Genomic DNA, 72,089 nt, shown 5'->3' with positions numbered 1-72,089 from the left:
GTTTGTCATATAAGGCCTTTATTATGTTTAGGTAGGTTCCCTCTATGCCCATTTTCTGGAGAGTTTTTAACATAAATAGGTGTTGAATTTTGTCAGGAGCTTTTTCTGCATCTATTGAGATGATCATATGGTTTTTATTCCTTAATTTGTTAATATGGTGTATTACATTGATTGATTTGCATATATTGAATAATCCTTGCATCCCAGGGATAAATCCCACTTGATCATGGTGTATGATCCTTTTAATATGTATCTCTTAACAATTACAAAGAGAATTTGTTATAATACTTTTTTCCATATTACATTGACACTTTTTGTTTGTTTTCCTCTTATTTGTCTCCAAACATTGAGGTTATGGGTTCTCCATAAATAGCTGCATATTAACTGACCTAAAGCAATTAATGAAGTAGTTTGGAGAGACCATTTTGACTACCACTAACAAAATAGGTCTAGTGTGGAACCATTCCAAAATAAGAAACCAACCAAAGCCAAATATTACTTCTATAGCATACATGTAGAGAATTTGACATAATCATTATGGTATTGTTGCCAAATTTGAGTTCATTGGATAATTATTACAAAACCATTTCTTTTCTATTAAGTACAAATGATTTCCCAAATGGAAAGAATCTATTGAAAAGGGAACTGATATTCCAAAATGACATTCTATGACAATCAAAGTATTTTTACCTGCTTAAATAGTTTGTATTTGGAATGGGGAATGACAATTCCTTTAGTTTTTTTTCACTTAATACAGAGGAAAGAAGCTTGGAACAAAACAGAATAGCAAGTATAACAAAAAAAAAAAAAAACAGTAATCTTACACCAGTCTATAATTTTTCTCAATATCTTATTTTATAGCTCCTTTGGCATTTGCAGTATGCTGCATTTTTTGAGCAGTAAATTTAAGTCTCAAAAGGAATAAAAGTACTTTGCAAATTTAAATGCCTTTCTTCAGGGACTGCTCTAACCACCACAAAAATAGCTGTTGCATTTCACCTCTATATAGTTACAATGAAAGTGCAAAATAATTTTAAAAAGTAGCTAAAAGATGGTGAAAAACACTAAAGGCAACAGTTGCTGCATAGAGAAGTTAAGTAGGCAAAATGTAGCCATCTGAGAATTAGGTAATTTGACCAGGACTCTAGGATGGAAATTCCTGTACTTCTTCATTAATTGTAAAATATGTTACATTTTGTGTGCTCAGTGGATTAGGCTTTTTGACTTCAGATGAAGGTTTCTGCTTGATTTAGCTTCTTAGGCACAGATAACACAGAACAGCAAATAAAAAGCTAACTGCTCACTACATTTTAAAGATGAAAATAATACATATTTCACAAAAAGATAAATTACAATCTATGTTATGTTATGGAAGCCAGTTAGATGTTTTATTATTTACTTGTTCATCTATCAATCCATTCATTGTTTTGGCAAATAATATTAGGGACCCCTTGTATATCCAAGTTAGGTGGGGTAAGAGGGGAATGCAGTGGTGAAAGCTGATATGGTTCAACTCTGTTTTTAAGGATCTTAGTTAGTTTATAAGGAAACTATAGGAAGCATTCTAGACTGTAGGAAATTTGATATAAGCACCTGAGGTTCTGGTCAGAGATGGTCAGTGATGGATGTAATGACGTGAGAGTATTAGATTTTATTTTGATCTGTGTTATGCCCCTAACCTGGTTTCCCAGTAAAGGTTTGTTTCATCAGAAAGATACATATCTACCTATTTATTACTACTGTGAGGAAACAAACTTCTAACTCCATGAATAGTATTTTGTTTCACTAAATGTTTAGCATAAACACATGGAAAGTGAAAGACCTGGGAATAGCACCTGTTGTAAAGTAACACATCCTTAGGACAACTCAGAGCAACAGAGAATGGAGGCAGAAATAACAGACTAGCAACTCAGAGGTGGCACCAGAAAGCTTAGATTTCCCTCCCTGATAAATTCATTTTTAAGGAAAGTAACAATAGAAAATTAAAAATTGGGTAGTAACATTGTGCTCTTCTCTAAGTTTGAAGCTGAAAGAGAGGCATGAAGATAAAAGCCCTGAAAACATTTGGCTCAGTTGCTCTCTCATGAAAAATCATGCTTATAAATTTAGGGTATAAGTAGATTATTTTTTTAATTTAAGACACCAAAGATGAAGATTTCTTTAGGATTCTTTATTCTTTCCAAATTGTTACCATCTTCGTATCTTATTGGACTCTAGCTTCTATGTTCAGATCTTTCAGGTTTTCATATATTGATAACATTTTAAAATCTCTTTTGGAATCTTATACATGCCACTTAGCTGAAAATCCTAGAAGGAAACATTCATACCTGCCCTTGACCACAGGATGCTGATGGAGCTGTAAGTATGTTCACCTCTACTTTGTCATTCAATACTGTAGCCCCTCTGGTTCATCAGAGTTCATGGGGTCTCCAAGAGAAAGTTGCACTGAATCTTCTACAATTCAACATATATGAGCTGTTCTCATCCCACAGTACCAGCTGGAAAGAGAAAAGAGTTAAGCATCTTCACTGACTTAAGATATAATCTGGTCTCCTCTCTCATTTCTTGAATGCTTTTCTATCTACTCTGTAAGTACTAATTGACTGGTTGTTTGATTAACAAATTGTATTTATTTCTTGATTATTCATACTGAGGTACTTCCTCCTCCTTCTCCTTCTTTTCCTTGCTCTCCTTCTTTTCTGATCCTCGATACTCTCTACACTTCTGAGCAAGTTGGGAGTACATGTATAAAATTTGCATATATTGGTTTTCCCTCATAAAGGAAATAAGAGTTGCCAGGTTATAAGGAGAACTAATGAGTAATGCATGAGGTATTACAAAGGGAATTTTCTTCCTTCTCATATAAATTTTAGTCCCCCCCAAAAAAGTTCCTGTTGAAATGACTGGATCTTATAAAATAAAGATGAAACCTTATTAAAAAAAACAACAACAACAACGAAAACAACAATGAAAAAAAGATTTCTTAAAATGGTTGCCAAGTGAAGCCTAGGTGAGAAATATACTTTGTATTACACAACTTACTACTAAAACAAACAAAAGACATAACGGTTACCACATTATAAAATGGAAAATGAAAAAAAAATACTGTTTAGTTTTAGATGTTGTTTAACTTCCTAAAACAATACAGATTGAAATACTAGACACTCATTCTGTATTGCTATTTTTCAGCTTCCAATATCTTTAAAGGCAAAATTTGAAAACTATAATGGTTTGCTTATTGTTGCTGTTGCTTCCACTGTTGTTATTGTGTTTACTGCCTTTATTTGACTAGGGTAACAGGACTTATTAGACTCTCAGATTCTTAACAGCTTTACTTGAAACTCAATTTTACTCAGACTATACCCAGAGGGTGCTATTTATCCTTTCTGCACCTAAGTACCCTTACAGAGTAGATGAAAAGATCAGTTGCATATAAAATTCCATGGTGACGTATAAGGTTCTATAAAGTGCATTTCAAAAGAATCTTTGTAGAATGTTTAAAATAGAGGCTATTTTAAATTCTCTGCATGGTATCTATATAACATTTTCTTATGACTATCCTATATTTTTGAACAAATTTATTTTATTCTTTAAAAAAACAATGTAATATAAATTGCTTTATAAATTTAATTTACAAATTGGAACCAAAACTCAAAGTATTACAATATGTCACAATTTTTCCTGTTAAAGTGAATTTATTTCCTTTTTAATGGAGAAATATCACCTTTAAAGTTTCAATAAGAAATTTTAATTCAAGATAGTGGTCTGAAAATTTGTACTTAGAGTTGTTTCCTCCTGAAAATCTCACTGAAGTTACAGTAAATGTATACAAAATGGAATGAATCCAGAAAAACATAGAGAAAATTGTAAAACCACCTTGTCTTATTCTGTTCAGGCTGCTATAACAAAAATACCATAGACTGGATGGTTTATAAACAATAAATATTTATTTCTCACAGTTCTGGAGGCTGGAAGTCCAAGATCATGGCACTAGCAGTTTGGTGTCTAGTGAGGGCCCACTGTTTAGGATGGCTGACTTTTCACTGTAACCTCACATAGTGAAGGGACAGGGATCCCTCTAGATCTCTTTTATAAGGACACTAATCCCATTTATGAGGGCCCAGACCTCATGAACTAATGACTCCCAAAGACCTCATCTCCTAATACTATCACTTGGGGGTTGGGTTTCAACATGCATTCTTAAGAGACACAAACATTCAGACCACAGCATACCTGAACAAGTATTTTTTGTCCCATAAATCTTTAGATACTTTAAAGCAGATGGAGTTGAGGAATAAACCAAACTGAAGAAAATCAGAGACCAAAATAGGCACAGAAAAATCTCCAATAAGTACAGAACACATTCTGCTCAATGAACCCAACTACATTTAGAATTAGCAGGTTCAGAGGATTGTATCCTATAGAGTAGCTAGTGGAGTGTGATTTTTTTCTTTAAAAGTGGTATTCCTTCAAAAAAGTAAAGATCCACTAGGGAATAGAGGAGGATTCTAGGTATACAGGTCAGTGCTTCAGAACAAACCTCATCTTAATTTGTCTATGGAGAAGGTGACAGATTATTGCAACCACTCCATATTTGCAGCTAAGTAAAACCTTTTCTGAAATATGTACAAAGGGGTTCTATGCAGATCTTATATTCCCAGGAGAAGACTACTGGGGAAATAGACTAGAAGATGAGTCAATCAATTTCATTAATCATCCTAACCTCCATCCATAAATAGAGATGGAAATTGAAAAATTAGCAGTAAAAAAATAAAATAAAATAAGATAGAAGGTGTAAAATGGACAAACTGAACTGACAGCAGAGAAAGAAGAAATAATTTTGGAAATATCGTATAATATTTAAAATTCTCATAAATATTCTTAGATTAGAGAAGATAGCACATCCTTAAAGCAAGATCAGGTTGTTATTCAAAGGCAGAAAAAAATAATCAAGAAAAAGGAAGGATTTCTGGAAATTAAAAGTATTTTAATATGACATTTGGCTTCCACTCTGGAGTATAGAAGGCTAAAAGGAGTGCCACTCTCATCCTTATAATGTAAAAGACCCAGATTAACTTTCAAATTAATGATTTCTTTTCAAACCCATTGGAGAGCTGAGGTCTCAGAGCAAAGAAGTGGCCTCAAATCTAAGGAAAGACAGGTATCTGTTGGGAGAGAGGAGATGAGCTCACATACTTGCCCAAGGAATATAAACCAGATACCTGTAAAAGAATTCATCCAGAATAGTTGATGGATTAATTTAGGCCAAGTGTAGTGTGCTGGGCAGTGTGAAGCCCTTGGAGAATCACAGATTGGGGAAATACCATTCTTTCGTAGGTTCTCAATGAACAGAACCTATCAGATCCTCACAGAAAATATAAGGAAGACCACTAACAAAGTGTTCAGTATAGTATAGATCTGGGAGAGGAAAACAGCATCTATGCAGGCAGGACACGAGATTACACCCAGACCTTTCACCCCTACCTCTCTTGTAGTTCTTCTATATAATTTATGAAGAGAAGGGCAACAAACACTGTTACCCTCAGGTTTAAAACTCATTGTAGCTGAGGAAGGGGAAGGGAACAGATAAAAATATTCCTGGATGAGTGGTGGGAATAGGCACTAGGCCCACAACTACAGCCAGGGCATCTAAGCAGCTGGCTAGTTCCCCTTTTGTTCTCCTTCTCAATTTTCTGTTTCCATGTAAAAGACAAATAAACGATTCCGCCCCCCCCCCCCAAAAAAAAGAAAACAGTGAATACCACACCCTGACACACAGGGATATGGAGCTTGCCTATAAAGGAAGTTTAATCAGAACAACAAAGAATGTTCAATCCCCTCATTCCCTCCTACCACCAAGTTACCAAGCATTGAATGAGAAGTAACAGGGGAAAACTGCTGGAGAGGAATAAGAGAAGAACACAAAAAACTCTCTGAGGCACAGGAGAAAGGGAAAACTTAAAACTCATAGCCAAACAGGCAGTGCTCCAGAAAACTAACCCAACCCTAAACACAGGTTATCACTACAGAAATTTAAAGAGTATGGTGTCCTGAGAATAATCATAACAGCAATAAATCTCAAACCCAGCTGATCTCCCCAACCAGTAAGACAATGATTGCCAGACTGAATGAAAATACAAGAGCCAAAAATATGCTGTCTATAAGAATCCCACTTCAAATATAAATACATAGATTAAAAGAAAAGGAAAGGAGAAAGATGTACCAAGCAAACACTAACCAAAATAAAGATAATACTTTATTATAAAGCAACATCTTTAAAGATGATTACTATACTAATATCAGACAAAGTCGACTTCAGTTCAAAGAAAATTACACACACAAAGAAAATCACAGGCAAAGGAGAACATAATATAATGATGAAGTGGTCAATTCTCCAAGAAATATAGTAATCTTAAATCTGAATGTACCTAAATAGGAAGCTTCAAAAAAAAGGTAAAAGTGAAAAAAGAAACAGAAGAATTTCAATAATAGTTAGAGTTCAACACTCCTTTCTAATTAATTGATAAGACAATTGCAGAGAAACTTCACTCTACAAAATCACAACAAGCTTTCTTTTCAAGTATATATGGAACATTCATCAATACCAACCTTATTCTGCATCATAAAACAGCTCAACAAATTGATAAGATGGGAAATCATATGAAATATGTACTTGGAACACAAGAAAATTAAAAGTCAATAAAACCAAACTATATGGAAAATCCACAAAATTTTGAAATTAACTCACTTCTAAATAACTTATAGTCAAAATACTCAACAGAAAAAATATTTTGAACTGAATGAAAAGTGTAACATACCAAAAAATTTGAGATGCATTAACAGCAGTACATAGAGTAAAACTTATAGCATTAAATGCTTGTATCAGACAAGAAGAAACACCACAAATGAGTGATCTAAGTTTCAACCTTAAGAAACTTAAGAGGAGTAAACTAAACCAAACTGAGACATAAGGAAGGAGAGAATAGAGAAGACAATAGTGATAATAAATACAGTAAAATAATAGAAAAAATCCAACAGTTTCAAAACTAGCTTTTGAATGTTTTAATAAAATTCAAACATGTTTACACACTCTGACAAAAAACAAAACATAAACAAAAACAGAGAAGACACAAATTACTGAAACAATGAAAGAAAAAAAGATAATACTAGAGATCATACATGTGTTAAAACGACCATAATTAAATAGTACTGATATGAACAACTTTATGCCCATAAATGTAACATTTTACATGAAATTGTCATAATTCTTTGAAAAATACAAACTATCAAATCTCACTCAAGAAGAAATAGATAACCTAGATATCTTTTGAATATCTATGTCTTTTTAAGAAACTGAATCTTATTTAAAAGCCTTTGAATAAGGAAAACCCCAACCCCAAATAATTTCACTGGTTACCAAACATTCATCTTTTATATCTTCTTCTAGAAAATAGGGAAGGAGGAAATATTTCCCAATTATGAGGCCAGCACTGCCCTAATACCAATACTAGACAAAGATATTACAAGGAAAAAAATGTACAGATCAATAATCCTCATGAACGTAACTCAAATGCCCTCCACAAAAGACATCTATATATCAATCAAGGTTACTCATCATATTAATAGACTTAACAAGCTCAAGCTCCCATCAATAGCTACAGAGCAAGCATTTGAAACAACAACAACAACAGCATCAATTTATGATAACTGTTAGTAAATGTGGAATAAAAAGGGAATTCCTTCACGTGAGAAGGGTATCTAAAATAATCACTGTTAACATCATACTTACTAGTGAAGGCCTGTATGCCTTATCCTTAAAATCAATAACAAGGGAAGAACAATCTCTCTCCTGATATATATTGAACATTATGCTGGATACGCTAGCCAATATAATAATAAAGTGAAATAAATTTAAAGCACACAATATATAAAAGTAGAGATAAGCATTTTCTTTTTAATTTACTTATTTATTTTTAACATCTTTATTGGAGTTTAATTGCTTTACAATGGTGGGTTAGTTTCTGCTGCATAAAAAGGGAATCAACTAAACGTACACATATATCCCCATATCTCCTCCCTCTTGCGTCTCCCTCCCACTCTCCCTATCCCACCCCTCTATGTGGACACAAAGAACCAAGCTGATCTCCTTGTGCTATGCTGCTGCTTCCCAAAAGCTATCTATTTTACAGTTGGTAGTGTATACATGTCCATGCCATTCTCTCACTTCGTCCAGGCTTACCTTTTCCCCTCCCTGTGTTCTCAAGTCCATTCCCTACAACTGTGTCTTTATTCCTGTTCTTCCCCTAGGTTCTACAGAACCTTTTTTTTTTTTTTTTAGATTCCGTATATATGTGTTAGCATACTGTATTTGTTTTTCTCTTTCTGACTTAACTTCACTCTGTATGACAGACTCTAGGTCCATCCACCTCACTACAAATAACTCAATTTCGTTTCTCTTTATGGATGAGTAATATTCCATTGTATATATGTGCCACATCTTCTTTATCCATTCATCTGTCAATTGACACTTATGTTGCTTCCATGTCCTGGCTATTGTAAATTTGTTTATTTTTGTTTTTATTTCCATTTCTCATGCAGGTGGGTAAAAAAGGATCTTGCTGTGATTTATGTCATAGAATGTTCTGCCTATGTTTTCCTCTAAGAACTTTACAGTGTCTGGCCTTACATTTAGGTCTTTAATCCATTTTGTGTTTATTTTTGTGTATGGTGTTAGGGAGTGTTCTAGTTTCATTCTTTTGCATGTAGCTGTCCAGTTTTCCAAGCACCACTTATTGAAGAGGCTGTCTTTTCTCCATTCTATATTCTTGCCTCCTTATCAAAGATAAGGTGACCACATGTGTGTGGGTTTAACTCTGGGATTTCTATCCTGTTTCATTGATCTATATTTCTGTTTTTGTGCCAGTACCATACTGTCTTGATTACTGTAGCTTTGTAGTATAGTCTGAAGTCAGGGAGCCTGATTCCTCCAGCTCCGTTTTTCTTTCTCAAGATTCCTTTGGCTACTGGGGGTCTTTTGTGTTTCCATACAAACTGTGAAATTTTTTGTTCTAGTTCTGTGAAAAATGCCATTGGTAGTTTGTTAGGAATTGCACTGAATCTGTAGATTGCTTTGGGTAGTATAGTCATGTTCATAATGTTGATTCTTCCAATCCACGAACATGGTATAGCTCTCCATCTGTTTGTATCATCTTTAGTTACTTTCATCAGTGTCTTATAGTTTTCTGCATACAGGTCTTTTGTCTCCTTAGGTAGGTTTATTCCTAGGTACTTTATTCTTTTTGTTGCAATGGTAAAAGGAAGTGTTTCCTTAATTTCTCTTTCAGATTTTTCTTAATTAATGTATAGGAATGCAAGGGATTTCTGTGCATTAATTTTGTATCCTGCTACTTCCCCAAATTCATTGATTAGTTCTAGTAGTTTTCCATTAGCATCTTTAGGATTCTCTATGTATAGTATCATGTCATCTGCAAACAGTGACAGCTTTACTTCTTCTGTTCCAATTTGGATTCCTTTTATTTCCTTTTCGTCTCTGATTGCTGTGCCTAAAACTTCCAAAACTATGTTGAATAATAGCAGTGAGAGTGGGAAACCTTGTCTTGTTCCTGATCTTAGTGGAAATTATTTCAGTTTTTCACCACTGACAACATATATGTTGTCATATGTTTGTCATATATGGCCTTTATTATGTTGAGGTGAGTTCCCTCTTTGCCCACATTCTGGAGGGTTTTTATCATTATTGTGTGTTGAATTTTGTGGAAAGCTTTTTCTGCATCTATTGAGATGATCATATAGTTTTTCTCCTTCAGTTTCTTAATATGGTGTATCACATTGATTGGTGTATATTGAAGGATCTTTGCATTCCTGCGATAAACTCCACTTGATCAAGGTGTATCATCCTTTTAATGTGCTGTTGGATTCTGTTTGCTAGTATTTTGTTGAGGATATTTGCATCTATTTTCATCAATGATATTGGCCTGTAGTTTTCTTTTTTTTGTGACATCTTTGTCTGGTTTTGGTATCACGGTGATGGTGGCCTTATAGAATGAGTTTGGGAGTGATCCTCCCTCTGCTCTACTTTGGAAGATTTTGAGAAGGATAGATGTTAGTTCTTCTCTAAATGTTTGATAGAATTCGCCTGTGAAGCCATGTAGTCCTAGGCTTTTGTTTGTTGGAAGATTTTCAATTGCAGTGTCAATTTCAGTGCTTGTGACTGGTATGTTTATATTTTCTATTTCTTCCTGGTTCAGTCTCAAAAGGTTGTACTTTTCTATGAATTTGTCCATTTCTTCCAGGTTGTCCATTTTATTGGCCTATAGTTTCTTGTAGTAATCTCTCATGATCCTTTGCATTTCTTCAGTGTCAGTTGTTACTTCTACTTTTTCATTTCTCATTCTGTTGATTTGAGTCTTCTCCCTTTTTTTCTTGATGAGTCTGGCTAATGGTTTCTCAATTTTGTTTATCTTCTCAGAGAACCAGCTTTTAGTTTTATTGATCTTTGCTATTGTTTCCTTTATTTCTTTTTCCTTTATTTCTGATCTGATCTTTATTTCTTTCCTTCTGCTAACTTTGGGGTTTTTTTGTTCTTCTTTCTCTAATTTCTTTTGATGTAAGTTTAGGTTGTTTATTTGAGATATTTCTTGTTTCTTGAGGTAAGATTGTATTTCTATAAACTTCCCTCTTAGAACTGTTTTGCTGCATCCCATAGGTTTTGGGTCACCCTGTTTTGATTGTCATTTGTTTCTAGGTATTTTTTTATTTCCTCTTTGATTTCTTCCATGAGCTCTTGGTTACTTAGTAGTGTATTGTTTAGCCGCCATGTATTTGTATTTTTTACATATTTTTTCCTGTAATTGATATCTAGTCTCATAGCGTTGTGTTCGGAAAAGATACTTGATACGATTTCAATTCTCTTAAATTTACCAAGGCTTGATTTGTGACCCAAGATAAGACCTATCTATTGTAACATATTATAAGGTATGTTCCATGTGCACTTGAGAAGAAAGTGTATTCTGTTGTTTTTGGATGGAATGTCCTATTAAATATCAGTTAAATCCATCTTCTTTAATGTATCACTTAAAGCTTCTGTTTCCTTATTTATTTTCATTTTGCATGATCTGTCCATTGGTGCAAGGGGGTTGTTAAAGTCCCCTACTATGATTGTGTTACTGTCGTTTATCCCTTTTATGACTGTTAGCATTTGCCTTATGTATTGAGGTGCTCCTATGTTGAGTGCATAAATATTTACAATTATTATATCTTCTTCTTGGATTGATCCCTTGGTCATTATGAAGTGTCCTTCTTTGTCTCTTGTAATAGTCTTTATTTTGAAGTCTATTTTTTCTGATATGAGAATTGCTGCTCCAGCTTTCTTTTGATTTCAATTTACATGGAATATCGTTGTCCGTCTCCTTACTTTCAGTCTGTATGTGTCCCTAGGTCTGAAGTGGGTCTCTTGTAGACAGCATATATATGGGTCTCAGTTTTGTATCTATTCAGGCAGTCTATGTCTTTGGGTTGGAGCATTTAATCCATTTACATTTAAGGTAATTATCGATATGTATGTTCCTATTACCATTTTCTTAATTGTTTTGGGTTTGTTTTTGTAGGTCTTTTCCTTTTCTTGTGTTCCCTGACTAGAGATGTTCCTTTAGCATTTGTTGTAAAGCTGGTTTGGTGGTGCTGAATTCTTTTAGCTTTTGCTTCTCTGTAAAGGTTTTAATTTCTCCATTGAATCTGAATGAGTTCCTTGCTGGGTAGAGTTATCTTGGTTGTAGGTTCTTCCCTTTCATCACTTTAAATATGTCCTGCCACTCCCTTCTGGCTTGCAGAGTTTCTGCTGAATGATCAGCTGTTAGCCTTATGGGGATTCCCTTGTATGTTATTTGTTGTTTTTCCCTTGTTGCTTTTAATATTTTTTCTTTGTACTATAGTTTGTTTAATATGTGTCTTGGCATGTTTCTCCTTGGATTTATCCTGTTTGGGACTCTCTGTGCTTCCTGGACTTGATTGACTATTTCCTTTCCCATATTAGGGAAATTTTCAACTATAATCTCTTCAAATATTTTGTCAGTCCCTTTCTATTTCTCTTCTTCTTCTGGGACCCCTATAATTCGAATTTTGGTGCATTTAATGTTATCCCAGATGTCTCTGAAACTGTCCTCAATTCTTTTCATTCTTTTTCTTTATTCCACTCTGTGGTAGTTATTTCCACTATTTTATCTTCCAGGTCACTTATCCGTTCTTCTGCCTCAGTTATTCTGCTGTTGATTCCCTCTAGAGAATTTTTAATTTCATTTATTGTGTTGTTCATCATTGTTTGTATGCTCTTTAGTGCTTCTAGGTCCCTGTTAATCATTTTTTGTATTTGTTCTATTCTATTTGCAAGATTTTGGGTCATCTTTACTATCATTACTCTGAATTCTTTTTCAGGTAGAGTGCCTATTTCCTCTTCATTTTTTTGGTCTGGTATGTTTTTACCTTGCTCCTTCATCTGCTGTGTATTTCTCTGTCTTCCCATTTTGCTTAACTCACTGCGTTTGGGGTTTCCTTTTCTCAGGCCTGAAGTTTGTAGTTCTCATTCTTTTTGGTGTCTGCCCCCAGTGGGTAAGGTTGGTTTAGTGTCTTGTGTAGGCTTCCTCTTGGAGTGGACTGGTGCCTGTGTTCTCATGGGTGGGGCTGGATCTTGTTTTTCTGCTGGGCAGGATCACGCCCTGTTTGTTTTGGTGTGTCTGTGAACTTATTATGATTTTAGGCAGCCTCTCTGTTAATGGGTGGTGTTGTGTTCCTGTCTTGCTAGTTGTTTGGCATGTGGTGTCCAGCAGTGTAGCTTGCTGGTTGTTGAGTGGAGCTGGGTTTTAGCGTTGAGATGGAGATCACTGGGAGAGCTTTTACCATTTCATATTACGTGGAGCCCAGAGGTCTCTGGTGAACCAATGTCCTGAACTCAGCTGTCCCACCTAGGAGGCTCAGGCCTGACACCCGAGCAGAACATCACAATCCTTTCAGCCACACAGCTCAGAGAAAAGGGAGGGAAAAAAAGAAAGAAAGAAGAAAATAAATAAAATATAATAAAATAAAGTTATTAAAATCATAATTTAAAAATATTATTAAAAATAAAAGAAAGAAAAGTAATAAAAGAAAATGAAAGAAAGAAGAGAGCAACCAAATCAATATACAAATCCACCAATGATAATAAGTACTAAAAACTATACTAAAAAAAAAAATCAGACAGAACCTTAGGACAAATGGTAAAAGGAAAGCTATACAGAGAAAATCACACAAAGAAGCATACACATACACACTCACAAAAAGAGAAAAAGGAAAAAATATATAAATATAAAAAAGCAAGAGAGCAACCAAATCAATAAACAAATCTACCAATGATAATAAGCTCTAAATACTAAACTTAGATAAACATAAAACCAGAAACAAATTAGATGCAGAAAGCAAACCCCAAGTCTACAGTTGCTCCCAAAGTCTACCACCTCAATTTTGGGATGATTCGTTGTCTATTCAGGTATTCCACAGATGCAGGGTACATCAAGTTGATTTTGGAGATTTTATTCACTGCTCCTGAAGCTGCTGGGAGAAATTTCCCTTTCCCTCTTTGTTTGTACAGATTCTGGTGTTCATCTTTGGATTTGGCCCCACCTCTGCATGTAGGTCACCTGAGGTCATCTGTTCCCCACACAGACAGGACAGGGTTAAAGTAGCAGCTGATTAGGAGGCTCTGGCTCACTCAGGCCAGGGGGGAGGGAAGGGCATGGAATGCAGGGTGAGCCTGTGGCAGCAGAGGCTGGTGTGACGTTGCAACAGCCTTAGGTGTGCTGTGTGTTCTCCTGGGGAAGTTGTCCCTGGATCAGGGAACCCTGGCAGTGGCGGGGTGCACTGGCTCCTGGGAGGGGAGGGAGGTGTGGATAGTGACAGGTGTTTGCACACAGGCTTCTTGGTGGCTGCAGCAGCAGCCTTAGTGTTTCATGCCCTTCTCTGGTGTCTGTGCTGATAGCCACGGCTCATGCCCATCTGTGAAGCTCGTTTAAGTGATGTTCTGAATCTCCTCTCCTCGCGCACCCCGAAACAATGGTTCCTTGCCTCTTAGGCAGTTCCAGACTTTTTCCTGGACTCCCTCCAGTTAGCTGTGGCAGACTAGCCCCCTTCAGGCTGTGGTCACACAGCCAACCTCAGTCCTCTCCCTGGGATCTGACTTGCGAAGCTGGAGCCTCAGCTCCCAGCCCCCACCCACCCCGGCGGGTGAGCAGACAAGTCTCTCAGCCTGGTGAGTGCTGGTCAGCACTGATCCTCTGTGCAGGAATCTCTCCGCTTTGCCCTGTGCAACCCTGTTGCTGTGCTGTCCTCTGTGGCTCTGAAGCTTCCCTGCGGCCCACCCCCTTCTCCACCAGTGAAGGGGCTTCCTATTGTGTGGAAACTTTGCCTCCTTCACAGCTCCCTCCCTGAGGTGCTGGTCCCATCCCTATTCTTTTGTCCCTGTTTTTTCTTTTTTTCTTTTGCCCTACCCAGGTAATTGGGGAGTTTCTTACCTTTTGGGAATTCTAAGGCCTTCTGCCAGCATTCAGTAGGTGTTCTGTAGGAGTTGTTCCACATGTAGTTGTATTTTTGATGTATTTGTGGGGAGGAAGGTGATCTCCATGTCTTACTCCTCCACCATCTTGAAGGTCCCCCCAAGATAATCATTTTCTATTCACAGATGAAATAATTTTCTATGTGGAAAATCTGAAAAACTCAGATAGTCTTCTAGAATTAATAGAGTTTATCAAGTCTTAGTAAATAAAGTCAACCTAAAAATATCAATTTTATTCCTACCTACTGGCAAGAAACAATTGGAATTTAAAAAATAAATTTCATTTACTGTAGCACTAAATAAAATTGAAAGATTAGGTAAAAACCTAACAAAAATATATTCAGGTTCTGTGTGTTGAAAACTATAAAGCACAAATGAAAGTAATTAAACAACAAATAACTGAAGAGATATACCATGTTCTTAGACAGGAAAACTCAATATTTTTAGGAAATAAATTATCCACAATTTGATCTGCAGATTCAGTACAACCCTAATTAAAATTCCAGCATGATTTTTGTAGATATCTTATGGGTGAGTGTAAAATTTATATGGAAAGACAAAGAAACTTGAATTGACAAAAATGACTTTAAAACTGAAGAATAAATTTGGAAGATTCACACATTTCAATTTAAGTATTTACTTGAAAGCTACACTAATCAAGACAGTGTGGTATTGGAAAGAAGATATATCCACAGATTGATGGAACAGAATTAGACTAGAAAATAGATTTCCCCAAATTTATTCAATAGAAATTTTTTAAACAAAGTTAGAAAGCCATCCACTAGATGCCTCCTTCTCCCCTTTTTCCTCTTCCATTTTTCTTCTACCCCACCAACCGCCCCCCCCACCCCCCCCCCAACAAATTATATTATCTATACCTGAATCCCGGTTTGGCCGTTCAGGTGGTACAAGGGACGACTACCACCATCTGCAGGTTCATCTTAGGCTCACCAGCTCCCAGACACTGCTGATGCAACATTTGATTATAGTCAGGTGCTCCAGGGAGAGGCCCCAGGCAACAACTGACAGGTTCTCGGGGAGACCCATGGGCAGCAGCATCTCAGGGCAGAAGAACCCGGAGCGCCGGACCTCCACCCCCTTCTTTAGGCCTTGGTGGTAACTGAACGCCTCCTCACTGGGCTCTGTGTAGGGGTTGTAGGCTGCCTCGAAGCGAATGATACCAGCTTGGTGAAGAACTCCTTCATGATGTCCACGAGAGGGCCTGGGATGAGGTGGTGGTCAGCCATAATGTCCTCCATCTGGTGGAACTCAACCAGGTGTGAGTCCTCCAGGTCTTGTTCCAGAACACATGGTTGTGGTTAGGTTCTTGGCGGGGCACAATGGACTTGCTCAGGGCAGAAGCGGTGGAGCGCACTGAGCTGACGGACGTGGTGCATGTGCTCGCTCAGCAGGCTTTTCCCGCCTCGTCCTGCTCCCTGCAGTCCCGGTTGCTCCCCCATGAGTGGCGGCCAACCTAGGACTGGGCCTGCTTGACCTGTTGGACGTAGTCCACTGGCAGCTGCAGGGCCTCTGCTGGATATCCCAGGAAGAAGGTGTCATGCTAGTCATGTGCTGAGTGCCGCTGGGGCTGGAAGAGGGCATCAAAAATAAAAACTCCAGAAGGATTGCTTGAGGAGATGGTCTGTTGGCAACCCTGTGAACCTCAACTCCAGAAAGATCAGCCAGATCTGGGCGCAGACCTTGAGTAGGGTGTGCAGGTGTCCGCTGTTGTGGAGGATCCTGGGGGCTGAGAAGTTGTAGAAGGAGATGCTGGTGCTGAAGATGCTGCCTTTTCTCACCCAGCAAGTTACTTCAGGGTTACTTCAGTCAACAGCTTCCTGTTCCTGAGCTCGCTTCTCTCCTCCTTGTCTGCCCTCCCGGGACCAGGTGGAGCTGCCACTGCACCTCATCCTCTACGCTGTCCACCACTCTGAACAACTGGGGCTTATTGGGTGCACCTTTGTCCACTCGGAGTCGTTTGTTGGACAAGGCCTTGCTGAAGCCTGTTTTGTCACTGGGCAGTCACAGGAGTTGCTTCTGGCCAGGCCTTGGGGAAGGGGCAAGACATGTTAAGAAACACCCAGGGCTCCTGGCTGCCCTCTCCAGGCTTCGTCCTCGCCCTCGGCTGTAGGCTCCCACCATCCGATTGGAATATTTTAAGAAATATTATGTATTGTGCTGTTGCCAGTGAAGGTGGCAGACATTTTTAGGCCCCCGGGGCGGAATGTCACAGACAGCTGTTTTCACAATGTTGGCCATCCACTGGACAGAATAGCTGCTCTTGTTTTGGACGTTAAGCATCTGTTCGTCCACCTCCTTCATGGACATGCAGCTTCTGAGCACGATGGCCACAGTCAGATAGCAGCCATGGCAGAGGCCACAGGCGACCATCATATTCTTGGTGTCTGACATCTGCTGGGTAAGCTCCGGCATTGTCAGGTCCCAGTACTGTTGGCTTCCCTGGCTGCTTAACACAGCAAAACCGGCATGAAGAAGTGCAGGTGGGGGAAGGGGACCTTGATCATGCCAGCTTGCGCAGGTCAGCATTGCGCTGGCAGGGGAAGGACAGGCAGGTAATGACCCCACTCGTGGTGGCCAACTCCAGGTGGTCGAGGTCATTGTAGGTGGGCATGGCCAGCTTTATGGTTCTGAAGCAGACGTAATGGAGAGCATCATTCTCAAAGCAGTAGGTCTCATCTGTGTTTTCTACCAGCTGGTGGACCAAGTACGTGGTATTGTAGGGCTCCACCATCCTATCCGACACCTCAGGCAAGGGCGCCACGCTGAAATGTTCATGTTCCTATCTAGATATGCCTCCTGGATCTTGCTGATGAGGAGAGTGCCCATCCCAGACCCAGTCCCTCCAACCAGGGAGTGGGTCATCTGGAAGCCATGCAGGCAGTCACAGCTCTTAGCCTCCTTCTTCAGGACATCTTAATAATGAAAAACTACTTGTAGTTCTAAATGAAAAATATAAAACTCTAAAACATCTACAAAATGTTCTTTTTAGAAGAAATTATAGGAGAAAATTTACCTGACTGTGGTTTAGGCAAAGAGATATTAGATACAACACCAAAAGCATGATCTATTTAGGAAAAGAAAAGATAAATTGAACTTTTTATAAATATAAATTGAAATTTTTAAAATAAAAATTACTGTTCTTCAAATGATACTACTAAGTAAATGGAAAGACAAGAGACACGCTCAAAGAAAATATTTACAAATCAAATTTCCATTTCAGGACTTGTTTCCAGAATATAAAAATAAATCTAAATCTCAAAACTCAGCAATAAAAATCAATAAACAATATGTGGGAAAGATCTGAAGATAGGTGTCACCAAAGAAGATGGAGATATGGCAAATAAGCATATGAAAAGATGCTCAACATTATCATTAGGGAGTTGCAACTTAAAACTTCAGTGAGGTAACTATACACCTATCAAAATGCCAAAACAAGCAAACAAAGTAACAATAACAACACTGACAATACCAAGTGGTGTCAACGATGCAGTCCCCTAGAAGTCTCATACATTTCTATTAGAAATGCAAAACTCTACAGCCACATTGGAAAACATTTTGGCAGTATTTTATAAAGTTGAATGTGTTTCTATTTACCATATGACCCAGCAGTATTACTCCAAGGCAAATGAAAACGTATGTCCGCACACACACACACACACACACACACACACACACACACACGCACACTAAATATTTATAACAGCTTTATTCACAGTCACCAAATATTGGAAACAAAACAAATATTTCTCAACCAGTGAATGGATAAACAAACTTTTGTATATTCTAACAAATAGATGACTCCCAAATCTTCAATGTAACTGGCTAAGTGAATGAAGTTAGACACCAAATATTATATATTGTATGATTCCATTAATATATGCTATTTTGGAAAAGGCAATACCATAAGGATAGAAAATTAGATCAGTTGGTGCCACACATTGGGTTTTGAGAGGGAGAGGATGAATATAAAGAGACTGTATTTGGGATGGAACTGTTCTTTGTGAAACTGTAGTGGTGAATATACAGTTCTATAAATTTGTCAAAACCCGTGGAACCATACATCACAGAGTGATTTTTATATACAATTTTAAATTTAAAAAATCAGGATTGTGAGATAGTTGGAGTGTGACAAAATAACTGAACTCCAATTGAGTCAAATAACCATACTGAAGGGGATGGGAAAAAAAAAGAATCTCGTTTTAAATAATTTTGGAAAGTAGTGTTTTGACCAGATATTGTAAGGGTAAATGTATAAAGAAATGTATCCAAACACTCTAGTTATTAAATGTGTTTCTCCCTTGGATATGGCTTAACAAATCTAAAACTATTGTTATAAGAGGGTTGAACAAATAAGTAAATTTTTGTACATGATGAGAGACAGGTTTCTGACTTTTGGTGGGGGGGAGTTATAAATAACTAAATGGGGAAAATCAGAATAAACCCTGCAGTGCTGGATCGGAGTAAGTATCAGTACAGACATATAGATGATAAGTGACAGATTACACACATACATGCATACATAATTATTGATGTGTACTTATGCAGGAATTGGTAAATATATATTCCTAGATCTTTTCACTAAGAAGAAATAGAAGCAATAAGTACACCTAATGTCCAAATCTTGGTTTCTAAATATAATTTTCCAATAAAATGATTCAAGGGTCCTTGGTGAAACTATTGATTTCAGGGCTGTGGGAAGAAAAATACAAGATGAGCCTAGAGCATCTAGCAGTATCAGAGACGAATACATTTAATGAAAAGTAGACGGAGGCATGTTAAAAGGACACAGGAGTCAACCTGAAAGAGCTCTCAATGGACAAGGCTGCTGGAACAACTTGAGCAACAAAATATGGAATGACAGAATAGGATTATAACCCCCAAATAAAATAAATATGCATGAGTCCATATGTATAAATAAATAACTGAACAAATAAATGGGGAGAAAGCACATCTCTTCCTTATAGAAGAATAGATGTAGGAGGAGTGAGGGATAGAGAAAATCATCATTAGAACACTACAGTAATAACTGCTACAGGCAAGATCCTCAGTGGGTGATAAAATTAGTGAACATTTAAGCAGAAGTTGTTATATTCGTATTGTCAAAATATTTCCCCCCAATTATTTAGTAATTAAAAAAGGAATAATAGTGACTTTATAATGTAGAATCCTCAAAGATACATACTTCACCAAGGTAAGGTAGCATCAGTAATATTTGTCAACATAATGTATACCTTAATATGGTGCACTGAGAGCCATCACTTCTGTAGTACCCTTCCCCAAAATGTATTACAGCATACAAAGAAGAGCAACAACAAAAATAGGCAAAACCAGACTTCTCTTTGAAATTATTCCATGGTATGCAACAAAGGAGAAATTTCCCCAGAATTTTGATGGAAATTAATTTTGAACTCAGAATTATATAACTAGCAAAAATTAAGATGGAAAGGACAAAAAAGACATGCAGGGTCTTGGAGAGTTCTGTGATGAGAAAATACTAGACAAACTAAAATTGAGGGACATTACAAAAATAAACTGGCCATTGCTTTTCAGAATGTTCAAGGTCTTGAACTATATGAAAAGACCAGGGAACTTTCACAGATAAGTGATATAACAACTAAATACAAGGTGAGAACCTGGATTGTATCCTGGAACAGAAAAAGTCTATTAGTTGGGGGGAAAAAAAGGTAAACTGTGCACAAATTCCACTGTTTAATAGTACTGAACCAAAGTTAGTTTCTTAGTTTCATTAACAGTACTGAATCAAAGTTAGTTTCTTAGTTTCATTAACAGTACTGTACCAAAGTTACTTTCTTAGTTTTGGTAATTGTCCTATATTATGTAAGATAAATATTCACAAAGGAAAACTTAGAGGATACAATGGAACTGTCTAGTATTTTTGCAACTCTGTAAGTCTAAAATCATAAGATTGATCTTTTTTAAGTTTTAAAGTTTTGTAGGATAACATTGAGAAAATTTTCCTAAACCAAGAGCAAAAGTCAATGATGTGAAAAATATCACAGAAAATTCATGAATATAAAATAGCAATCCAAGTAGGTCCAACAATCAGAAAGAAAATCATAAAGGAAATATTAGAAACAAATTATCAGAATTTAGAAACAATATGCGCCATCTGATTAAATGTATCCACTAAATGTCTCACAAATAAATGTTAAAATCCCTTTTCCTAAAGGCACAACAGATTTTCAAATCCCATGGACAAAGAGAAGTTTGCATAAGTTTTGAGAAATAATAGCACACAAAGAAGAGCAACAATAAAAATAGGCAATGCCAGACTTCTCTTTGAAGTTATTCCATGGTATGCAACAAAGGAGAAATTTCCCCATAATTTTGATGGAAATTAATTTTGAACTTAGAATTATATAACTAGCAAAAATTAAGACGGAAAGGACAAAAAAGATATTTGTAGACATGCAGGGTCTTGGAGTGTCTGTTATCATATTTGTCATTTCCAGAAAAGGATATCCCTTGAACATACGCTCCAGTAAAATGTAAAAGGAGTCAAGAAAACGAAAAATGAAGAACAGCAATTTCCATTGAAAAACATACCAGGAACAAATGGGCAAGCCCTTTAGAAGCAGTCAGTGTTATGTAGAACAGTATCAAAGTACTATGATAAAGAATCTGGAAAATGTCATGGGTGTTATGAGGATATTTTATGATTCTTTTGCCAACTCTAAAAAATCAAAAGTAATTAGACCCCAAGAAAAACAAAAGCTGCACAAAATTATAATCCAAATTGAAGCAAAAAGAAAATGCAACTTGAGTTTTAGTATAAGAAAATTTAATACATTTATTTATTTATTTATTATTAATATAAATAAAGAGGGAGAGGAAACTTTGGGAGGTGATGGGTATGTTTATGGCATTGATTGTGGTGATGACTTGACAAGTATATATTTACCTGCAAACTCATCAAGATGTATACATTACATATGTACAACTTTTTCGTGTCAGTCGTACCTCAATAAACTGGTTAAAAAATGTGATAAATTTAACTTAAAGATAAATGGCTCCTTTTAAAAATTTTTTGCAGTTTTTGTACCATTTTGCTTATGTTTCTCTATACTTGTTCTTTCTTCTCTATGCGCTTTGTAACAAACAATATTTACATGAAAATGTAAATACTCTTTATTTGTTTCAATGTTAGAATCAAACTGTAACAAAACATGGGTATTTTTAATTTTTATAAGAGGACAAACTGTAAATTTGATAAACCATATCAATGGAATTTTAATGGTCTGAGTATCTTAAGCTGGAACGTAGAGTTAGGGAGAATTTGAGTAGGTAAATGTAAGGACGCTAGCGTTTTTAAAAATCTTACATGGGGGTGTCTGTCTTCATTTAGAGAGATAAGAAATAGATTTACATATATTATTTAAAATTAAATTATAAATATATGAAAAATTAAAAATAATTTAGTAACAATAGGATAGAAAAGGTAAAAAAAAAATGCCCTAAGGCAAAATCCATCATATTTCAGTAGAGGAAATACATACAAATAGTTTAAAATTGATAAATCAAGAAAGAAAAATAAAATGATATCCTTTAGAATTTCATTGAAAATTACCAGACCTAAAATGGAAACTTCTAAATGCTGTTAAATCAAGGAGTGTTACAAGAAGTGGGTCAGAGTAATTTTAATTTTCAGTTAATACTCTAATGTAATGGTTTGAATTTTCTTTTTTCTTTTTTTACCATACTTATGAATTATTTTATTAATAATATTTTACTATATCATTTTATAAAATAAATTCAAATTTTTTTATGATGAGTTTTCACTGGAAAAATATAATTTCTGTTAAGTCTGCTATTTATTTTAAACTTGCTTGACCTATGGTTTTCTTTTGAAAAAATCACAATTGAGAGGAATTACTGTACAGCATATGAAAATAGTGGTATAAAATAAAAGAAAATATATATAGAAAGACTAAATGGGACTTAACCATACAATTTTACATATATTCTGTGGCAAAAATCTTATAGTCTTCAGAGTGAGTTATTCTACAGCATCAAAAATATTTCCTCAAAATTTTGCTATTAACTTAGTTTTTGTAACAAAAATAATTTAATTTATAATGCTAAGAGAGTGATGTGAATTCTGATATTTCACAGTAACATACATGAAATGTAACACATCAGATTTGGTGATCTTTTAATTAATTACTTAAAATTGAATATCTTTTCCAACTGCATAAACTAAATAACTAAAATTCAGCACAAAGTAAAGAAAATCTATTGAGAAAAAATAAATCAGTTAAAAATGTCACAGATTTCTTTATCGTACTTGTAAAACTCAATAAAACAAAGATTTCTGATCTAATTTTTATAAACTTGAGTAGACATATAAACATATGATTTTACAAACTTGTTTATGCCATTGGTAAATGTACTTCATTTTCATCTCTTCTCAGTTCTCTGCATGAGGCCTAAAGAGTGAACTAAGGCCAAGCAAATCATACTGAACAGAACAAGGGCAAGACACAAGCAAACGTTTAATGAGGGTATTTTGTTTCCAAATGATCCATAGTGAGTAGTCCTATGAAAGTAGATGGCAAAATGTACTCACAAAGAACTGGGGATTTTTTGAGTAAAGTATGTTACAAAGAGTCAAATTGTTATTCATCCTATAAATGAAAGAGATTAGTTCACATCTCTGATGAGTAATATAGAATACTATATAAAATTAGATTAACTTTTTTGTTTATTCAGTTAATGCTATTCAAAGCCTACTAGATGAGTAGATTCATTCCTAAATGTTGAGTATATTATTAGTGAACAAACTCTGACAAGAGTCTATAACCTGGTATGAGTAACACAAAATAAACAGTTAAACAGATAAATCATTTAATTAGAGGTGAAGAGACAAAGGCATGATGCTATATTTCCTAAATATTATGAAGAAACAGTAGTATGAATAAATAGTGAATAATAAGGGCAAGTGTGTATACTGGTGGTCAGGTAAGGCTTTTCTGAGGAGACGATATTTAATTTGAGGCATGAAAAATGGAGGCAAGCTAGTTATGTAAGAAATGAGGGGACTGAGGTGAGTAGGAAATGAATTTTAGAAGGGGGGACATCATATGCAAAACTTAGTAGTGGGAGAAATACACTGACCATTTTTGGTGTAGTAAAGAAAGCAAAAGAAATTGAGAGCGAGAAAATAACAGTTCTGTACATTTAAACAACATATGTGAACAGTATAGAGTGTGTGTGTGCACGTCTGTGTATGTGTCTGCATTGTAAATACTGAGAGCAGTTATAATTAGTGTTTTTATTAAGATTTTCTCAACTTTGAAATTCCTAGTTTATTTATTCTGACTTTGGATATACCCCACCACACCACCATTTCTCTTTCTTATCCTCTCTTAATCATGGAATATATGATTCTTGTAACTGCCATTTATTTTATAACAATGGAAATAAAAGGAAGATTTTGTTTTAATCAGACATTTTAAAGTTTGCTCTACATGTCATTGTCAGGACATAGTTGCGTTTACAGAGCAATTACTTGGTGCTTAATACTTTGCGAAATGTCATTGATATAGGTGTAGTACAGAAATATCTTTAGGAGCTAGAGTGAATGTGAGAGCCAAATAACAAAAACGGTGGATTGACTACTGCTTTAGTTGTTATTATTGTGAAATTTGATAGAGGCCAGTCATTCATCATGCTATCAGGAGATATTCCTTGTGCTTTGTTAAAAGGAGTTAGAGAATAAGAATGGAATATAAGAGGTAAAAATCAGTGAACACTTCTATGTCAAGCAATATGGCAGATAAGGTGTTTTGAAAATTTTAGCATTGAAAACAGAGATAAAGGATGAATAAGTAAAATTTTGTTTAACTTCTTAAGAAATTAAGCAAGAAACAGAGAGACCAAAATCTAAGTTGAGTCTGCAAACCCATGTGATAAGCTGTCCTTTAAAGCTCCATATACCTTGGGAAGGATTTGCTGGTGTCAATAACCACAAGCCACTTGAAGAGCCAATGGACAAGGTTTAAGCTTATAAGAGGTCTCCAGACGGAACTGAGAACTTTAAAAGAAATGAGAGGGATCAAAGATTATACCCTTAGTAGATGGGAAAGTTATTTGGGAGAAGCCTGGGCAGTGGATAGAAGATGGAAAAACCAATAAAAGGATGTCTGGTTTTGTAAAGAACTGTGGTCTTTCTGAATCTTAGAGCCTGGGAACTTTTTGAGTAGTGAAGATCATAGTTTTTCCTGCTTAAGTAAAGGGAGATTGTTTTTTTGAATTCATATTGTCCTACCTTTTATGACTAGGGGTCATTGCTATATAGAAAAATAAATTAATTGAACGCCAAAATGGAAAATGGTAGTATTTATCTCTGGCTATGGTAATTTTAGTGATTTGGCCTAGCTAAGAAGCACTAGTATCCTTTGCTGCCTTAACTGTTTATTTGCTGATATGAAGGAAGTTCATGCTCACTCAAAATGTTTCAAAGAGTAAAAATTTAATTTTACATAGTCTTGCAAAGCTAAATTTGGTGCTGGTACTGGAAAAAAAGATAGACTGAAAGCATGGAAATGAAATGACAAATTTGCATAATGTCCATAAAATAAGATCATTTATTTCACAGACATGGATTTTTGCAATACATATTTAGGCATTATTGACAGCATTCCCTGGGAACATGAACTATCACAAACGTCTAGACATGTATACATATGGGTCTAGAAGTATATGCAAGCAAAGAAAGTAATTAAGATATTTTTAAATCATATATTTCAGAAAGAAATGTTTTTTATTAAATAAAATATATAATCTAACTTTGTTAGCTTTTTCCATTTTGGTTTATCCTCATAACTGTTGAATAAGCTCCTAATAAAACAAATATGCTTATAGAGAAATAATCAAGAAAAATATTTTTGATGAATAACTTCCATTTTTCGTGTTTCAGTGTGTTAAAAATCAAAATTCAACTGAGTAAATTTTAAAGATCTTATTGGCTCTATTCAATGATTCATGAATTGGGCATCATCCAGTCTATCAGGTAGAAAGTAGTTCTGAGGAGCTGTACAAAATTAGAGACTTTTACAGGCAGAAAGGAGCAGAAACAAGGAAGTTATACTGACAAAAAAGTGGGCTTGTTATTGCATGGTAACTTTCCTTTAGGGGAAGACAGAGGGCTATCAGACAGAATACCTAACTGGTGCTGATCGGGTGATTCCTGATTGACTGGTTTAAGATTCCGTTTTGGGGAGAGCTGAAACTCTAAGTCAAGTCTCAGTTTGGTGACTGAAGTTTTGCATAAGTGACTCCGTTTGGGGCCTTTTGTCCTGTTTTTAACAATTGTTTTACCATGAAAGATACTTTATTGAATTATTACATTGTATTGATACCCCAAAACAGCAATATACCCTACAAATGAAATGAATTTGAAAGACCAAAGTTGAAAAGTGAGATGAGACGTCTGTGAATTATCACATGATCTATGTTTTGTTATTACTGTTTTGAAAGCCATTGGGTAATACCTGTGTTAAGTAATCTACATTTGATATAGAGTCCACTTCCTCTCACGAATTGTAATGTGTGCTTTTCAGAAGGTCAAATATTATCCATTCTAGATTATACAGTTTTGAATGCAGCCTAAGAGGAGAATGTGGAGGATCAAATTTTCCTTTTGATCCTCTAGGATCCGAAGTGCAGACAAAACTATGCTTTGTGTGAAAAATCAAAAAGTAATTTCTCTCTGAAATCTGTCATTGTTCTCTGTCATCTGAACAATTACTAGTTTAACAGCTGGGAAAGTATTGACATGATAGAAGCTGAGAACAAGAATTATCTTAAACTCTATATTTTATAATTCATTCATTCTTCAATTAGAGAAATAGAGCCAAAGAACTGAAGAGTTCTCTCAATGCTATAAATTGGTTACTTAAGGCAGCTGGGACAAGATTCTATCCAGGGACTTTGCTACCTTGTTATAATTCTTTCCGGACTCCAATCCTTGCACAGAACAAAGTTTGGTCATTTCTGACAGGTCATCAAGACTTGCCATGTTGAAATTTGCGTGTATCAGCAAAGTAATTTTTTCATAAAATGGTTCCAAGAAACTTTAATAACCTAGCATAAAATAGTTTAATGACAACTATAGCTAATATCCTTTTCCATTACTTAAATGATATTTAGCCCTGTGGAAAAATGTTTTCAGGCTAGATAATGATTTACTGCAGGGTGACCGAGAAATCTAAACCTGCCCCAGTCATCAATTCTGACTTCTAAAGCACTTATATGTGTCACAAGAAGCCTTGATTTATACTGGCCTCAAAAAGAAACCTTGTTAATAAGGAACCAACTAGCCCTCTAGAAAGCATATTTACTCAAGGGCACTTCACATCCTTGCGTATGTGTGGAAAATAGATTGTAACATTACACTTAAATATCTGTTGGTTACTACAGAGTAAGCAGAGCAAGGACAGATTAGAAACTTGCTATGAAACACATTGAGACACTATGGTACATAGTATAAAATACACTGGGAAATTATAACTGCAGATGAAACCATTTAGCCTATTGCAGTTGCATTCAGAGTGAAGTATTTTTAGGAAAAAAAAAAAATACCTGTTAGCATGTAATGTAGAAGCAGAGATTCAGAGTATAAAAGGTTTTTGTGATGAAGTTATCAACATATAATGGAAGAACATCCTTAAAGATCAGTAAAATGTGAGTACAGTGCCCAGGTGGAGGTGTTACCATCAAAGGAAAGGTGGCTCAAATCTTCCACTGAGTTTAGAAAAACAGTTATTATAATAACATTCACATAAAGATCTGTTTTGATAAAGTCACTGGCAGCCCAGGAATTTATCATATAAGATCTTACGGAAAAACCCAGATGAACTTTTTGGCCAGCACAATGCATGCTGACCTTGAATTTGTTACTGAAATAAAAGGAAGTAGACCCAGTGTTGTATTGAGTAGAAAGGGTCTGTGGTCAGTGATGCCCCTTGAAAGCCATGATAATTTTGTAAAAATTGTATAAAAAATTACATTACACAAAGTAAAGAAGTGCTAGAGATATGTTAAAGAAAATTTGATAACAATTGCTGACTAATGTACTATTAGAGAATGGAGAAACTCTTTAAAGCTCCCATATATTTTTACTCATCAAGAAGTTGTTCTTTACTACTATGAGGCTATCAACATTTTTGTCCTTTTTTTCCCCCAATGAATCAATCCATTCCTGATTTTAAGTCCTTCCCAGTACATCTATGATCACTCTTATCATCAATCAAGCCTATCTCCATACTCTATGCTTGCAATATTCCCAACTTCAAACCACCCGCCTAGATAAATTTAACTTCCTGCTTTCTCTGCCTCAACACTAAACCCCTGAACACTGCTGAAGGAAAACAACAATTGTTCAAATAAGCACCAGTACTTATTTGCAGTTTCAGTGGTCATTCACTACTACCTCCCAATCATTCCTAGGAGTCTTCATCAGCAACCATTCTCATCCAGCCAATTTTTCATGCTCACATCAAGCTCACTTTCGGCAGGTCTCTTTTGTTTCTTCACACACACACAAACACTAACAAACTGAGACCATCATTCAGGAATTCCCTCCATTTTTCTGATCAAACCAAATTTTCTGCACTTAAACTCCGGCCTTTCTTTTTTTTGCTAGTGTAATTGTTTAAAACAGATAGCCACAACTGTGTAGGCCTTATGACTTTCCTCTTTCCATGGCTTGGGGCTGTCAGTAATCACTATGATTTCTACTAACCTTCACAATATGATTTTGCTCTCTGTCTCCTTAAATATGTATGTTATGCATACTATTGCATGTAGATAATTTGTTTTCAATTATTCCTTAAGTTTGCTAGCTCAATTTTTATCTTTATGTATCAGAGAGGGTTTTTTTTGTTTGTTTTGTTTTTAATTAGACATCTTTCTTCTGGTCTCTGATTCTGTATTTCTGTAACATCCAGTGTTGCATAACAAGCTCCCTTTTAGACACTGATTTTATTTTCTGTATTCTATACTTGTCTGAACTCAGAAACCATACCTCAGTTACTTTTTATTCGCAAAGTCTGGTATATTTATGGTATGTTATTTGCACCCAGTAAGGTTTAGTAAAATGAATGAATGACAGAAAAGATTTCGGGAAGTAACGGAAGAGTAGCATTATTGAAAAGACAGAGAAAGAGAAAAAAATGTTTTGAAAGCAAGAAAAATGTAACTGTATCAGAACAGCCTCCGTATACCCTTAATTGCAAAAGTTACAAGCAGAAAACTTAAAGAATAAAAAAGAAATTTTATGGTTACCAATCCTACTGGGTATTTTTAATGCAAATTTCCACTTGAGTGACAAAGCAGCGTAAACTAGTGGTTTTTATAAAGCATAACATAATAGGTCTTTTTTTTTTTTTATGTGATAAATTCCTTTGGATATTTAAGAGATTGTCATTTAGTGAAACAAAGGTCTAAAATTATTATTTTCCTTTACTCCTTTTATATTAATTTATACAGTTCTTATCAATCTATTTTGTTGTTGGAATTGCCTATTTCAAATGAGTAACGTCTGCTTTCTTATTTCATTAAAAAAGTATTATATCTGAAATTGCTCACATTCAAACTGCCTAATAAGAGAAAATTGAAAATGAGAGTAATTACTGTTAAATGTTTGAATCAATTCACCAAAGGCTAATTTGACTATTGTCTAGAGTTTAGCAATCCCTAGTGTATATTTTTCCAAAACTGAATATAACTGAAATTAATCCTTGTTCATACAGAATCTTAGATATAAGCTTATCCATATAGTATTTTTTTTGGATTATTTGTTTGATGCTATAAACTATAACTGAGTAGAAAACCATAGGAGGTTTTATTTGGAAGACATTTTTAAGATCATCCATTTATTCTGTCAGCATAAATTGAATATATAATGCATAAGAACAGTGTAAGTTCCAAAAGTAATTTAATTCAAACTACTTCCTATCTCACTCACTCATTCATGTGTTCTTTTAATCAATATTTATCAAGTTCTTGCTTTGTTTCAGATATTACTTTAGAGATGAGAGATTCAAGAGTAAGAAAAAAGGAAACAAAAAACAAACAAAACCCAAAGTGGTTTCTTTTTTAATGGAGCTGTGCAATTTAGTATCTGTATAGATTAATTTCCTTACATAATGTTAACAACATAAATTCTAGAAAAAGGTATCCGTCTATGTGCAGATGACAGTGGAAATTTCACTATTTAATTTTATTACTGTATGATTTTGATAAAAAGTTATAGAGCACCATAACCTGATTCTCTACCGTTTTAGCAAGTGCCTTTATTTTCAATCTTTAGAAGACATAAAACATTAACACATTCCTATTATGCATGACTGTCCTTTAAGTATTTGAATACAAAACCAATATTCCTCCATTTATGTCTATAACCAGTGGTGGAGAATCAGATTTTGTGTCACTTTAACATTTTATTAAAATAGTACAATAATAAAATTAAATAGTGAGCTTTCTATCAGCACTACTGTAATTTAAATGTAAAGCTGAAATGTATTTCTCTATCATCCTATCATTCATCTTATATTGTATGCCAACCTGCCAAAAGTATTTTGAATCATGGCTGTATAAGTTATCAAATTAGTTATTCTTTTCTTCTGTATTCCTATAAACTTGAATAACTGCCTTTTTTATGTTTTAAGATATTACTCTAGAGGACAAAAGGCATAGTCCTACAGATTATTCCCCACTTTTTTGGCTGATGGAGCCCTACACCTCCCTGAAGACCTTATTCAAATGCCATGATTTCAATATCTTTTTTTATTTTATAACTCCCTTCTATTTTGGGGGCATCTAAATATATATATATATATATATATATATATATATATATATATATATATATATATACACATATATATATATATATACACACATATATTATATACTATATACATGTGTAAATAATACCTTTTATTTTATTTTTTCTTCAAAGCCTTATTTCATATGTAATGACAAAATTGTATTTGCCCTATCTTATGTCTAATTACCACAAATTGAAATATTGAAAAACTAAGTGACTGTAATTCTAATGCATTTCCACATTAACTTTTATGTTATCTATTACTTATCACTCTGTTTCTTCTCTTTGAAAGATTCAATTTCGGAAGTAAGTATACTTCATTTCATTACTATTGGTACCAGAGCCTAAGTTAAACCATAGAATTAAGCAGATTTCAAATTATAATCAGTGCTAACCCTTAAAATTCCCTGTCAGTAAGTGTATGTTATCTAATTCAATAGGTAATTTTCTGGCTTATAAATAGGTTCTTTTGCTTCTGCTGGGTGGAAAATAACATCAGGCTATAAATTTAAATGACTATTGTTTAAAAGGGGGGCTTTTTTCCATTAAAATTTATGTCATCTCGATTCCTGGTGTTTCTGCTGCTACTGAAAGAAGGAAGTGGTGTCCAATGTAATATTCATTGTCATATGAATGCTATTCCCATGTCATTGACCCTGCCTGTTGTGCAGATGTTTGCTTTCAGGGATTGTGAGGCACATGTCCTTGCTTTGTGTCCAGACTGTGACTGGTTTTGAGATGAGATGAACACATATAAATATGGAGACATAAGATGAGTTTCATCTTTCTGTTTTGTATAGATGGATTTCTTTGTGTGGCAAACAGTTTACTGATCTTTCCCTTCATGTTCAATAAAGCAAGGTAGCACTTCTACATATATGAAAAGAGAACCTATCCATATTTTACTTTGCCTAAAGACTAGAAATATTCATATTCCCATTGTGTCATGGTATCCAGTATTTAGAGCATTGTTGTATTTGTGAGAATTGGCTTATATTTGTGTCAATGTCATGTCATTAAAATCTTTTGGCTCAAAATCTCAATGGGATGATAGTAATAACTAGAACAGGGTTTGTAAGGGTTGTTATGTGGAAGTTGAGTGGCATGTTCAGATAGGAGAAAAATGTGACTGGAAAAATAATTCCTACTGATAACCTTAACCTGATTGCAATAGGTTGCTATATTTCTCTTTGGAAATTTTTTTTTTCAATTTTCAATAGAAATATCTTATGAAGTATAAATGGACATTTTCTATGTGGAAGGTTTATAAATGAAACTAAAAATTCCCTAGATTGATAGGGCTACCCACATTAGTGACTAGAAAGGATAATCAATAGAAAGAAGTGATGGACAATATTGTAGTACAAATGATTGTACTAGTGAGAAAAAAATGTACTGATAGAATAGGAAGCAAAGGGAAGAGAGGTTTTTTCCCTGATTAAAAAAATGTAGATATAGTTTTTGGCTTTTCCACAAATCAGAGAGGAAGACTGACTTTATAAATTAGGGAAGGGAGATAAAGATCACTAAGATTTGCTAGCATACCCCAAGTAAAGATATGTACATCAACAATATATGATGAATATTATAAGATTTGGCATTAATATTTTACTCTCCATATAATTTGATTTTTGAAACAAGTGACAATTGAATTGTAAGCTAACTTAATTAATTGGCTATTAATATTTTCCTTAAAATGCCTTGTAACTATACTGACTATTGTTACAACCTCGTTTGTGCATTTAGTAATGAGCAAATTTGTTGTTGTTTCTGAATTAGAATTTTGAACAAAAAGTAATCATAATGCATACGATCATTCTTTCTACAAATTCTTCTTTTTTCCGAACCTACAATTTTTAAATCTCCTTACTCTGAGTCCATGCTAGTTCTCCCAGCCTGTGCGCAGAAGAATTCTGCCTATTGTGAAAGGATTTTCAAATCCTAACAGGGGTTATTCAGCTCAGTGTCAGACATGTGAAGTTAAGTCCCCATCAAAAAGAAATAGCAAAAGAATATCACTCACCTTGGATACTGGGCAAATGAGTTTGACTGTATATTCTAGCAATCACACAGAGTAGTGGAAAATAATCATATACTATTTCACCTAAGAATAAAGTTATTAGCACATTGTGGCTGCTTGGAAATTTATTTTTGTTCTCCTATATAAATGTTATATACACTGCTTTACCATAACCTGTAAAATTGAAAATGATATTTAAAGTTACCAAAATATAAATTAAATAATTAGATTTTAATGACAATGATTTCCTTTTTATATTATTTGTATATAGTTTAATAGAGAGAGCAAAGTCAATTATGTGACAAATTTAATAAAATATTAAGCACTAATCAAAAAAATGGAAATAGAAAGTCAGCATAATTCTGGAAAATTCAGTTTTCATCTTTACATTAAACATGCTCAAATACAAAATTTCCTTCCTACTGGTTTCCTTAATTATAGGTGCTTCAAAAAACCTAGTCTAACAAATATCATATGATATCACTTATATGGGGAATCTAAAATATGATAAAAAAGATCTTATTTACAAAAGAGAAACAGACTCACAGACATAGAAAACAAAACTGTGGTTACCAAAGAGGAAAGGAGGTGGGGGAGGGATAAATTAGGAGTTTGGGATTAGCAGATACAAACTTCTATAGATAAACAACAAGGTCATACTGCATAGCACAGGGAACTATATTCAATATCCTGTAATAAACCATAATTGAAAAGAATACAAAAAAGAATTTATATATATATATATATAATTGCATCACTTTGCTGTACACCAGAAACTAACACAATATTGTAAATTGACTATACTTCAATAAAAAAACCTAGTTTACCATTTTAGAAAGAAAATGAATATGTTTATTTTTATTTCATTTTATTATTTTTGATGAAGCATTATTCTTAGAATAGTTAATGGAAATTGAATGCAAGTTGTGTATTTCAGATGAATGCCATGTTTTCAGTAGATATTTGTCCATTTAAGAGCAAATAAAGATACAATCAAGAGTTCAAGGAAAAAAACCACTTTTAACTCCAGTTTTAAAGTGATTTCCAAACATTGAAGATCCTTCATTTCAAATACGCCACAGATTTACCCTTTTCTCTTATAATCTCACACTGATACAAACAGCAACCTCTCTTTTAAAAAAAATTATTTCTTAAAATTTTTATTTTATATTGGAGCATAGTTGATAAACAATGTTGTGCTGGTTTATATACATGTATCTATTCTTTTTCAAATTCTTTTCCCATATAGGTTATTACAGAATATTGAGCCCTGTTCCCTGTGCTATACAGTAGGTCCTTGCTGGTTATCTATTTTAAATACAGCAGTGTGTACATGTCAATCCCAAACTCCCAATCTATCCCTCTCCCCCACCCTTCCCCTCAGTAAACTAAGTTCATTTTCTAAGTCTATGAGTCTGTTTCCATTTTGTAAATAAGTTCATTTTTATCATTTTTTTTTAGATTCCACATATAAAGGATATCATATGATATTTCTTTTTCTCTGTCTGACTTACTTCACTTAATGTGATAATCTCCAGTCCATCCATGTTGCTGCAAATGGCATTATTTCATTCTTTTTAATGGCTGAGTAATATTCCATTGTATATATGTACCACTTTTTCTTTATCCATTAATCTGTTGATGGACATTTAGGTTGCTTTCATGTCTTAGCTATTGTAAACAGCACTGCAATGAATATTGGGGTGCATGTATCCTTTCAAACCATGTTTTTCTCCAGATATATGCCCGGGAGTGGGATTGCTGGATCATATAGTAGCTCTATTTTTAGTTTCTTAAGGAACCTCCACACTGTTCTCCATAGTGGCTGCACCAATTTACACTCCCAACAACAGTGTAGGAGACTATAAGATGCTGATGAAAGAAATCAAAGATGACACAAACAGATGGAAAGATATACCATGTTCTTGGATTGGAAGAATCAATATTGTCAAAATGACTATATTACCCAAGGAAATCTACAGATTTAATGCAAAACCTATGACATTACCAGTGGCATTTTTCACAGAACTAGAACAAAAAATCTTAAAATTTGTATGGAGACACAAAAGACCCCAAATAGTCAAAGCAATCTTGAGAAAGAAAAACAGAGCTGGGGCAAACAGGCTCCCTGACTTCAGACTATACTCCAAAGCTAGAGTCATCAAAACAGTGTGGCACTGGCACAAAAACAGAAATATAGATCAATGGAATAGGATAGAAAGCCCAGAAATAAACCCATGCATCTATGGTCAATTAATCTACAACAAAGAACACAAGATTATACAATGGAGGAAAGACGGACTCTTCAATAAATGGTGCTGGGAAAACTGGACAGCTACAGGTAAAAAAAATGAAATTAGAACATTCTTTAATGCCATACACAAAAATAAACTCAAAATGGATTAAGACCTAAATGTAAGACTGGATACTATAAAACTCTTAGAGGAAAATATAAGCAGAACACTCTTTGACATAAATCTCAGCAATATCTTTTCTGAGCCGTCTCCTAGAGTAGTGGAAACAGCAACCTCTTTAAAAAACCTCTTTGCCTTGATATTTATTTTCCAACCTATTTTCAATATTTCTCTTTTTTTAACAATGGCTCTTTTTGGTGTGTGGTAGGAATACTTAACATAAGATATACTCTCAACAAAATTTTAGGTGTAAAATACATTATTCTTGACTATATGCACAAGGTGATATTTTTGATATTTCAGTCAGACAAATAGATTCAAAGTACTATTAACATCATATAACACATCTTTTCAAGAATGTCTGTCTGAGGTTCTTTTCTTCTTAGTTTTATGTTAGGGATCCCCACAAAATGATTGTATTCTCTCCAATTCAAACTTTCATTTTGTTATTCACCAAAACAAATCCATTACTACAACTTCATGCATCTCTCTTCACAGCACACTTCTTGCTAAAGTTTACCTTCTTGTCCTTGCTCAGGGAAGTTTCTTAGTCTGAATAAACTGTGCTCCCATCCCTTCTCCATGCACATACACACCTATTTAAATCACATATACTATTTGAAGCAAGCTGAGTTCTTAATTTTCTATGATATCTTTATTATTTACTGTAATGCCTGAAGAGATCTTATCTCTTAAATATTATAATCTGTGGCATACAGATTTCAATACTATTCTATGTAGAACAAACTGTGGTGCATTTGTTGTCTTCTCCCTTCCCTCCTTCATGCCTTCCCTCTCTTCCTCCCTATCAAATGTATATAATGAAATGTATATAATAAAATTATATATGAAAATATATGTATTTATGTATACATTTAAATATATACATAATATGCATATTATATTATAAAATATAACTGTGCTTCCTCTCTCCCCCTCCTGCCTGCTTTTCTTTCTTCCTCTTTCCCTCAAATATATTTTAAAGTTTTTGATGATTTAATGAAATGTGATTATCGACTTTTCTTATATATTCCCTATAAAATAAACAGCATGAAACTGATAGGTCACTACCAAATTCTAATTAAGGAAAATGTGGCATTTATTTTCATCAGAAAATATAAACCTTTTTCAGTAATTCTATGTAATATGTGTGCTCTCTGAGTCTGGATCTTAATATTTTTCAAAACAGGAGAAATTGGGAGAATGCTATGCTTTAAAAATTAAAAGCATTTTACATCTTCTAATGTACAAAATTAATTTTACTTTTGGGATCAAAATTAATTTGGGGCAAAACAGAAACAAACTAAAGATACCTGGTTGACTGTTCAGAAATACAAACACCAGAGGAGACCTTCAAGATGGCAGAGGAGTAAGACTTGGAGATCACCTTCCTCCTCACAAATACAACAGAAATACATCTACATGCAAAACAACTCCTACAAAACAGCTACTGAACACTGGCAGAAGACCTTAGAATTCCCAAAAGGCAAGAAACTCCCCACGTACCCGGGTAGGGCAAAAGAAAAAAGAAAAAACAGAGCCAAAAGAATAGGGAAGGGACCTGCACCTCTGGGAGGGAGCTGTGAAGGAGGAAAAGTTTCCACACACTAGGAAGCCCCTTCATTAGCAGAGACGGGGGTGGGGGGGGTGGCCCGGGAAAGCTTCGGAGCCACAGAAGAGAGCACAGCAATAGGGGTGAAAAGAGCAACGTGGAGAGATTCCTGCACAGAGGATTGGTGCCAACCAGCACTTACCAGGCTGAGAGGCTTGTATGCTCACCCACAGGGGCAGGTGGGGGCTGGGAGCTGAGGCGTTGGCTTCAGAGGTGAGATCCCAGGGAGAGGACTGGGGTTGGCTGCAAGAACACAGCCTGAAGGGGGTTAGTGCACCACAGCTATCCAGGAGGGAGTCCAGGAAAAAGTCTGGAACTGGCAAAGAGGCAAGAGACTATTGTTTTGGGGTGTGAAAGCAAAGGGTATCCAGAGAACCGCCTAAAAGAGCTCCAGAGAGAGGCGCGAGCTGTGACTAGCAGCACAGACACAAGAGACGGGCATGAGATGCTAAGGCTGATGCTGCAGCCACCAAGAAGCCTGTGTGCAAGCACAGGTCACTATCCACACCTCCCCTCCCGGGAGCCTGTACAGCACACCATTGCCAGGGTTCCATGATCCAGGGACAACTTGCCAAGGAGAACACACGACACGCTTCAGGCTATTGCAACGTCACACTGGCATCTGCTGCCATAGGCTCACCCTGAATTCTGTTACCCTCCCTCCCCCTGGCCTAAGTGAGCCAGAGCCCCCGAATCAGCTGCTACTTTAACCCCGTCCTGTCTGAGTGAAGAACAGACTCCCTCAGGCTACCTACAAGCAGAGGCAGGGCCAAATCCAAAGCTAAACCCCAGGAGCTGTGCAACCAAAGAAGAGAAAGGGAAAATTCTCCCAGCAGCCTCAGGAGCAGCAGATTAAATCTCCACAATAAACTTGAAGTACCCTGCATCTGTGGAATACCTGAAGAGACAACGAATCATTCCTAATTTGAGGCGGTGGACTTGTGTGACTTTGTCTGTATAGCTTTGCTTTCACCATTTGTCCAAGGGTTCTGTCTGTCTGTTTTGTTGTTGTTGTTTTTTTTAATTTTTAGTTTAGTTTTAAGTGCTTGTTATCATTGGTGCATTTGTTTTTTGGTTTGGTTGCTCTTTTCTTTCTTATTTTTATTACTTTATAATTTTTTAAATTTTTAATAACTTTTTTATTTTTATTTTTTAATAACTTTATTTTATTTTATCTTTTTTCTTTCTTTCTTTCTTTTTTTCTTTCTTTCTTTCTTTCTCTCTTTCTCTCTTTCTCTCTTTCTTTCTCCCTTTTCTTCTGAGCCGTGTGGCTGACAGGGTCTTGGTGCTCTGGTCGCATGTCAGACCTGTGCCTCTGAGGTAGGAGAGACAAGTTCAGGACACTGGTCAACCAGAGACCTCCCAGCTCCACATAATATCAAATGGTGAAAGCTCTCTAAGACATCTCCATCTCAACGCAAAACAGAGCTCCACTCAATGACCAGCAAGCTACAGTGCTGGACACCCTATGCCAAACAACTAGCAAGAAAGGAGCACAACCCCACCCATTAGCAGAGTGGCTGCCTAAAATCATAATAAGGTCACTGACACCCACAGACAAACGACCAGAAAGACAAGATCAAGCCTCATCCACCACAACACAGGCACTGGTCCCCTCCACCAGGAAGCCTACACAACCCCCTGAAACAAACTTAGCTACTGGGGGCAGACAACAAAAACAATGGGAACTATGAACCTGCAGCCTGCAAAAAGGAGACCCCAAACACAGTAAGTTAAGCAAAATGAGAAGACAGAGAAACACACAGCAGATGAAGGAGCAAGGTAAACACCCACCAGACCAAAGAAATGAGGAAATAGGCACTCTACCTGAAAAATAAAATTCAGAGTAATGATAGTAAAGATGCTTCAAAATCTTAGAAATAAAATGGAGAAAATACAAGAAACACTTAACAGGGACCTAGAAGAACTAAAGAGCAAACAAGCAGTGATGAACAACACAATAAATGAAATTTAAGATTCTCTAGAAGGAATGAATGGCAGAATAACTGAGGCAGAAGAATGGAAAGTGACCTGGAAGATAAATGAGTGGAAATAACTACCACAAAGCAGAAAAAAGAAAAAAGAATGAAAAGAATTGAGGACAGTCTCAGAGACCTCTGGGGCAACATTAAACACACCCACATTTGAATTATAGGGGTCCCAGAAGAAGAAGAGGAAAAGAAAGGGACTGAGAAAATATTTGAAAAGATTATAGTTGAAAGCTTCCCTAATATGGAAAGGAAATAGTCAATCAAGTCCAGGAAACACAGAGAGTCCCATACAGAACAAATCCAAGGAGAAACACACCAAGACACATACTAATCAAACTATCAAAAATTAAACACAAAGAAAAAATATTAAAAGCACCAAGGGAAAAGCAACAAATAGCATACATGTGAATTACCAAGAAGTTAACAGCTGATCTGTCAGCAGAAACACTGAAAGCCAGAAGAGAGTGGCAGGACATATTTAAAGTGATGAAAGGGAAAAAACTACACCAAGATTTCTCTAAACAGCAAGGATCTCATTCACGTTCGAAAGAGAAAAAAAACCTTTACAGACAAGAAAAAGCTAAGAGAATTCAGAACCACCAAACCAGCTTTACAACAAATGATAAAGGAATTTCTCTAGGCAGGAAACATGAGAGAAGGAAAAGACCTACAATAAAAAACTCAAAACAATTAAGAAAATGGTAATAAGAACATACATATCAATAACTACCTTAAATGTAAATGGATTAAATGCTCCAAGCAAAAGACATACTGGCTGATTGGATACAAAAACAAGACCCGTATACATGTTGTCTACAAGAGACCCAGTTCAGACCTAGGGACACATACAGACTGAAAGTGAGGGAATGAAAAATGATATTCCATGCAAATGGAAATCAACAGAAAGCTGGAGTAGCAATCCTCATGTCAGACAAAATAGACTTTAAAACAAAGACTATTACAAGAGAAAAAGAAGGGCACTACATAATGATCAAAGGATCAATCCAAGAAGAAGATATAACAACTGTAAATATTTATGCACTGAACATAGGAGCACCAAAATACATAAGGCAAATGCTAACAGCCATAAAGAGTGAAATCAACAGTAACACAATCATGGTAGGGGATTTTCACACCCTACTTTCACCAATGGACAGATCATCCAAAATGAAAATAAAAAAGGAAACAGAAGCTTTAAATGATACATTAAACATGATGGACTTAATTGATATTTATAGGACATTCCATTCAAAAACAACAGAATACACTTTCTTCTCAAGTATTCATGGAACATTTTCCAGTATAGATCATATCTTGGGTCACAAATCAAGCCTTGGTTAATTTAAGAAAATTGAAATTGTATGAAGTATCATTTCTGACCACAATGCTATGAGACTAGATATCAATTACAGGAAAAAATCTGTAAAAAATACAAACACATAGAGGCTAAACAATACACTACTGAATAACCAAGAGATCATTTAAGAAACCAAAGAGCAAATCAAAAAACACCTAGAAACAAATGACAGTGAAAACACGATGACTGAAAAACCTAGGGGATGCAGCAAAAGCAGTTCTAAGAGGGAAGTTTATAGCAATACAATCCTACCTCAAGAAACACGAAACATCTCAAATTAACAACCTAACCTTACACCTAAAGCGATTAGATAAAGAAGAAAAAATAACCCAAAGTTAGCAGAAAGAAAGAAATCATATACATCGGATCAGAAATAAAGGAAAAAGAAATGAAGAAAACAATAGCAAAGATCAATAAAACTAAAAGCTGGTTCTTTGAGAAGATAAACAAAATTGATAAACCATTAGCCAGACTCATCAAGAAAAAAAGGGAGAAGACTCAAATCAATAGAATTAGAAATGAAAAAGGAGAAGTAACAACTGACACTGCAGAAATACAAAGGATCATGAGAGATTACTACAAGTAACTATATGACAAAAAAATGGACAACCTGGAAGAAATGGAAAAATTCTTAGAAAAGCACAACCTTCTGAGACTGAACCAGAAAGGAATAGAAAATATGAACAGACCAATCACAACCACTGAAATTGAGACTGTGATTAAAAATCTTCCAACAAACAAAAGACTAAGACCAGATGGCATCACAGGCGAATTCTATCCAACATTTAGAGAAGAGCTAACACCTATCTTTCTCAAACTCTTCCAAAGTAGAGCAGAGTGAGGAACACTCCCAAACTCATTCTACTAGGCCACCATCACCCTGATAACAAAACCAGACAGAGGTGTCACAAGAAAGAAAACTACAGGCCAATATCACTGATGAACACAGATGCAAAAATCCTCAACAAAATACTAGCAAACAGAATCCAAAAGCACATAAAAAAGATCATACACCATGATCAAGTGGGGTTTATCCCAGGAATGCAAGGATTCTTCAATATACGTAAATCAATCAATGTGATAAACCATATTCACAAATTGAAGGAGAAAAACTGTATGATCATCTCAATAGATGCAGAAAAACTTTCAACACAATTCAACACCCATTTATGAAAATAACCCTCCAGGAAGTAGTCATAGAGGGAGCTTGCCTCAACATAATAAAGGCCATATATGACAAACCCACAGCTAACATCATTCTCAATGGTGAAAAACTGAAACCATTTCCTCTAAGATCAGGAACAAAACAAGGTTGTCCACTCTCACCACTATTATTCAACATAGTTTTGGAAGGTTTATCCACAGCAATCAGAGACAAAAAATAAATAAAAGGAATCCAAATTGGAAAAGAAGTTAAGCTGTCAGTGTTTGCCGATGACATGATACTATACATAGAGAACCCTAAAGATGCTACCAGAAAACTACTAGAGCTAATCAATGAATTTGGTAAAGTATCACAATACAAAATTAATGCACAGAAATCTCTTGCATTCCTATACATGAATGATGAAAAATCTGAGAGAGAAATTAAGGAAACACTCCCATTTACCACTGCAACAAAAAGAATAAAATACCTAGGAATAAACCTACCTAAGGAGACAAAAGACCTGTATGCAGAAAACTATGACACTGTTGAAAGAAATTAATGATGATACAAATAGATGGAGAGATATACCATGTTCTTGGAGTGCAAGGATCAGCATTTTGAAAATGACTATACAATCCAAAGCAATTTACAGATTCAGTGCAATCCCTTTCAAACTACCAATGGCAATTTTCACAGAACTAGAACAAAAAAATTCACAACTTGCATGGAAACACAAAAGACCTCGAATAGCCAAAGCAATCTGAAGAAAGAAAAACGGAGCTGGAGGAATCAGGCTCCCGGACTTCAGACTATATTTCAAAGCTACAGTATTCAAGACAGACAGTATGGTACTAGCACAAAAACAGAAATATAGATCAATGGAACACGATAGAAAACCCAGAGATAAACTCACACACATATGGTCACCTCATTTTTGATAAAGGAGCCAAGAATATACAATGGAGAAAAGGCAGCCTGTTCAACATGTGGTTCTGGGAATACTGGATAGCTACATGTAAAAGAATGGAATTAGAACACTCCCTAACACCATACACAAAAATAAACTCAAAATGGATTAAAGACCTAAATGAAAGTCCAGATACTATAAAACTCTTAGAGAAAACAGGCAGAATGCTATATGACATAAATTGCAGCAAGATCCTTTTTGACCCAGCTCCTAGAGAAATGGAAAAAAAACACAAAAATAAACAAATGGAACCTAATGAAACTTAAAAGCTTTTGCACAGCAAAGGAAAACATAAAGAAGACAAAAAGACAACCCTCAGAATGGGAGAAAATATTTGCAAATGAACCAACTGACAGGGGATTAATCTCCATAATTTACAAGCAGCTCATGCAGGTCAATATCAAAAAAAAAAAAAAAACAAACAACCCAATCCAAAAATGGGCAGAAGACCTAAATAGACATTTCTCCAAAGAACACATACAGATGGCCAAGAGGCACATGAAAAGATGCTCAATGTCATTAATTATTAGAAAAATGCAAATTAAAACTACAATGAGGTATCACCTCACACCCGTCAGAACGGCCATCATCTTAAAATCTACAAACAATATATGCTGGAGAGGGTGTGGAGAAAAGGGAACCCTCCTGCACTGTTTGTGGGAATGTACGTTGTTACAGCCACTATGGAGAACAGTATAGATGTTCCTTCAAAAACTAAAAATAGAACTACCTTACGACCCAGCAATCCCACTACTGGGCATATACCCTGAGAAAACCATAAATCAAAAAGAGTCATGTACCACAATGTTCCTTGTAGCTCTATTTACAATAGCCAGGACACAAAGCAACCTAAGCATCCATTGACAGATGAATGGATAAAGAAGATGTGGCACATATATACAATGGAATAGTACTCAGCCATAAAAAGAAACGAAATTGAGTTATTTGTAGTGAGGTGGATGGACCTAGAGTCTGTCCAACAGAGTGAAATAAGTCAGAAAGAGAAAAACAAATACCATATGCTAACAGATATATATGGAATCTAAAGAAAAAAAAAAGTGGTTCTGAAGAACCTAGGGGCAGGACAGGAATAAAGACACAGACGTAGAGAATGGGCTTGAGGACACAAGAAGGGGGAAGGGTAAGCTGGGACGAAGTGAGAGAGTGGCATGGACATATATACACTACCAAATGTAAAATAGATAGCTAGTTGGAAGCAGCCACATAGCACAGGGAGATCAGCTCGGTGCTTTGTGACCACCTAGAGGGGTGGGATAGGGAGGGTGGGAGGGAGACGCAAGAGGGAGGAGATATGGGATATATGTATATGTATAGCTGATTCACTTTGTTATACAGCAGAAATTAACACACCATTGTAAAGCAATTATACTCCAATAAAGATGTTAAAAAAAAAGGAAATACAAACACCCTTTTCTGAATTGAAGCTATTTGCATCCATGTAGTTTACTGTGGTTCTGAACAGCTGAACAGCATTATTTTTTTTAACAAGAGAGATATCTCCAGGATAAGATTTGCATGTCTGCACATTATGCTTCCCTGAGAGAAATATTTTTATTCAAGTATAGATTTCAAATGTCACATTTCTCTATACTATTTTTCAATTTTGAAGAGCTATGCTAACGTATGCTTTTCTAAGTAGGAATTTGTAAGGCTATAGGACTGCTACTGGAATGAATTGTCACAGCTATAGGAAACTTTGGCCTGTTAAAGATAGCTGCAAATTCATTGACACCCCACCCATCGAGACATGGGAACTATTTTCTCCACCCTTACATTTGGTCTGGCCTATAGCTGCTTTGACCACAGAATGTGGTACACTATGCCTATTCAGGCCCTAAAGAAGACTGACAGCTTCTACCTACCTTGGTCCCTTTGAGTCTTACTACCCTGCGAAATAGACTACATGTAGAGACTTTGGCCTACTTGAAGAAGAAGGGCCTAGCTGATACCAATCTTTTCCCTTCCCTGCCAGGATGCCAAGTACAGGTGTGAAGTGATCTTATCTTCTCCAGACAAGCCCAGATATCAAGCTTCATATCACAGTGTGACCCCAGTCTGTGCCTCATAGAACAGATAACTTGGCAGGCTAAGCTCTAAAGTCTTCCCACAAATCAGACGATATAATTAAACGTATGTTTTTTTAAAGCAACTAAAATTTGGATAGTTTGTTACATAGCAATGGAGAGCCAGAAAATTAGATAAGTCAGTAGAAATCCAGTTTCTTCAGGGCTGTTGACCATAGAACATCATCAAATGGTGTGATGAACATATGACATGGAAATATAATGGATGTGTTCCTTTGCACACATGACACAGTATGGTAGACAATTGGGGCTGATACATGGAAATCACACTGGAATAGATTTGAGCCTTTGTAAATTGTAATATCAATATACATTTTTATGTATTTGATTTCTAATTTCATTCAGTTGACCTAATTTAGTTAATGAAAACTGAACATTCTAACTCTAAAAGAATTAACTCTAAAATAATTCAATATATTTACATTAATTTTACACTTCTCTTGTTATGAATCACATAGAAACACTACTGGTCCTTTTTTTTTTTTCCTAAGCCCTCAGATTCTTAAATTTTTTTTAAAGTCCCCTAGAAAAAAATCTTCTTTTCTTGATAATCTGGCATGCATATAATAGAATAGTTTTCATCTGAAAGCAAAGTGTACTACAACATTATTATACAGAGGTGATCACTTCAGTTATAAATATATTATTATACATGTTTATATTATATATGAAATATAGACACAAATATTATTGTTGTGTCTATTATCTATCTGTCTATTGTTTAATATCAATTTATCTCTCTATATATCTGTTGTATTCTCTCATTCTTCCCCCTTTCAAACATACATGAAAGTTAATCCTCAGAGATCATCTAGACCATCAATCTTTATTTACAACTTGGGAGATTATTTTACCAAATGTTAAGACAAAGAGAGAAATGCCCCAAAGAATGAATTGATCATAATTTCAATTTTTTCCTCAAATTTGTATTTTTTGAGGTTATGAATTATCATAGACTTAATATTACTGTTTTGATAGTCTAACTCTCTTTTCATGGAATGTTGAATAATGATGTTAGTAAAGTCTCTCTGCATCCATATTTTTTATTTTGTCAAACCTATTTAGGGTATATTTTATTTGTAGGATTAATTTTTGTTTCTTCATACGTGTTTTGAACCTTCTTCCCATAGCATGAAATCAACAGAAAGCAAATTTTAGAGGACAGAATTTTCTGAACCTCCATTTGTTCCTACTTTTATATTAAAAGTAAGAAATAGGTTTATAATCTTTAGCTCAACAGGGAATATTATGTACAAATTTCTGGCAAATACTTTCCTCTGTCTGGGTCTTTCTTCTCTTCTATGTGACTGAAAGTGCTATATGCTTTCTGCTTATGAATCTTGGTTCACAACATTCATTATTATTGCCTAGAATACTTCACCTCTTATTTTACACATCTTGAAACTTCTTGAAATGTATTTGTAAATTGATGAAATTTTCACAGTTCCCTTCATGGGGAAGGGAAAACTATCCACCTAGGAGAGCGTAAAACTGGCCAAAACTCCAATATTACTTTTGCCTGATGCCTAGAATCATAACAAAATTCTGTAGTAGAGTTTTATTTTTGAGGAAACATGTAGATAGCTGTTAGCTGCATATTACATCAGATATACTTTATTGTGGCATTTGTCCTCACAACGCTTCTGTGTTTATGACTTACATAACTTAATATAATATAAAATACTACAGTATCATCCTTCTTCCCTCAAGTTCATAATCTAAGGAACAGCAAGTATATTGTTCAGTGCTTAACTCTTCAAACTATTGTATTGATAATGATGCAAACAATAGATAAATTTTAATGAATGATTAACCTGTGTAGTATTGTGCTAAATACTTTAGTTTGATTATGTTTAATAATCTTAATACTAGCTTTACAAGGTAGGTACTATTTTTACCCTCATTTTACAAATGAGAGCTCTGAGGTTTACAGACAGTCAATTTATTCGGCACAATGAGATTGGAAGATTTGTCATTCTATCATTGAAAACCATTCTGATGAATAGCAAGCAACTCTTCTGTGTCCTCTATTTTTTGTTAAGTGCGTTGCCTTTAATTGCTCATGGACCGCTTTTCATCCAACAGGTCTTATAGAAGATCCTATAATAAATTTAGCTTGGGAAACTCAACTATATTTCATTTTAGAAATTCTGTCCTAATGCTTGTGTTATTGCTAATAACTCTATTCTTTTAGGGATTATATTGTGACATTATATTCCTGGGGAATTAAAAGCTATGGCACTTCCATTAAAAGGCAAGCAGGAAAGCAAGAAAAAAGAAGAAAGAAAGAAAGAAAGAAAGAAAGAAAGAAAGAAAGAAAGAAAGAAAGAAAGAAAGAAAGAAAGAAAGGAAGGAAGAAAGGAAGAAAGAAAAGGAGAGGGAGGGAGGGAAGGAAGGAAATAAATGCTACAGGCTACTGTACTTTCTTCTGCATTTCCCCTAGAGAACTTTTACCTTATTTACAATGTACTGTATATCAACTAAGTGAAAAATGGCAATTAAAAGAAAGGTTTTCCTCCATGATGAATTTTTGAGAAATTATTATTTTTTTTTAATTTATTGAAGTATAGTTGATTTACAATGTTCTGTTAATTTCTGGTGTAGAGCAAAGTGACTCAGTCATACGTGTGTGTGTGTGTGTGTGTGTGTGTGTGTGTGTGTGTGTGTGTATATAGATATATATATTCATTTTCATATTCTTTTCCATTATGGTTTGTCATAGGATCTTGAATATAGTTCCCTGTGCTATACAGTAGTACCTTGTTTTTTATCCATCCTATACATAATAGTTTGCCTCTGCTAATCCCAAACTCCCAATCCTTCCCACCCCTATTCCATTCCCGCTGGCAACCACAAGTCTGTTCTCTATATCTGTGAGTCTGTTTTTATTTCATAGATATGTTCATTTGTGTCGTATTTTAGACTCCACATATAAGTGATATCATATGGTATTTGTCTTTCTCTTTCTGACTTACTTTGCTTAGTACAATAATCTCTAGTTCTATCCATGTTGCTGCAAATGACATTATTTCATTCCTTTTTATGGCTGAGCAATATTCTATTGTATATATATACAACATCTTCTTTAGCCATTCATCTGTTGATGGACATTTAGGTTGCTTCCATGTCCTGGCTATTGTAAATAGTGCTGCTATGAACACAGGGATGCAGGTATCTTTTTGAATTATAGTTTTGTCTGGATATATGCCCAGGAGTGGGATTGCTGGATCATATGGAAACTCTAATTTTAGTTTTTTGAGGAACCTCCATACTGTTTTTCATAGTAGCTGCACTAGTTTACATTCCCACTCACAGTTTAAGAGGGTTCCCTTTTCTCCACACCCTCTCTAGCACTTAGTATCTGTAGATTTTTAATGATGGCCATTCTGACGAGTGTGAGGTTGTACCTCTTTGTAGTTTTGATTTGCATTTCTCTAATAATCAGCGATGTTGAGAATTTTTCATGTGCCTATTGGCCATCTGTATGTCTTCTTTGGAGAAATGTCTATTTAGGTCTTCTGCCCAGTTTTTTGATTGGGTTATTTATTTTTTTGATACTGAGTTGTATGAGCTGTTTGTATATTTTGGAAATTAAGCCCTTGTCGGTTGCATCATTTACAAATATTTTCTCCCAGTCTGTAGGTTGTCTTTTTGTTTTGTTTATGGTTTCTTTTGCTGTGTAAGAGCTTATAAGTTTGATTAGGTCCCATTTGTTTATTTTTGCTTTTATTTCTATTGCTTTGAGAGACTGACCTAAGAAAACACTGGTTCAATTTATGTCAGAGAATGTTTTGCTTATGTTCTCTTCTAGGAGTCTTATTGTGTCTTGTCTTGTCTTATATTTAAGTTTTTAAGCCATTTTGAGTCATTTTTGTGAATGGTATGAGGGTGTGTTCTAACTACATTGATTTACATGCGGCTGTCCAGAGAAATTAAATTTTAAAGCCTTCAAAATATTAGAAATAGTGATAAAAATTATTTTCTGAGTACACTGTCAAGCACATTGCCATGTGCTTTACATAAATTATCTCATTTAATATATAGTGGAAACCTGTGAGTTAGAAAATTGTGATTATTCCCCATTTATAACCAAGTAAACTGAATATTAGAAATATTAAGTAAAAATTTAAACTCCTACTGAGAAAATGAGAATCATTATTAAAATATAGACCTTTCTGATTCCAAAGCTAAGAATCTACTCAGTAATTATGCTTTCTATTAAGGTATGCAAATTTTATATTATGTACTACTAGTGAAGTACAATCATAGATTATTTAATATGTGGTGTTTCAACTTAATTTTAAAAGAAACTAATCTATTAGACTAATATTAAATTCTATTTTAGTACTATTATTTAGTGTCTAAAATGCTTTGTGTTGCATTTTTTGTAAAGTGAGATACAAAGGTGAAAAGATCTAGCCTCAGATTCTGAAAATGTTATAATAATGTTGTAGAGAATACTTAAAAAATAACACTTCAGTCATTCGATATATATTCATTGGGCTTCTAACTAGTTTTAGCTAAGTGTGTGGACAAACCAGAAAAAGCAATGCTCTCAATGAGCGTGCATGCTGGTCTAGATTATATAGAAAATAACCAAGTAAATAACAAATGAAAAACACATAAATATTTCCATAATAATAGGTTTTATACAGAAAATTAATATGATGCATGATTGAAAGTAAATGGGGAGAACAGATGTATATTTTAGTTGAGATGATGTAGCGATGCCCTTTCTGGAAAGGGAACATTTGCTATAAAACCTGAATTAGTATGTCACCCCATGCACATAACTGGAAAAGCAAGTGCAGTGGACCTAAATTTGAAGAAGTTTGACCCGTTAAAAGGACAGGGGAAAAATGTTTGATGTTTTCGACCTGAAGCAACATGGAAGATAGATAAGAGATGACACTGGAGAGATAGGCAGGGGTTAAGTCTTACGGAACTCTGTAGATTCCGGTAATTTGTTTTAATATTATTTGAACAATGTTTGGAAACAATTAGACAGTTTTTAGCTGGTAAGTGATATGATTTGTTTTGTAAGAGAATAAAATTGGAAGCAGAGAATCATTGGGTAGCTATTTAGTAGTGCAGCTTTGATTAAGGTAGTAGGAGGGAAATAGAAATGGTCAGGTTTAGGAATTTTTTTGAAGTATTGATAATGAGGTTTTCTGATGTATCTGATTGGTCTGTGAACGGTGTCAACAATTATGAGTTTGATCTTTGATAGCATCATATATTGAGTTAGGGACAATTGAGGGAAGAACAGATTGGAGGTAGGGACTGGAATCATTATGGCTGCTTTGGTTTGGTTGAAGTGTTTGATAATTACTAGACATTCATGTGAACAAAACAAGTAGGCAATTACATATACAAATATAGATCATGGGGAAACATTTAACTAAACATATGTTTAGAAATAATAACCTTGTAGTAGCATTCAAAGTCTTGGATGAGGCTACTTGAGAGAACATAGAGACAAAAAGAGGGCTAAATTATATGGTCCTGAGTGATTTAACATTTGAAGGTCAAGCTGAGGATGAACCAGGTAAAGGGATTGAAAGGAAGCAGCCAATGAGGTAGAAGATGCATCAGGAAAATGTAGTGTCATGGAAGTCAAGAAAAAAAACATGTTTCCGGAAGTGTGTCAATGTTGCTTAGAGGGAGAGTTTTCCATAGAGGAAGCTTTTGGTCACTTGATAGGAGAATTTCAGTCAGGCAGATGAAAACAGATATTCGACTAAAATAAACTGAAGAAAATCAATAGATTAGAAAATAAAATATAGACAATATATTTGAGAGAGCTGCTGTAATCGAAAGCAGACACATTGGGCTGTATCTAAAAGGTGTTGGATCATGTGTAGGCTTTCTCCTAAAATAATAGATTATAAAGCATAAATGTGTTCACTTCTTTCCTTACTAACATGTGAGGCCCATGAAAGCAAGGGCTATTGTTTTGTTCAGTTCTATGTCTCCATCAGCTAGCCTAATTATCCTGAACATAACATATCATGCATAAATATTTGTTGAATAAATGAGTAAATAATAAATGGATGAACTCACAATTGTTCACTTGCTTAAAATATTTTTCTCCTACATCAACTATTAGCAGAGTTGTTTGTTGCTGTTGTTGTTGTTGCGTGTGTTTCCCGTAGCCACCCAAAACAAAAATTTTGCAATATTCAATCTTCTTTTCCATCATGGCTTGACAACCATTCTCCCTGAACAAAAATATCCTTCAATTTTGCTTATTACATCTATGAAATATCTTTATAATAACCACTACTTACATTTCACTGTTTTCTCTAATTCTTTAGTTTAGATTCTCATCAATATTATTCTTTAACATTTTACTGAAGGAACTGAAGCTATCATTGGTAGCCAGCCTTCACAGTGACTCCCAATTATTCCAACCTCTTGGTATCCACACAATTGAGTATCTCCCTCCCACACTAAACAGGGATGATCTGTTTTACCAGTAAGTTATTGTGGAAATGGCAGTGTTTGACTTGTGAGGCTACGTTTGGCCTTGCCTTCTGGATTACTCACTTCAGGTGAAGCCAGCTGCCGTGTTATGAGAATGTTCAACTAACACTCTGGAAAGTCAACGTGGTGAGGAACAGAGACCTCTTGTCGACACAAACACTGATTTGCCTTGGGAGCAGATCCTTGAGTACCAATCAAGCTTAGATATGACTGGAGCCCTAGGAGACACCTTGACTACAACTTCCTGAAAACCCCTAAGCCAGAACCAACCAATGGATTTAAGCCATTCTCAGATTCCTGACCCACAGGAGCTCTGTTAGAAAATAAATGTTTTATTTGAAACCATTATATTTTAGAAAAATTGCAGAAATAGATAAATATTTCACTCTGCCATCAATATCTTGAATTACTGGTTTACCAGAATTATCTTTCTAAAACTCTGTTTATGCATCAAGAAATAAAGAAAAGCAAAAATAAACAAATGAGACCTAATCAAACTTATAAACTCTTGCACAGCAGAAGAAACCACATACAAATCAAAAAGAAAACCTACGGACTATGAGAAAATATTTGCAAACAATGCAATTGACAAGGGATTAATTTGCAAAATAGACAAATAGTTCATACAGCTCAATTTCAAAAAACAAACAACCCAATCCAAAAATGGACAGAAGACCTAAATAGACATTTATCCAAAGAAGACATACAGATGGCCAACAGGCAAATGAAAAGAGTCTCAATATTGCTAATTATTAGAGAAACACAAATCTAAACTACAGTGAGGTATCATCTCACATCAGAATGGCCATCATCAAAAGTCTACAAATAATAAATGCTGCAGAGGGTGTGGAGAAAGGGAACTCCTCCTCCACTGTTGGTGGGAATGCAAATTGATACAGCCACTATGGAGAACAGTATGGAGGTTCCTTAAAAAATTAAAAATAGAGTTACCATGTGATCCAGCAATCCCACTCCTGGGCATATATCCAGAAAAGACAAAAACTCTAATTCAAAAAGATAATGCACCCTAATGTTCATAGCAGCACTGTTTACAATAGCCAGGACATGAAAGCAACCTAAATGTCCATCAACAGATGAATGGATAAAGAAGATGTGGTGTGTGTATATATATATATATATATATATATATATATATAATCAATTATATATATATAATTTATATATAATCAATTATAAAACATTGTAAACCAACTATACTTCAATTTAAAAAAAAAGAAATTTTAGTAATATTCCTTTTATGAAATAAGCACATTGAAACTTTTCACAGTACAAAATGGTAGATGTAGATCTTTAGTAAATATTGAATGAATGGAAGAAGGCAGGTAGGCATTAAAAGAAGGGAAGGAAAGGAAATTAAAAAATAGACATGATTGAAAGTGGAGCTCAGAGTCAATACAGTGTAGTAAGTAATAGCCCAGACTCTGGATCTGAATTTCTTGGCTTGAATCCTGATTTGATATGTGACCATGCACAAATACCCTGGCATTTATAATTTCAATATCTCTGTGAATTTAATGGAGAAGATCATAACACTCTTCCTAAGGTGGTTTGAAGGATTAAATGAAATAAAAATATTAACATTTAGCATAGTACCTGCTATATGTCTAATACTTAAGAAATGACCATAGTATCATTATTATCATTATCAATAAGAGTCAAGTTCAGCTTTTCTTTACTGTTAAATTCTTTTCCTCCAAACCTTTACTATGTTTATTTTATTTTTAGGGTGTGGGGGAAGAAAAGAGGGAGTCTTTCTGTTTCATTACTATGGACTTAAATATATCTTGATGCTATTTATTGAAAAAATAATTCTTTGTGCCTTTCATGTAGTTCCTCATTGTACTTGCATAATAAAAACAAGTTACTTAAAATTTATTACTATTAATAAACAAACTATCAGTTAAATAGAAAAAAATTGTGGTAGCTGATATCATCAAAGATAGTTTTGTATTTAAATGAACATCAGAAATAAAGTTTTCTGTGATATAGTGTGATATTAAAACTCTTATTGCATTTACCCTAAGCTGATTTTTACTTGATGCTGACTATAAAATCAAACATAAGCAAACAAACACAGAAGCAATATTCAGTGACCCAATAGGAGTAAAGAATTCTGCAGGTTCTACCCTCCTTCTGTCTTTGTCCTCAGAGATGGAAGAAGGAATTAAAAGTGCAAGAACCAAAAATTGTCACAATGGGCTCTTGGCAAGACCTGCCTTTCTGCTTTCATCCTCAGCATGTCAGAGACCTCTCCTATCTTCTCTCAGCACCATTCATGATTATGGACTCGTTTCCCACCAAAAAAATCCCTCCAGATATCCATTTAGAATCCTTACACTGGTTGGGCATTACTGTTTCTCTTAAATCTGTCCTGAAAAGCCCTGCTGTCTCAGCTGTTGTTTGGAACCTTCTCCCGGATGGGAAGATGGGCATGGAATATATCCTATTCCTGCTACAGTAAAAGAAATCTTTTAGACATCTCTAATTGTGGCATATTTCTCTCAAAAAGAAGTGCTATGAAAATAATCTTTATAACTTATATTTAAAACCTAAACATTTGCATTATATTAGCTGATTTCAGAACCTATGTGCTTTTTACAACATTACATTAATGGAAAATTTTACTCCAATTTCTAAACATCAGATTTCCAAACTCTTCCAGCACAATTCATTCATTTATTGAGAATATTTGGCAGTGTAGTTGATCAGCCTGTATACAAAATTAAAATGTATGAAAAAATGTGAATTTTAATATTGGGGTAATTCGCACAATGCTTCATGGAAGAATAAATATTCAGGTTTAAAACACTTTGAGGGTGGAAAATGATGTATGTAAGATGACCAGTTTATTTAAAATCATAAATATCATTCAGGCATGTAATCCTATTTTTTGTAGAAAAATATAATGCTTTTCTCACATCTATTCAAACTGAGTTGAGGTTTCAAGAATATCAGAATACAAGTTTTGGCTTGCTCAGTTATTTTATAATACATAAACTTTGAAGTATCTACTAAGATATAACTTCAGTTATTAATACTCATAATTGAAAATCTTAACCTAACCTCTCTCTGATATGTCTGTAAGATATATTAGAAGTGAGATTAAAAGACATGCATTTCCAAAAACATTTTGTAAAATGAAAAACAGAGACTTACCTTTTAAAGCAGTGCTCAACTCGGGGCAAGATGGCGGAAGAGTAAGACACGGAGATCACCTTCCTCCCCACAGATACATTAGAAATACATCTACACGTGGAACTGTTCCTACAGAACACCCACTGAACGCTGGCAGAAAACGTCCGACCTCCAAAAAGGCAGGAAACTCCCCCCGTACTTGGGTAGGGCAAAAGAAAAAACAAATAACAGAGACAAAAGAATAGGGACGGGACCTGCACCAGTGGGAGGGAGCTGTGAAGGAGGAAAGATTTCCACGCACTAGGAGCCCCTTTGCGGGCGGAGACTGTGGGTGGCAGATAGGGGAAGCTTCAGAGCCACGGAGGAGAGCGCAGCCACAGGGGTGCGGAGGGCAAAGCGGAGAGATTCCCGCACAGAGGCTCGGCGCCGAGCAGCACTCACCAGCCCGAGAGGCTTGTCTGCTCACCCGCCGGGGCGGGCGGGGCTGGGAGCTGAGGCTCGGGCTTCAGTCGGATCGCAGGGAGAGGACTGGGGTTGGCGGCGTGAACACAGCCTGAAGGGGCTAGTGCGCCACAGCTAGCTGGGAGGGAGTCCGGGAAAAAGGCTGCAGCTGCCGAAGAGGCAAGAGACTTTTTCTTGCCTCTTTGTTTCCCGGTGCGCAAGGAGAGGGGATTCAGAGCGCCGCCTAAACGAGCTCCAGAGACAGGCGCGAGCCACGGCTATCAGCGCGGACCACAGAGACGGGCATGAGATGCTAAGGCTGTTGCTGCTGCCACCAAGAAGCCTGTGTGCGAGCACAGGTCACTCTCCACACCGCCCCTCCTGGGAGCCTGTGCAGCCCGCCACCGCCAGGGTCCCGTGACCCAGGGACAACTTCCCCGGGAGAACGCACGGCGCGCCTCAGGCTGCTGCAACGTCACGCCAGCCTCTGCCGCCGCAGGCTCGCCCCGCATTCCGTACCCCTCCCTCCCCGTGCCTGAGTGAGTCAGAGCCCCGGAAGCAGCTGCTCCTTTAACTCCATCCTGTGTGAGTGAAGAACAGACGCCCTCAGGCGACCTACACGCAGAGGCGGGTCCAAATCCAAGGCTGAAACCCGGGAGCTGTGCGAACAAAGAAGAGTAAGGGAAATTTCTCCCAGCAGCCTCAGAAGCAGCGGATTAAAGCTCCACAAACAACTTGAGGTACCTGCATCTGTTGAATACCTGAATAGACAACGAATCATCCCAAATTCAAGAGGTGAACTTTGGGAGCAGGATATATTAATTTTTCCCCTTTTCTTTTTTTTGTGAGTGTATATGTGTTTGCTACTGGGTGAGAATTTGTATAGCTTTGCTTCCACCATTTGTCCTAGGGTTCGGTCTGTCTGTTTTTTTTTTTTGTTTGTTCGTTTTTTTACTTAAAAAATCTTTTTTCTTAATAAATTTTTGTTAATAATTTTTCCTTATTTTTTATTTTAAAAAATTAAAAAAAAATTTTTGATAATTTTTTATTTTTTATTATAAATTAATAAATTTATTTTAAAAAATTTAAAAAAAATTTCTTAATAAATTTTTTCTTAATAATTTTTTTCTTATAATAGCTTTATTTTATTTTATTTTATCCTCTTGCTTTCTTTCTTTCTATATTTTCTTACTTTTATTCTGAGCCAAGTGGATGAAAGGTTCTTGGTGCTCCAGCCAGGCATCAGGGCTGTGCTTCTGAGGTGGGAGAGCTAACTTCAGGACACTGGTCCACAAGAGACCTCCCAGCTCCATGTAATACCAAATGGCAAAAATCTCTCAGAGATCTCCATCTCAAAATCAAGACCCAGCTTCACTCAACGACCAGCAAGCTACAGTGCTGGACACCCTATGCCAAACAACTAGCAAGACAGGAACACAGCCCCATCCATTAGCAGAGAGGCTGCCTAAAATCATAATAAGGCCACAGACACCCCAAAACACACCACCAGACGTGGATGTGCCCACCAGAAAGACAAGATCCAGCCTCATCCACCAGAACACAGGCACTAGTCCCCTCCACCAGGAAGCCTACACAACCCACTGAACCAACCTTAGCCACTGGGGACAGATACCAAAAACAACGGGAACTACGAACCTGCAGCCTGTGAAAAGGAGACCCCAAACACAGTAAGATAAGCAAAATGAGAAGACAGAAAAACACACAGCAGATGAAGGAGCAGGGTCAAAACACACCAAACCTAACAAATGAAGAGGAAATAGGCAGTTTACCTGAAAAAGAATTCAGAATAATGATAGTAAGGATGATCCAAAATCTTGGAAATAGAATAGACAAAATGCCAGAAACATTTAACAAGGATGTAGAACAACTAAAGAGGAAACAAACAACGATGAAAAACACAATAAATGAAATTAAAAATACTCTAGAAGGGATCAGTAGCAGAATAACTGAAGCAGAAGAACGGGTAAGTGACCTGGAAGATAAAATAGTGGAAATAACTACTGCAGAGCAGAATAAAGAAAAAAGAATGAAAAGAACTGAGGACAGTCTCAGAGGCCTCTGGGACAACATTAAACACACCAACATTCAAATTATAGGGGTCCCAGAGAAGAAGAGAAAAAGAAAGGGACTGAGAAAATATTTGAAGAGAGTTGAAAACTTCCCTAATATGGGAAAGGAAATAGTTAATCAAGTCCTGGAAGCACAGAGAGTCCCATACAGGATAAATCCAAGGAGAAACACGCCAAGACACATATTAATCAAACTATCAAACTATCAAAAATTAAATTTAAAGAAAACATATTAAAAGCAGCAAGGGGAAAACAACAAATAGCACACAAGGGAATCCCCATGTTCTTGGATTGGAAGAATCAACATTGTGAAAATGACTCTTCTACCCAGAGCAATCTACAGATTCAATGCAACCCCTATCAAACTACCACTGGCATTTTTCACAGAACTAGAACAAAAAATTTCACAATTTGTATGGAAACACAAAAGACACTGAATAGCCAAAGCAATCTTGAGAAAGAAAAACGGGGCTGGAGGAATCAGGCTCCCTGACTTCAGACTATATTACAAAGCTACAGTAAACAAGACAGTTTGGTATTGGCACAAAAACAGAAACATAGATCAATGGAACAGGATAGAAAGCCCAGAGATAAACCCACGCACATATGGTCACCTTATCTTTGATAAAGGAGGCAAGCATATACAGTGGAGAAAAGACAGCCTCTTCAATAAGTGGTGCTGGGAAAACTGGACAGGTACATGTAAAATTATGAAATTAGAACACTCCCTAACACCATACACAAAAATAAACTCAAAATGGATTAAACACCTAAATGTAAGGCCAGACACTATCAAACTCTTAGAGGAAAACATAGGCAGACACTCTATGACATAAATCACAGCAAGATCCTTTTTGACCCAACTCCTAGAGAAATGGAAATAAAAACACAAATAAACAAATGGGACCTAATGAAACTTAAAAGCTTTTGCACAGCAAAGGAAACCATAAACAAGACGAAAAGACAGCCCTCAGAATGGGAGAAAATATTTGCAAATGAAGCAACTGACAAAGGATTAATCTCCAAGATTTACAAGCAGCTCATGCAGCTCAATAACCAAAAAACAAACAACCCAATCCAAAAATGGGTAGAAGACCTAAATAGACATTTCTCCAAAGAAGATATACAGATTGCCAACAGACACATGAAAGAATGCTCAACATCATTAATCATTAGAGACATGCAAATCAAAACTACAATGAGATATCATCTCACACCGGTCAGAATGGCCATCATCAAAAAATCTACAAACAATAAATGCTGGAGAGGGTGTGGAGGAAAGGGAACACTCTTGCACTGTTGGTGGGAATGTAAATTGATACAGCCACTATGGAGGTTCCTGAAAAAACTACAAATAGAACTACCATACGACCCAGCAATCCCAGTACTGGGCATATGCCCTGAGCAAACCATAATTCAAAAAGAGTCATGTACCACAATGTTCATTGCAGCTCTATTTACAATAGCCAGGACATGGAAGCAACCTAAGTGTCCATCATCGGATGAATGGATAAAGAAGATGTGGCACATATATACAATGGAATATTACTCAGCCATAAAGAGAAATGAAATGGAGGTATTTGTAGTGAGGTGGATGGAGTTAGAGTGTGTCATACAGAGTGAAGTAAGTCAGAAAGAGAAAAACAAATACAGTATGCTAACACATATATATGGAATCTAAGGAAAAAAAAAAAAAGGTCATGAAGAACCTTGTGGCAAGACAGGAATAAAGACACAGACTTACTAGAGAATGGACTTGACGATATGGGGAGGGGGAGGGGTAAGATGTGACAGGGTGAGAGAGTGGCATGGACATATATACACTACCAAATGTAAAATAGATAGCTAGTGGGAAGCAGCCGCATAGCACAGGGAGATCAGCTCTGTGCTTTGTGACCACCTAGAGGGGTGGGATAAGGAGGGTGGGAGGGAGGGAGACGCAAGAGGGAAGAGATATGGGAACGTATGTATATGTATATCTGATTCACTTTGTTATAAAGCAGAAACTAACACACCATTGTAAAGCAATTCTACTCCAATAAAGATGTTAAAAAAAAAAAAAAAAAAAACAGAGAAAAGAGAGCAGATATGTGGTTACCAGGGGTGGGGGGGTGTTCGTGGGAGGTGGAACTGGATGAAGGTAGTGAAAAGGTACAAACTTGCAGTTATAAAATGAATAAGTACTCTGGATATAATGTTCTACATGATAGATATAATTAACACTGCTGTATGTTATATATGAAAGTTGTTAAGGATTAAATCCCAAGAGTTATCACAAGGAATTTTTTTTTCTATTTATTTGATGTTGTATGTATATGAGATGATTGATGTTCATTAAACTTTTGTGATATTCTTTTTAAAAATAAATAAATAAAAAAAAATAAAGCAGTGCTCATTTATTAGAATTTGTCTCATTAAAATGTGTTTTCTCATTTTATATCTGTGTTATAGATTAGTCCAGTTTTCATGTGGATTTTAATTGCATACATTGTAAAAAAAAAAAAAAAAAACATTTCACAGGACATGATTTTGTGATAGAACATTTTAGTTTCTCACTGCTGTCTCAATAGACATGCAAAACAATAGGGATTAGCATAGTTCCCTTTGACTGATGGATTCATGGCTTTCAATTTCCCTGAAAAGCAGCTGTAACATTCAGATGAGCTGATCCAGGAAGCTTGTCATTTCAGTGATCCTCTGGAGACTGTCAGGGACAGAAGAATCAATTTACAATTAATGAAGCAAATGTATATTGTGAAGAAGAACCTGATGAGTTCCTTCAGCAACTGTCATGGGCAAAGATTTCATATCAAACTGGTTAGCCTGGCCCTCATTCAGCTAGGTGAGGTCTGTATAAGTGAGATTGTGAGAGAATATTTGAAATGCTCCTGTCTATAAACAACAGAGGAACTCTACAAGCTCCATTCATGTAAACTAGTCTCTACAGAGTGGAAAGTCACCTTAATGTCATATCTCATTACTTTGATTCAGTCCCCGATTTCAATAGAAAAAAATGATGATAGTACATCATTCAGGGCTTTTTTATTCACAGACTTATATTCTCTAGGCAATTTTTCTACCGTTTAGCTATATGAGAAAATATTTGAAACAGAAAATTAACATACTCTTTCTGTCACTAACTCAAAAGGGTCTTGAATCAAATTGATCCAATGTTAATATCAGTACTTGTTTTCTTTCACCACATGCAAAAGTATAAATAGTAAATATAAACTGAAAATTCTTCCAGGATTAAAGTATCATGTATTAATTTGTTTATCAAAATAAAGCAGCCAAAAAGGGGAGATTCCTGGCTATTTGACATGAAAGAATAATTTCATATATTAGTGAATAAATGTTTTTGCCCTAATAGTATTTATTCTTTTAATGATGTAATTATGTGATAAAATAATACTTTTTCTTTGGTCTTTACTCTCCAAAAGTACAGCCAAATTAGTTGTGGCTGCATTAATAGATGTGAAGTAAATTCACACTGACAGACAAAAACTTAATATATTTTATGTGTGCATATATATATATACACACACATATATATATATGCACACACACACACACATGTAGTGAAACTTTTACAGTGTCTGAATTTAAAATCATATTTGTTTCTGAAAAGAAAATTGTTCTTACTCTTTTAGAAGTTGTAAAATCCTATATTTTCCTTTTTTTAAAAAAAAGGATCCTCTTCTTTTTTCCCTCTCTGCAAAGTTGTTTGACATTTAGAGCATCATAGTTGTGAATTACAATTAATTTGAATTTCGGAAATGTCATTTTACTTCTTGAAATAAATAGAGGTACTTGATTTCTGGATTATTGCTGTGAACTTCTTTATAATTACAATGTGTCTTTTAAAAAATATTTATCTATTTATTGATGTAGGTTGAGCTGGGTCTTAGTTGCGGCACATGGGATCTTCATTGAGGCGTGCAAGATCTTTTAGTTGTGGCATGCAGACTTCTTAGTTGCGACATATGGGCTCAATTGTGGCATGCGGATTTCTTCTTAGTTGCAGCATGCAGACTCTCAGTCGCTGCAGGCTAACTCTTAGTTGTGGTATGCATGTGAGATCTAGTTTCCTGACCAGGGATGGAACCCGGGCCCCCTGCATTGGGAGCAGGGAGTCTTACTCCCTGGACCACCAGGGAAGTCCCTGTGTCCCCTTTTATCTTGAGGTTTTAAATCAGATAAAACTGAGCTTGAATTCTGGCTGTAGTTTTTTTTTAGTTGAAGTCTCCACGGGCAAATTGCCTAAACTCTCAGCCTCACTGTTCTCATCATCAACCTACCTTTAATTTCAAGGATTAAAACAGATGATATTCAAATTACTTAGAATTGTTCCCGTCACATAGTAGCTTCTGTCTCAAGTATATATTACTCCATAAGAAATTAATCTTTAAAAGAAAAAGAAAAACTTTCAAAAGATGCCTCATTTTTCTTTTATGTCTAATATCTGGTTTCTATTATTCCCATGAGTATGTGTTTTTGAGTAAATTATGAATACAAATTTTATTTATTTTATTTTTCATTTTATTATTTTTTTCATTTAATTTTTCAGTATGAATTCATGGAGTCAATTTGGTAATAATAAAAATTTACCAGGTCTAAATATTCTCTGTTCAAATCTATATGATAATCTCTTGTACAGTCTTCTTTTCCATCTTTTATCAATTTTTATCTCCTATGTGCTATTTATTGTCATTCAGACATTATAGAGATAGGTTATTCTAAATGAGGTTTAAGACACTCAGTATAACACATCATTTGATTTCTCCTCATTTTCTGAGTCAGAAATTTTACTTGGCTTTCTAGTTATTCTAACTAGATGTTGAAACCAGTTAACAATTTTTTTCTCAAACAAATGCAAATAGTAGGAACATAGCCTGGGTCCAACCAGACAAATTAGCAGATAGTCTCTTTACCTGGTGAATTTGGCAAAATAAACTCAATTCTATACAATTAAATCCAAACGTCAAACACACCAACATTACATTTAGCTAAGTGTTCCAGGCAACTGTAGAAAACATAACAGGGTTTTAATGAGAATGCAATGGAAAAAGCTAAGAGAACAAAAGCTGCTTAAAGTAGACTTTATGTTCGCAAACAGAAATTTTCATTTCATATACAGAACAATTTTAACAACCTCAGCAAGTGTCCACCATTGAGATCGTCTTCATAAAACAACATGCTTCTTGTTATCAAAAGGCCTTCAGTTTACTGAAACATTTAGCCCAGTGTTTATGGACATGGAGTCTGAACCAGACTGTCTAGTTACACATCCTGGCTTCACTTACTACTGGGGACTTTGGACTAATTACTCAACATCCCTCCAAGCACTAGTTTAAAAACATCATAATATGAGCATCTGGAATAGAGTAAATGTTCAGCATATATTGTCTTTTATTATATTTTTCAGGAGTAATATATCCTCTTGCTTATCATGTCAAATATTAAGCAGACTAATTTTTAAATTTCTTGTTTATTGTCCTGACAAATAAAGATAATATCAACTTGTTTTTAACTTTGGAATTAAATCTTGGTTTAACATTTCTTGATTTTTATTTGCCAAGTGGCAAATATAATTTTGCCCTTTAAAAACTATTCTCTGAATTTTTGTATTTATGTTAAGGACATCTGTTTCAGCTTTTGATGGAATAGTGATTAGTTTTTTTAGCACAAGTTTATATATAGTTGCCAAAAAATAAATAACATGTACATTAGAAAATTCAATTTTTCTTGTTGAAAAACTGGACTTGCAGTTTTTTAATTATATTTTTTCAATTGCATTTGTCTTCAGAATAAAGTACAGAGAGCTTAAAAATTCTGAAATAAGAGGAATATCGTATGCAATTTTTTTAGCAGATATGTATTTTGCATAGCACATTTTGCTGTGAAAAGGATTTTGCCTCACATTTTTTTATTCCTAATTGTAAATTGCTGATAGTATTATGCCAACTTTTCAATGTGTGAATATTTCTACACCATGGCAGGAAATGTTTGTAATGTGTAGCTGTATTCCTGAAAATAATTCTCAGGATAAAGTGAGAGTTACAGACTTACACAGTAGGGTATATCACTAGAACCATGCAATCTAGTAATGTATGTCACACTGGCCACATGCTCTGATAAATTTTCTTGTATTATTAAACATGAAACACACCTTTTCTTGCTTTCAGTGTTTTCCTCTCATGTCTTCTTTAAAGTTTCTTTATCCCCCATCCTTCTGTTTTCATTCTCCCATCTTAGGTCTAGGATGGTGCTTCCTTTTTATAGGGAAGTGATTTCATTGGAAAGTAAAAAAGAAATAACATGGTGACTCCTAAAAGACTTTTCATATTATATAAATGGTCATATTGTCTATCCCTTGAGTAGTCAAGGATTTCATCTTGAATAGTCTTAGAAGGGTAAGGGAACTCCAAAGTGAAACCCTGTATTTTGTCAAATAAGACACCCTGTCCCCTTAAATGTGATCAAGTATTTGGAATTTGCAGTTAATACTACCAAAAAAAGGTATAGTGGAAAATTGAATCTGTAAGTTATTTTTACTAGATATAAAATAATGAAAACATATCTTGGTACAGAATAATTATTTAGTCTCATAATGAAACCATCAAAATTAATAATTTAATAAACACTAAAATGTTATTTATTATGTAATTGTATGTAAATATAAAAGTATGTGGTGCACTTAGGTTGCCTTCAGCTAGTTGTATTTACTTACTAAATGAATTATGGATTTTTAATAATTAAAATAAATACTCATTTATCTTTTAATTATTGCAAATTATCTCAGTTACCAGGCAAATTCAGTATTACCTGATAAATAACTATCAGCTTCTGTAAATAATGTTATGCTTTAATTTTCTTCAATAAAAAAAGGATTTTTTTCCCCATTACAACTGATTTAGATTGGTGACAGTGAACCATACCCTTGAAAACTCTAACTTTTATGTAGCGGTACTTGGAAATATTTACAATTATCTTTAAAAATATTTTGCTATGTTCAAAGATTTGCATGAATTTAACTGTCAAGGTCAGAAATAGCTTCCATCCGAGTTAAAGATTCTATCCCCTGAGGACATCAACTAATACGTCAAAGGTCATCAGTTTTATACCTGATTATAATTAAGTACATGTTGACATAGATCTGATTTATTGCTCTACCAGGACTGTGAACTTCAGGGTAGACTATTTGTTTTAATGGGAATGGAGTTTTGTTTCTTGCTTATCAGAGGAATTCTGTTAACTTTAAAAGGGTTAGCAGAAGATGATTGGAAAACAAAATCCCAATTAACTCCCAATTATATAATTTTATTTAAAATTTTTATTTTATTATGGTATGCTATTCTATATAAAAGTAATAGATGATAACAGTACTTTCTAATTATTGATATATAAAAATGTACTTAAATGCATTTCATGATAATTGAGGGGAAAAAAACAGTTCTAACATCACTTGAAAGTTTAAGATTTGTTTCCTCCTCATGGAGATTATATTGTATCAGTGCTGGGGATGTGATCTGGAAAGCAGAGAGAAAAGAAATAAAAATAGGTTTTAACTGTAATATTCTTTGTGATATTGAATCAGAGTCTATATTTATTTGCAAAGTAACATGGGAAATTAAGTTAATTATAAGTAGATTTAGAAAGGAAACAAAATATATTTTCTGTTACAACTATCTAAATGTTTATTTTTGAATGTGTGTGGGGGGCAGTGCTAAAATCTGCCACTTAAATTTACAAAAGAAATGCCTAAAATTTTTATGTGACCTATGTGATACAGTCAAATTGTTCTATTCACTTTATAAACATCATATATGTGAGCATATGTGTGTATTATTGCACTCAAGCATGGGAATGAAAGAGATTGGAATTTTAACATCTACCGTTTTATAGATTATGAATATATAGCATGCCTACTCACCTTGTAAATGTATTTTAATATTTTATAAAACACATTTGATCTTTTAAAAGCTTCTTTACTAATTTCTTTTATTCTTTCCATATTCTTTATGAACACTTAACAGGAACACTTTATCCCCCTTGAAATGTATTACTTGTTTGAAACATATAGTGTTATCTGTTCTAATTTACTTTGTATGAATTGCCAGAGCTTCATATCTTGGAATTTTACATATTTATACTCTACCAATAACTTTACTGATGACTTCCAAGCTTATGTTTGAGACAGATATTTTATGCTTGTTTTATGGAATAAATATAAAGATACAGGGCATACTATTCATAGTGTTTATGAGTACTTCATTTCGATAATACTTAAAGATACAGTGAGTAATATTCATAGTGTTTATCAGTACTACAATCTGACAATATTTGATTAATTTCCTAGATTTTCAGATTCATTTAATAAAGTGAGTACTAGAGGAATAAACATACTTCTAATAATCTCGTGAAGAAAGTATTAAGCTAACGATAAACAACCACTTAGCAACTTGAATTTTGAATAAAATGCATCGATCAAATTTGTGTTTCCAGAATGAGATAGGAACTAGTACAAAGTATGTTAGTTGAAGCTCTCTGACTCCAAAACCTTTTCTCAATGTGCTAGATAAAGTTTCTCCTCATTGATGGGTATTGTAAAGTTATGTCTTCTTCATGAATATTCTAAATTATTCTTAATGTACATGTCCATATTTAAATTCTATAGGATATTATAAAATATCTTGTATATTTGTTAGGTTTTATAAGCAGTATAAATAACATTGTTTCAAACACTGGAAATTGATATGTAACTATTTGCTTAGCAAGAATTTTAATTCTACCTAATAAATCTTTAAATAATATCTAAAATTCATTAAATAATTTGTAATACACCTGGTAATGAAAGAAAAATTTGAATCATAGTTCAGAACCACATTTAGTTATGATGTGGGCAAGAGAGAAAGAAAAGTATATTTATGTCTGTATGGAAAGAAATAGTGGTTAAATAGGTACACCTGCTATGTTACATAAAATTCAATATCATTCCCTATTACAACATTCTTTAAGCACTTATTTTGCAGAGGCAGTGTGCTAAATATTGCTGGTAAAACTGTTAATCAAATAGGGCCATCACATTTATTTTTTTTTCTATAAAATCAGAGAAATAAACATCTGAACAAGTAGTAATTCATAATGATAAGTTATTTAATACATATGTACAATATGTATAAAGTGCTACAGAAACACAAAATGAGCAATGCATTAATTTTTCAGTGATAGGACAATGGAGACTTTAAAGGAAGTTACAAATTGGAAGACATGTTTCTTTTGGACCTTAAAGAATAAAGGTAATTTTGATGGTGATGAAAACATTGATGCCAATAATACTGTCAAGGCTGGTGGATGGAATTCCACAAGAAGAAATGATCATGAGATAAAAAGTGTGTTGTGGTATAAAAAGTTTTCAATTATGGGAAGGATAAGGTGAAAACTTTTCAGAAGGAGAATAATTTGACATTGGACAGGATGGAAGGGAGTGGGAAGGCAGAGAGATAATCTAAGAGGCTATTATTATAATAACTACCTCCGTAAATAATATATAATGAAACATTTTTAGAAGGTAATCATAGTTCTATATCTACTAATAGGACTGAGGAACATGGTCTAAATTATTTTGTTTTACAAAATATACTAATCTAAAATTAATCTGACATTGTTATTTGTGGTCTAACATAAAATTGTTAACTAATAACAATTTTTATAAGTATTCCTCCATTGATTATTTCTGGAAAAAATATCTATATAAATTAAGAGTATTTTAAAGTATACTCATAATTCACATGGATAATTTATATAGATAATTGATTTTTATATACAATGTGGTTATGTATTTGATCACTAACGATTTTGCTGCTCAAAATATTAGAGCACATTAAGAAAACTCTTCCCCAGATCTTATGGTTCTGCACTGTGTTTGGGAATTACAGAATGAAAGATATGTTTTAAAAAATATCTAAATCCTAATAATTCAACTTCATTGATAAACGCATTTGGTACACAAAGACATTTTTTTCTTAAAGGTATTATGTAATAATACCCTTCTACCTGAAGGAAAGGATTGAACTAATATTCATCTAAAAGAACATTTAAATATTTAAGTCTATTATTCCAATGTTCACCTTTTATATTGTTTCCTGAGAGAGTCACATATAAAGTTATAGACATCACATTTGGATACATTTTATATACAATTACATATTATGGCATACATTAAGAATTTCACAAAATATTGTGTGACAGTTAATCGTGAAGTAAAGTCAAGAGGAAGGCTGTATGGCTTGTTTTAAGTGGCAGAAAATGGCTCAAAATGCCTGATTAATCCTTTTTCCATCCATAGAAAAATTATGTGTGACATAATATAAAGATACATTCATGGTTATGCTATGGAACATAAAAAAGTAAAATTTTAGCCCATAAGAATAGCTGATGAGTTCCAGAAGTGAAGTCAACAACCGATTTAACTCATTCTACTGGAAAGACAATTACTTTAAGAAAAATAGCTAAAATACACCTGTGATTTCATTTAAGAGAATAACATTAAGCACAATTCCTGGAATTATGCTCCTTATATAAATTATTCTTGTTTACCACAATTTACAATCAATGTCAATTGATAACGCATGCTGTGGTAGAAGGTAATCTCAATATATACGAGAAATGAGCACTTATCTCTTGGTATTTGTCTTTGAAGAAAGCTACTTTGAACAACCTCGTAAATTTCAGCTAAGGCCTTGTGTGTACATAAAGGAGTTGTGTTTTGTTTTTCTAAGAGGTGTTCATCTTTCTCATCATTAAGTTTATTTTATTTTATCATAGTCAATGTTAAATTCTTTAAGTAATATCATGATTAATAACCCTTTCCCCAAATTCAGTCTACCATTTTGTTGTAATTTATAATACTGGAGTCAGATCGATAAGAACAGACTTATATAATTTCTTGTTGGAAAATTTTGTTTCATTTCAATTCATCCCTCCTTTGTTAAGATCAGAATTGAAGAGCACAAGCCTATGTAATTGTTTATTACTTTATTTCATTTTCTGGTCTGCTGCTATGTTCATTTTAGTGTAAGGTACTTATTCTTCCTTCCTGGTCTTATATCAGCAGCTGTTAGCTTTTTGTTCTTTCACCTTTACTTCTCTTCCTCAAGTAGTTTTGCACCAATGTACTTACTACATCCACTTCAATATGTTTTAAGAAACTATACATTCCAGCATAGTTAGTGCCCTATAAATCTTCCTAGAGTCACTTGAGTCTAGGTTAGATAGGTTATAAAATATGCATCATCATCAAGAGAAACAGCAAAAAAGTCTCTAAAAATATTATTCTTAGAAAAAAAAATAACCCACAGGAAAAGAAGAGATATTTGAGTTTGGCTCTTAGAATTGTTAGAAGGGAATTCGTGTCAAGAAAGACCAGAAATAACAGTCAGCTGTTTTATCGGCAGAGATAGTAAAACAACTAAGTTGTGGAGTCAGCAGTTCCCACCAGTGGCCACAGAAGGAGGATTCCGAGGAGTGCATGGTAAGGGTGCTCATAGCCTCAGAAGAAATAATTGTGCCTTTGTCTCCTGGGGATCTGGGGTCATCACAAGAGAGACCTTCAGAGTAGGACAATAAGTAACATTAGTGCTGGTCCACTTCTATTGTTCTATTCCCTTCCCCCCTTAATAATTATTCATCTAAATTGTTTGTCATAGACGACTATTGCATTTTGTATCACAAGTTTGTTACCGAAATGCTGTTTTTTAATCCTTACACCAAAGTATCTGCATCAGTTCTTCAAGGATGGCCTTCTTGGTGACCCTCCACAACTCACTCTGAGCCAGTTAGGTATTTTAACTCTTTATTCCTGTATCTCCAATAACTGAAGAAAGAATTCATCACAATATCTAGATTAGGGCTAAACTTCAGGGCTCCGTACACTAGGATAGGGAATTAACAAGGACAAACAAATATGCTGAAGTACTATGTATACTTTAGGTAAGCCCTCTTGACAGTTTGGAGGTCAATGATTGCCTCATGCAAAGTGTCAAGACATCACCCCACCAGAGTGGAATAAGGATGAGTGGAGAGAATGAAATCTTTGGGAAACACTGTCACCTCCTTCATATAACCTTCAACATTTTAGGGAGACAAGTATCAAAAGTAACTTACTTGTGATCACAGGTTGTTCTTTTTTAAAAAGTTTCTTCCTCTCCTTCCGGCATGAGAAGCCAGGTAATTTATCATCAGTAACTGGCTTACATTGGGTTATGGCACATTTGCTGCTTTCTTTTTGTAAAAGGTGTGGACTCCGCACCAGACTCATGGTGTTCTCTCAGAGAACACACTGTCCATCTCTTCTGTCCTATTTTAATTATCACTTCCCCCAACTCTTCAATGGAAACCCTTTAGTCTCCAGACAAAAAAACAAATAAACTCCCTGGAATTTATTTTGAAGAGATATCATATGAGACTTAGGTGATTTCTTATAACTTATATTTCCAATGACTTTTGTTATTTACAAAATTACCTATGATACAGTAACATAATACAATTATAATTATTCATTGGAACAAGAAAAAATATTGGAATCTGATATATATATATATATATATATATATAAATCATTGTACTGACAATAAATTTATTTTGATTTTCTTAAAAGTCAAGTTTAGAAAAAAACTAACTGTGATATATGGTCATCCTTCTATATTCTAAACTTTTTTAATAAGTACTTATTATGGGTGGAGCAAATAATGGGTGTTGTAAATACACACATAAGAGAGGAATTCATATTCTGTTGGCAGAAAATAAAAGTAAGTAATAATATGGTGTGATATGTGTTGTAGAAAATTATGCTAAAATTACTATGGAAGGGCAAAGGTCAGAGCAAACCTAGATTAGAGTCACCAAGAGCATGATTGAGCCTTGGAAAATTAGAGTTTCTTAAGCTGGAGTATTGAGAAAAAGGGCATTCATATTAGCGTGAACATAATAGCCACATTAAGGCATGAAAGACCATGGTGAGCCTGGTAATGAATGATTAAGTTGTTGTAAGAGAAGCATGTTATTAAAAAAAATTAAAACTGAAAGTAGAAATGCAGTAATGCATTAAAACTAAGTGCATTACAAATCTAATCATTTTAAAAACACTGTATGGCCACACAAATATATATCCATAGGCAAGAATCTTCACCATGACAAGTGGAAAATTCTACAGAAATGACAGTGAAGGTGAAGGAAAGTGCTAAGATTTAGAAGATATTTATGAAAAAGAAACAGCAGAACTTTGGGAGTGAAGGGCAGTGAGGAAGGGCAAGAGCTTCAAATTGTGTGGCTTTGTCTGGGTGTCATTGATTGAGTTAGAAAATACAAGATGAAAAACGAGTTTAGAGGGAAATGAACTTAAGATTACTGTACACATAACACTTTGAGAAAACTAAGTGATAATCAAAAAATTTTTAAATAATTACAATTTTTTTGAAAGTCAGACAAAAGATAAGTTAAAGAGTGGGATATTCAAAAAGAAAATATCAGCATCGTATGTGCTATGATTGAGGTCTTGAGAAGAAAAATGTCTTGCTTTGGTACCGTCTGAAACGAAAGCCTAAAAGGAAAGCTTGTGGGGAGGAAGTCTATCTGGGAGGTGATTCTAGGAAACACCTGAGTGTAGGCAGGGAAACTGAGGTAGAGAAGGAGAAAAAGTATGCATTCTTGAAGTCATTGCTGTGGACAGTAGGGTCTGATTCAACAGAGACCCCTTGCAGAATTGATTACCCTTCAGAAGGAAGGCTGAACATTTCTTCGTAGGCAGCCATCTCCTGCTAGACGAGGGTTGGCTCTGAGTATGTTAACCTCCACCCCCATACTTCCTGACTGTGGGCTTGGTAAAAGAATACTGAGGTGGAAAAGCAGAGAGACACTTGGAAGAGCTTGAGAAAGGACTGACAGAGTGTATGAAATGAAATAGTACAGTTTTTAATAAACCTATGATTTTCAAGGAAACTATGATAAATATTTGAAAATATCTTATAGCGGATTATTAGAGTATCCCTCCTAATAAGTATGACAAGATTTTCTTTTGAATTAGCACATTAATTTTTTTGTAAACTAACTCATTTTCTTTAACTTGTAAAATTATCAATTCTTTCTTCTTCAAATATGGCCTCCCCTAAATTTATTTTTCTCTCCTTTTTTTTTGTAGACTCTTGTAATATAGAAATTGGCCTTTCTCTGTCTAATAACTGTATATCTCATATTTTATTTTATAAATTTCTTGTTTCTTTTTTATTAAATCTGGGAGACTTCCTAACCATGTCTGCCTGATTATTAAATCTTTGCTGTATTCACTCTGCAATTCAATTCATTTATTTACTTCATTTTTAATAATTATAGTTTACAAAATCCATGTTTACAAATTATCTCTTCCTTATAACTGCTAGGTCTTGCTTTCTATATCAATAGTTCTCTCTTTTCTCTTTGAAAAGATTTATGATGCTTAATCTAAATTCTTGTTCTCATGACTTTATTCATTCTCCTTCTGTTTTTTTTTTTTTCTGGCTATTCTAATTCATGATGTCTTTCTGCATGGTGATTGCACTCCTTGATATTTCATTATCTTTTGTGTGGGTTCATATTCCTTTGAAAGAATCATCTGCCTTGTTTAATAATTTTTATCTGGGTTGACAGATAAAAGCCCAGTGTTCCTCCTGATGAGTCAATGTCTATGTGTGTATTGAGGAGAGGGGGAGATATCCTCAAACAAAAAGCCTGGCATTTCATCTGGGCTGAAAAATCTCATTTGGTTCACATAATCAGGCCACTTTGGCCCTCAAGGAATCTCTCTGCATCACTGCTTAAAGCAATGCTATTTCTGTAAAGCTTACTCTCTATGGTTGTAATCACTTACAGAGTAAAAAGGAAAGGGATAAGTAACAACCAATCAGGGACATACTTATTTGACTTCATCTCTTATTTTATTTTTCCCATCCCAGCCTGACTTATTGTCTTATTTTTTTTTAGCTGCAGTTGGGTTGATTCTGAGTTAGGGCTGCTGTGCTTTGTTTTTTTTTTTTTTTTTTTGCAACCATGGTGCTCCTGGTCCTCCAAGTGGTCTGCCTGGGAAAGTATAAGGAAAGGAAAAGGGTACAGTTAAATAGCCCCCATGCCCATTCTCTGGCATCTGCCTCATTTTCACTTGAGACTGCCATTTCACCTACCCAAACATCTGATCTAACCACTATGTATCAGTCACCTGAAATATTTCTCACAGGAATTAAGTGGAATTCAGGGATAAATCAGCTTCCTTATTCCTACTCTTGGATCTCCTAGGCCCATACACCTATTTAGAATATATTATGAGAGAGGACAGTACATATGATGTTTTCTCCAATGATTATTGAACTATAGAAAAGTTATCCTCTGGGATCTGATTTATTTAATTTTAGATTTCCACAAAAAGTTGAAATCAATTGACCATAGATTCTAATAACGTCCTGATAGTTCACCAGCCCCCTGGTGAGAAGTACATTTGCTTTGATGACCTATTCCTGGAAACTTATACTTTGCTTATCACAAAATTGCTATGAAGTAAATAATTCCTTGGATGAAACCGATACTACATCCTTTATTGTTCTTGTCAAGAATATGTATGTTGGACTAAATTATTCTAGATTATTTCATATGGAACATTTAACTTTATGCTGCATTTTAAATGTACTCTGATACCAGATATTTCTCCCCATAACTTCTTTATCAGCAATAAAAATGAGTTAAGATAGAAGCAGTCTACATTTCTTGTTGATGTGCTCAAGGAGCCAAATAGACCGTCTTTTGGT

The 72,089-nt window shown here is 34.9% G+C and overlaps 1 protein-coding gene across 1 annotated transcript; it reads right to left on the bottom strand.

Annotated features, from left to right (window-relative positions):
• Positions 1–15,949: 15,949 nt before the first annotated feature.
• Positions 15,950–68,578, bottom strand: LOC309623067 (tubulin beta chain-like; the record flags this gene model as incomplete). The annotated part of the gene is given in 8 exon segments (XM_082379600.1): positions 15,950–16,346; positions 16,517–16,646; positions 16,785–16,812; positions 16,814–17,082; positions 17,085–17,123; positions 17,126–17,389; positions 17,392–17,532; positions 68,425–68,578. Coding segments are annotated over 8 exon segments (1,422 nt in total).
• Between the last annotated feature and the right edge of the window lie 3,511 nt (positions 68,579–72,089).

This window comes from Balaenoptera borealis (assembly GCF_965194805.1).
Source record: "Balaenoptera borealis genome assembly, chromosome: 2".
Classification (NCBI taxonomy): Eukaryota; Metazoa; Chordata; class Mammalia; order Artiodactyla; family Balaenopteridae; genus Balaenoptera; species Balaenoptera borealis.
Note: the sequence above shows the minus strand (reverse complement) of the source record. Positions and strands in the feature narration are given on the sequence as shown.